General features: G+C 36.6%; 4 protein-coding genes, 1 long non-coding RNA gene and 1 other non-coding gene across 16 annotated transcripts; 4 read left to right on the forward strand and 2 right to left on the reverse strand.

Annotated features, from left to right (window-relative positions):
* Positions 1-1164: 1164 nt before the first annotated feature.
* LOC140850754 (autophagy-related protein 18c-like) lies at positions 1165-9681 on the forward strand. Of its 3 annotated transcripts, none has more exons than XM_019850702.3 (5): positions 1165-1580; positions 3056-3847; positions 7485-7743; positions 8377-8500; positions 9371-9681. In XM_019850702.3, the coding sequence occupies exons 2-5, from the start codon at positions 3089-3091 to the stop codon at positions 9456-9458; spliced, it is 1230 nt and encodes a 409-aa protein (XP_019706261.1). In that variant the 5' UTR covers positions 1165-1580; positions 3056-3088; the 3' UTR covers positions 9459-9681. The 3 variants fall into 3 exon arrangements, with proteins under 3 accessions (XP_019706261.1, XP_019706260.1, XP_019706262.1); XM_019850701.3 differs by having other exon boundaries at positions 1165-1539; XM_019850703.3 differs by having other exon boundaries at positions 1165-1407.
* Positions 9682-11095: 1414 nt separating this feature from the next.
* Positions 11096-11167, forward strand: TRNAP-UGG (transfer RNA proline (anticodon UGG)). Its single transcript has one exon. It is a non-coding gene; the product is annotated as a tRNA-Pro (tRNA).
* Positions 11168-13407: 2240 nt separating this feature from the next.
* On the forward strand, positions 13408-32068 carry LOC114914190 (uncharacterized). Its single transcript, XR_003800859.2, has 2 exons — positions 13408-13594; positions 31797-32068. It is a non-coding gene; the product is annotated as an uncharacterized lncRNA (long non-coding RNA).
* On the reverse strand, positions 14460-20396 carry LOC105044864 (uncharacterized). Of its 7 annotated transcripts, none has more exons than XM_073257512.1 (5): positions 19149-20396; positions 18970-19039; positions 18077-18800; positions 17482-17600; positions 14460-15899 (listed from the first exon to the last, which is right to left on the reverse strand). In XM_073257512.1, exons 3-5 carry the CDS (start codon positions 18234-18236, stop codon positions 14988-14990), a joined length of 1191 nt encoding a protein of 396 aa, XP_073113613.1. In that variant the 5' UTR covers positions 18237-18800; positions 18970-19039; positions 19149-20396; the 3' UTR covers positions 14460-14987. The 7 variants fall into 7 exon arrangements, with proteins under 7 accessions (XP_073113613.1, XP_073113616.1, XP_073113617.1 ...); XM_073257515.1 differs by having other exon boundaries at positions 18077-18670; positions 18758-18800; positions 18970-20396; XM_073257516.1 differs by having other exon boundaries at positions 18077-18251; positions 18380-18444; positions 18578-20396.
* Positions 32069-34614: 2546 nt separating the features above from the next.
* LOC105044865 (uncharacterized) lies at positions 34615-42984 on the forward strand. Its single transcript, XM_010922909.3, has 4 exons — positions 34615-34913; positions 35109-35199; positions 40512-40829; positions 40904-42984. Exons 3-4 carry the CDS (start codon positions 40513-40515, stop codon positions 42720-42722), a joined length of 2136 nt encoding a protein of 711 aa, XP_010921211.1. The 5' UTR covers positions 34615-34913; positions 35109-35199; position 40512; the 3' UTR covers positions 42723-42984.
* Positions 42985-44432: 1448 nt separating this feature from the next.
* Positions 44433-60706, reverse strand: LOC105044866 (ABC transporter B family member 25, mitochondrial). Of its 3 annotated transcripts, XM_073257520.1 has the most exons (19): positions 60502-60578; positions 60298-60359; positions 58864-58956; positions 58143-58186; positions 56978-57080; positions 56635-56742; positions 54487-54570; positions 54322-54382; positions 52910-53055; positions 52190-52306; positions 51208-51293; positions 50220-50308; positions 49983-50038; positions 49251-49331; positions 48002-48067; positions 47812-47904; positions 47169-47233; positions 45799-45934; positions 44433-44866 (listed from the first exon to the last, which is right to left on the reverse strand). In XM_073257520.1, exons 3-19 carry the CDS (start codon positions 58924-58926, stop codon positions 44729-44731), a joined length of 1536 nt encoding a protein of 511 aa, XP_073113621.1. In that variant the 5' UTR covers positions 58927-58956; positions 60298-60359; positions 60502-60578; the 3' UTR covers positions 44433-44728. The 3 variants fall into 3 exon arrangements, with proteins under 3 accessions (XP_073113621.1, XP_073113619.1, XP_073113620.1); XM_073257518.1 differs by lacking the exon at positions 58864-58956 and having other exon boundaries at positions 60502-60705; XM_073257519.1 differs by lacking the exons at positions 44433-44866; positions 58864-58956 and adding an exon at positions 44880-45662 and having other exon boundaries at positions 60502-60706.
* Between the last annotated feature and the right edge of the window lie 954 nt (positions 60707-61660).

Genomic DNA, 61660 nt, shown 5'->3' on the forward strand with positions numbered 1-61660 from the left:
TTCATATCAAAGATTAATTTACTCCAAGGCCTAAGTACTCACATAAACTGTAGACATAAGCCAAGACCGATCTGCCGACATGGATATCACCACGACCTGTCAAGAACCAATAGAGTGAGGGTGTTGGATCTTGCGTCCGGGTCCATACCTTCTTGATCTCATTATCTGGTGTAACATTGGCATAGCTCAGTGCAAAAATTTGATTAGCTAATAATATATATTGTTTAGATAATACACCTCCTTGTTTATTATCCTGCAACACGGATCATATGAACAAGCACAAAGAACCATGGTTGGCATCAAAAGGCTTATGTATACTGAGGGAGCCCTTATTTAAAAACAAGATCCCAAGAACAACATAATGGATGCAAATAATAATTATTGTTTGTTGCTGATCGTATCAATATAATTTTTTATTTTTATTTTTTCTTTTGAAAGAGTTTAGTCCCAGTCACTCTATAGACCAATGACATAAGATTGATACTAGGTATCTAACAACCAATTGTTTCCTACATCTCGTTGAAAGAAAGTATATTATTCATATGTATATCATGCGACGAACAGAATTATAGGTTGAATATTCTTCTCCATCACCGAGCATTGTACGGTGCTAAGCGCTGACTTACATCATTGGAAATTTTTGATTTTTATTTTTTCTAAATCTATTTAGGACGGTATGAATCACTCATTCCCCACCAAAAAAAAAAAAAAAAAAATTGAAAAGAAGGACTTTAACGCCCTATTACACTGGGCCCAGCGGTCATCTGATCTCCTTGGTTGTATCTCCTTTTATTTATTTATTCCATTTTTGTTCTTTTCCTCTGTTTTGATGTCAGCATGGACCTTGGCACGTGGCGTGGCCCATATCATACCGGATGTTTCTTACCTCACCACCTACGACCCGCTGCCACCTGTCCCTCCAACCTCCGTATCCAATTTGCACTGCCAGTACGATTACCTCTCCACAGTCCACCTCGTCGCGTCGCGACACATAGCTCCCGCTTTCCACTCTGCCCCGCTTGGATCCGTCCCGTCAGATCACCGACTTATCTCACTGGCGGTGATCGCAACCAAGTCCAAATCGGACGGTCCAGTTTGGACGACCAATCCAATTAATCGGATCCGGCCGATCGCCAATCGAAGTTTTTAATACGGTGTTGCTAACTGGGTTCACGCAGCTTTCGTGAACCCGCGCGGCCCGGGCGCACGTTAGGACCGTGTCGCTTCCGGCGAGGCTACGATTTCCTCGCAAGAGAACAACGTAGCGGAAGGAGAGGAGAGCGCGAGAGATTTTTTATTCTTTTCCCCGCTTTTGAACACGATCATCTCAGCCCTCTTTTCGGATTCCTTCTCGGCGTGTCTTTCGCCTCGCCGAAAGAGAGAAAGAGAGATCGCCGAAGCTTCGAGGTATTGGAATCAAATCTTTGTCTCTTTCTCCGCTTCCCAGCTTTGGTGGCTTAGGGCTACGGAGATCGTGCATTCGTCTAAATCCTCAGATTTGTTCTTTTGGATCTCGTTCTCTAGTCTTCGAATTGAGAGGTTTCGATTGCTATTCTCTGGTTTATCTTTCTGTATTTCGGGTAAATAGTTTGACGAAATTTAGAGGATTGTTTCTTCTTTTCAACACTTCTCCTGCTATTTTAGAATCTATGTTTTTCTTATCTTCCCTATTGCTAGTTTTTTTTTTTTTTTAATATTTTAAATTTATGGGATTATTTTTGATACTCTGTTCTAAGCTGTGATTCAAGTGTTCTGGATATGTGTTTGTCTCTGTGCGATCAGAACATTTCCTTTTCCTCTCTTCTTTTAAAGCTGGACGGCGACAGTGTAAACGATTCAAGTGTCGTCGCATGTTTGCGAATTCCATTAGTTTCTACTAAATTGTTGCTTGATTTATCCGATATGCTAGTTGATGTGTTGCGTTTAGAATATATCTTTCCTGAATTCATGAACTTAAAACCCAATATTAACATTTAAGTGCATGATCTCTGACTTTGCTCTAGATATCACTATATTCCTTCTGGAAAGTCTGAGGCTTTATATTGCACCCTTTAGAACATGCTCTTTGGTTCCTTGGCTATAACACCCTTTCAGCACTCAACAAAATGTTGAAGTGTGAAAACTAGCTTCAGTATTTATAACACGTTTTGAAAGATAACACAAAAAATTTTTCTTCATTTTTTGTAAAAAGAAGTAAAAAGTAGCTTTATTCACAATTTTATGGAGAGATTTCAAAATACATATTGGCCAACTTTTTATGTGGGTTTAGTTTGATCAGCCAGGCTGATATCCAGATGCTGAAATTAAATCTAAGTCGAGGATTGGCTGATTGAATTGTATGCAGCTGACAAAAAGCAGATTGAAGTCGTCTTTGGAGTACTATCTTGCATTTTGAGTGTCAACCATTAGTGCAAAAGTGAAAATCATAGTTATTAGTGATGGGTTATCAGATAAAATTAAAGTATATTACACTTCAAGCTACAAATTTCATATTAGTACATCACAATAAAAAGTGACGGATCTTATCTGAGAAAGCCACCTTAGGGTCATTGTCATAAGATCTCTTTCAAAATCATGCTCCCTTTATTTTCTTACATCATGCTTAAAGTATCTTCTAGACAGTGGATGGAGCATATGATATGATTTTATCAGCAGTTAGTGGAGACTTGGTGTGTACTTGTAATTGTTCTTTTATATCGGCACTCATTAATGTGGTATAAGTGGGTTGACAGGTTTGTGCTAATATTTGATCCAGTAGCTTGTCTCATGCTTAGTGGCTTCATTCTAAGCAAATGTCTGTATGTTTTGATGATGTGTGGGTCCATGCATGTTTGTTGCTTTTCTTGCAAGTCTATGACACACACACACACACACACCCATTAATATATATATATATATATATATATATATATATATATATATATATATATATATATATATATTTGTAGCATTTGCAATAATTTTTATTGGGCTTCATTAATTTTTTGTATCTTGTCTATGAGAACTTGCAAGGAGTTATAGATTTAATTGCTTACTTCTTAGTGACCTTTTATAGGTTCCTTCACTGGTGACTGTCTTTCAATTTCTCATGAGCTCGACAGTTTCAACATCCCAGGGAATGCATCCACCAACAAGGCTTGGCTCACTGGAATCACCAGATTCATGGCCATTGTCAGTTCCTTTTGGTCAACCAGAGCAAGACTTTAATGATGATGAAACTGAACTATTGTCAGTCTCCTGGAATCAGGATTATGGATGCTTTGCTGCTGGAACGAGTAATGGTTTTCGGATCTTTAACTGTGATCCATTCAAAGAAACCTTTAGGAGAGACTTGAAAGGTGGTGGCTTTGGAATAGTTGAAATGCTTTTTCGATGCAATATCCTAGCTCTTGTTGGTGGTGGTGCCAATCCACAGTACCCGCCAAATAAAGTGATGATATGGGATGATCATCAAAGTCGGTGCATTGGCGAATTTGCATTCAGATCTGATGTCCGTGCAGTGAAATTAAGACGAGATCACATTGTGGTAGTTCTTGAACACAAGATATATGTGTACAACTTCCTAGATCTGAAGCTTCTTCATCAGATAGAGACTCTGGGTAATCCCAAGGGACTATGCTGCCTTTCCCATCATTCTAACACATCTGTGTTGGCTTGCCCTGGCCTGCATCGGGGACAGGTCCGGGTCGAACACTTTGGTTTGAAGGTGACAAAGTTCATTAGTGCACATGATTCTCACATTGCTTGTATCACTCTGACGATGGATGGGCTTCTTCTGGCAACTGCAAGCACAAAGGGGACGTTGATTAGAATATTCAACACAATGGATGGTACTCGCCTACAAGAGGTAAAATTTGCTGAACTTGTGTTAAGATACTGGTCGCACAAGTTCATTCTCCTTATTGTTTATTCAAACTAATCTAGTCTTAACTCATATAAGTGAATATTAATTCATTGAAAAGAAAGCCTTCTGTTATTCTGTATGAAGAATTTATGTGTGTTCTTGTCAATGCTAATATGAAGTGTCGAATATCATGTTGGACTACTAGAATCAAGTTTCTTGTTAATAATTATTGTCGATTTAAATATTTTTGCTAGGACTGGGAGGTAGTGCCCTTTGAGGAAAACACAGTTCTTCTACCAGTTACAAAATAATTAGTTGTACATTTACATTATCAATGAAGACTTCATTGTATAAGTTTTCATCATGGTTATGGTTGCTGGGTCTCATCAGATGTTGCATCATTAGAACACTCAGAATTGGGATACCATTTTGCAGGTAGGAGAACTTTTCATTTATTATAGTGTGTCTGTGTCCACTAAATTTCATAATATTGAGCACATGTTCTTTGTTAGTGTTTTTGTTGATAATTTGTTTTCATTGTGCATAAATTGATTTTTAGTTAATTTTTCTGTCAGGTACTTGAAGCTTTTCACCTCTCTTGATATGTTTTGTCTTAAATTCCTCCCTTCTTCTCCTCTCTTCTCTGTAATGATGATGCTTTCTTCTATATTACAAGCTCAGGTTGCAGATCTATTCCCTTCTATTTTTCCCAACATACCTCTCAGTTATTTGAGTGTTCTTGTCATCCGTCCATCATAGAATATCTCTATTGTTTTCCTTCTTCATGAGTTGTTTAGATTGCATTTCCAAATACTGCTGCCACATTTTTCTCTTTCTTGATGTCTGTTGATTTTGATTAAAAAATTATCTGTTGCTTCCCTCCACCCACGCCGCGTTACATTAAGCTTGGACACTTTCTCCTTTGAGTTTTTTTAACCATAACCTAGTTATGATCTTGGCAACTCAGGGTCCTGATGGGGCAAACTGGGACAAACCTAACCTTTGGAATTTTCTTTTCACACCAAGTGGCTGTCCTAGGACCCAAACCTATGCCATAGCACTTGTCAGCCCAAGCCTTTTGCCATTGCACCAAGCAATGGCCCCCGACACTTGCTTCTTCAGGCAAGAACTTGTAGAGAACTCCATAATGTAATTTTCTTTTAATTTGACTAGAAAATTGGAAGAATTATGGCATGATGCATCTGATTAGGAATAATAAAGTTCTTCATCTAAGTTGCTTTCTTGCAACTTAGGAAAAATTAGGCAGACAATTGTTTTCTGCTTCAACTTAGTAAACACTATTTTAAAGAAGTGTTTTGCATGGCACTTGGTTTTTGATTTTATTGTCCCTCACCCGATCCACAATGAAATCTCCTAGGCATTATTTTATTTCTTCAATATGAAATTCGTCCAAGATAGCCTCACAAAGCAGGTGATATTGGTGGAGATTGAGAGAAGAAATAGAAGTCTACCGATCAACAGAGATGTGTAAGAATGATGATTGCAGCTAAAGGTGGTGCAACTGATGAAAGACAACATCCAAGAAAATTGCTAAATGTAGACCAAGGGGAATTGCTTAGGAAGAGATCTGACAGGCTATTTGCATAAATCAGTGGATGAAGACAGTTCTCAGAAGTGGAGATAGCTTTGATGAGGATGCATATGGGTAAGGTATAGAACCATGTATATTCTATATCAGGATGTAAATGGACCATGTCAGGTTCTGTTCAACATGACCTAAGCCTAATCCGAGTTTGTGTGGAGGCAAGCTTTCAAACCCATTCTTACCCATTTAGGGGTTTGAGGGTAAATAATATGTTTCTGTGAGCTTCAGTTAAATCTAAATTAATGAATGTTCTAGAACATGGGTGGCATTCTCCTATCCGATATTCTTGTGCAAAGATCTCGAATGATCTCAAGCACTGGCCCTTTAACCTTTTAATATTCAATCCACAGTTATGCTGAAAGTACCTTCTAACCAGATTTAGGTATTTCCAAACATGGTATTTGACTACAAATATATATTTCTTTCTTTTTTTTTGTGTGTGGTGGAGAATGGAAACTAGGTTTCCTGCTTTATCCATTGAGATCCATAGTTGACTCATGTTTTCTATCTTACAAAAATCTGTGTATTTTTTTTAATTTCTAGAGGATATAAAAAGAATTGAATACTCCTTGATTTAATCCTATGCTTGTGATTCACAATGTGACCTTGATCTTAATAAATTTAATTGAGTGATGTAAAAGCTACAAGCCTACAACAATCATCATGGATGTATTCTAGGTTACACTTGTAGTTAACTAGTTATGTTGGAAGGCAATGGCACAAAAATCTTGACAAGTGATCACTAGTAGGAGAGCCAAAAATCAAAATCATTCATGTTGTTAGTTATTTAAGGATCTAGGAGAGATGAAGAAAAAGATTTCATGCTTATCATGATGATGGGTCTATGTTGGACAATGGAGGTACCATATGGTTGATTCGAGCTGTTAGATGTGATTTACTACCTCTAAATTGCTTATAAACCCAAAATTATGTGATCTAGAGACCCCTAGACAATGCATCAAGTAGTCAAAAAATTGGACAGTCTAAACAGCATGAAAATATATATATGTTTTCTTGATTACTTAATGAATATACCAGGGGCCTCCAAATCTTATGGTTTTTGGTGTGCAAGCATCTGAGATAGCATAGTACATCCAATGGCACGGATCATCAATGTCAAACCCCATCATCTGAGGATGTTGCCAAGTCTAGTTCTCTCTCTCCCCTCCCCCTCTGTATGTATGTATATGTAATGAAACTTTAGTTTGAATAAACTATTCTATAATTCTACACAAAATTGGTGGCTTGGATATATTCTTGTGCATATGACTATATTATCTTTGTAATATCATTTCCTTTGAGCCTCACTCATACATGCATACATACTTACATATACATATATATATATATATATGTGTGTGTGTGTGTGTGTGTGTGTGTGTGTACGTATGTATATGTAATGAAACTTTAGTTTGAATAAACTATTCTATAATTCTACACAAAATTGGTGGCTTGTATATATTCTTGCATATATGACTATATTATCTTTGTAATATCATTTCCTATGAGCCTCAATATCCTTCTATAAGTCATGGTGATGAGAAAGGATGTATTATTGGCTCCCCATATTCAGGTAACTTGGTCCAGCTAACTGTATATTTCAGAGGAGTTGGAAATATAAGATGAGTACATCAAAGATGGGGATTCTGAGCAGGAAATGTGGTACAATGGATGGTTTGATATCTGTTTTTAAAAGAAGTAAAACCAAATCACCTAGTGCTGGGCCATTGATAAGCTGAGGTTATCTTAACACATCTCCAGCCAGAGCCAGGCTTATCTGACTTGGTGTTAATCAAATGAAGTTAGTGTCTTGTCAATTTTGAACCACATATGTCTATGTGACTTCAAAACACCTCATAGTGGATTATATTTTCTCTACATCTTCAGCTTCTTATCAAAATCAAGCAAAAATCTATGCTACGATGTCATAAAATTTGTTTGCTTTCTGATATCTTCCTACTTCACCATATTCAAAATTTTCATACCTTTACAGCTGAAATATGGATTGGTATTATCTGTGGACTTGTGATGCAGGTACGCAGAGGACTAGACAGAGCTGATATATACAGCATTGCTCTCTCTCCAAATGTACAATGGTTGGCAGTATCCAGTGATAAAGGAACTGTCCATATGTTTAGTCTTAGAGTCAGAGTGGCGGGAGAGGATGCATCTAACCATCATGCTGCTGCTCAGGGTCCTGGAATGGTTCATCAAAACTCTTCTACTTCTCTTGATGCCCTTATATCTCCAAATACTGGTACCAACACCAGCTCATCGTTGTTCTTTATGAAAGGTGAGGGGACATAATGATTGATGGTATCTTTTTCTTTCTTTGGTCTACATTTTCAATGAGAAGTGAAAAATTTGGAATTTAGAATAATTGTATCGTTTTACTGCTATTACGTTGTTCATTATTGCTTGGCTTTGCTGGAAAAAATGTTTTAGACAGTGAATCTGGTGTTCCTCAATGCTAGTGTCTAAAATCTTCAAGTCCCAAGTATGTATGCAACCAAATAAATTGGTTGCCTGATCCCTGAGGTCTAGAAGATTTTTGCTTTCTTTCATTTTAAATCATCTGAAAAAATGATCTTGGGCCAGTCTAGTTGCTTTTTCATGGTGGCATTTCCTTTACAGATGGTGATGTGCGCTTATTTTCTCCTTAGTACTTCTTTCTTTGGAAGTCTGAACTAACCTTTACCTTGTTGGTTCTGTCATGGGTTTGAGCTGTTAAATCCTGACTGGCTTATCTTGTAACGTGATTTAAAAATATTAGTATTTGTTGTCAAGCTCCGAAAAAGTAATGTGCTGAGATTTGAGCTTTCAATTACACTTCTCTACCTTCTTTTCTTCGTGGGCATTGTCTATGAGAATGCAGAGATTTGGTGAAAGAAAGGAGATTAATCTTACATGTGCTGATATGTTGCAGGAGTGCTGCCAAAGTACTTTAGTTCTGAATGGTCATTTGCTCAGTTCCACTTACCAGAAGTCACTCGCTATATTGTCGCTTTTGGAGCTCAAAACACTGTCATAATTCTTGGCATGGATGGCAGGTATTAATCCTTAACCATGGCCTTCTATTTAGTTTGGTTTCTGAAGCAACAACTAAAGGTTTTAAATTCTCTATATTTGCAAGTATATGTTTTCTGCCAGTCACCAACTTTATAGATACTAGAGCAATTGCATTTATATTTATGAGCAATTGCAAATATGTTTATCTCACTTGAGATTTGAGCATGGAAAATTTAGTAACTAGGCAATCATATTTTCTATTGAGCCCTTCTTCGAGCAACATCTTGTTCTGGCATGCCTTGGAACCTAGATTTGCTATAGTAAGTCAGACAATTAGATAGCTAAATGGTTGGTTAAATGGATAACCATGTCTCCTAACTCACATGACCCTTATTGCTCACTTGAACATTATTAATGTGGCATTGGCTTGTCATAATTCCAATTTTAGTGCAAGACTGTTCTACTCCTTTGAGATGCACTATGATGATTTAGAAGAATGTAGATGACTTTTGGTACTAATTTCTTGCTTGCTTTCCTTAATCTGACTTGTTCCATTGGGTTCTACAAGAAAATTACATGTTTGGTTTATCAGGGATTGCATAATATGGCATGTTTTCCATGGATTTAGTTGCCCTACTTAGGCCTCAGTCTATTTGCATTTGATATTTTGGCAGATTAAGCAACAGGAGAAGGTTTCACATGAGACGCTTAAAAAAAATGCAGGAATGAATGGAACATTTTGTGCCTTCCATGATCATTAGTAACATGGATTTAGTTAGTACATATGTGGGTTCCAAAATCTAGTCATTGGAACTTGGGTCATCCTTTTGGAATCTAAGCATTGCACTCAGGTTTTATTGATGCAATTCTTAGTTTGATTGCGCTATTTATGCCCTGTTCTTTTTTTCCAGTTTCTACAGGTGCAGCTTTGACCCAGTCAGCGGTGGGGGGATGTTGCAGAAGGAGTATGTCCGGTTTTTGAAGGCCAACAAGCACTGACCAAGACCGGCCTCATCCTGAGATTGTGGAACAGTCACATATCCAATTGCACTGCTTGTAAATAGGAGATTTGATCTTAATATTTGTACATATACGCCCACTTCACTTGTGAATTCTATATCAGAAGCTATGGTAGGAGATGTCTAGGTAACAATCACAATCCTAGTTCTCCTCATTATAGAAAAACTTTTGACTATTTAATAGTACTTTATTTGTATCTAAAGTGATAAAAATTTACTAATTTTGTTGCATTTAAACTATACCTGCATAGGCTGCATTAGCCAAAATATAATGCAATAGGCTTACCCAAACTCCAACTGGAAATATTTTCTACGTTCTATGGAGTTAGCGGGAGCTCGCTGTTATGATGCTTGTGGAAGTGTGGCCCCAGATGAAGTCATGCATGACTGATGGGATTTAGCATCCTCCTGATGTAGGTCCTTTATTAAAATTAATAAAATAAGGAAGGCAATGTAACTATGCTCCTTTAAAAACTTTTAAAGGACATACTAGGAGACTCCCTTTTTTTTTTTCTGCTTTTATCTCATAATATTAATTTTTCAAATGATCTGAATGGTTCACCTAATGAAGCGACTCTGAACTAGGCAAATATAAGTTTCTATATGCAGGGGACAACGGCGCATATTTAACTTATCAGCCCAGGCTTTAGCTCCCTTGATTTCATTTTGTTCACTGCAACTTGCCATCGGTCTGGTTTCTCCACTTAGGGAAAGCCAGTTAGCAGTTCAGTGGTAACCCCATGTAATGAAGCTGACTTCAAAGATTTATATATCCTTCTAATTATTGGTGGAGGAAGAACAAATATATAAAATGCTTTTTTCTAAGAAAAATATGAAAAACATGAAAATACCCATTTATAAACATTTAGATTCACCTCATTTCAAGCGATTGAGGAGGTTCATGGAAGTGCCAAAGTGAAACAATAAAAACTCCAGCTCAGTGAGCTCGGCTAGCCGGCATCCCTCTGATGAAGAAGCAGATAACGTTTAAACTTTAAAGCATGGAAGCTTGAAGGCTGGATGGAACAAGGGTGGCGATAATAGACCTAATCTACCAACCAGATATGAGGTCAATGGCTTTGGATTGGCATAATTGAGTCTGGATTATAAAACCAATTCGTTTACTAAATTGATTGATTTTGAATTTAGAGACTTAACCCATTCAATCCAGATTAACTTCTTTAATAATTGAGTTATACTACCAAGATTACAACTTCAACCTGAAAGCGAACAATTTGTCTCCATGTGAATATAGTTATGTGTGAAAGTCATATATAAAAATTTATTTATGGCATTATGTTGACTAAATATGAAATTTTGACGTTTTTTAATGGTTTAATCAGGCTAGTGATGGTTTAATCATGTTAAATTGATTTAAGTGCGTCCAGTTAGTTTAGTAGATTACTTGTGCCATTTATAACATGGCCCTCTTGACCCTTTATAAATGGATCGTAGAGGTTGAGACTGAATTGTCGATGTATTTATCGATATGATGACGTTGGGGTTAATAATTACTTAGAGCGACCCTTCTCAAGCCCCAACCGGATGTGATTCCGGGTAGGTGCCAATTGTCTGTGAAAACATATTTAAAAGGATACGGAAAACCTAACCACACAAGGGCGTTTGGTCTAGTGGTATGATTCTCGCTTTGGGTGCGAGAGGTCGCGAGTTCGATTCTCGCAACGCCCCTACGAACTATCTTTTTGGTGCTTTGCTGCTTCTAGACTTTTTTTTTTTTTAAAGTTTCTTATTTATCGGTATCAAATTCTTTCAGACAAGTCGTGCTACAAATTTTCTGATCACTTATTTTTTTTCTTGATATATAAATCTAATCTCTAAATATTAACTTATTCTAATGTATTATTGTTAGTCAATATTTTTATATCTCAGTCATTTCAAAGTTTTTCGATCATTTCTTTGCTGATATTTTCTGATCACTTTTTTTTTCTTGATATATAAAACTAATCTCTTAATATTAACTTATTCTAATATATTACTGTTAGTCCACATTTTTATACCTCAGTCATTTCAAAGTTTTTGCATCATTCTTTGCTGATGAAACAACAATGGCCAAATCCATAAAATTTTTACGGTAAAATCACAAGTATAAAATGAGTTGAAATTTGAAAGACCTTGTCAAAGCTCCATCATCAGGCAGAGTAGGATGGTGTGCACCGTGAAAACTTTCCTGAGCATCAATCCATTTAATAGCTGCTGTTGAATCCCGTTCCAGCGGCACATCAGTGGCTTAAATTTTGATTCTCTTAACAATGGGATAAGATTCCTTAACAAAAAAAAGAAGAAAAAAAGAAAAAACAATGGGATAAAATTATATCATATTGGCATACTACTAAAGCTTAAAAGATGGAAGTGTGAACTGTTGCCAGTGCTCTGCCCTTTTAAGTATTTCATACATTAAAGATTATTTCCTGGAGGTCTCAATCACTTTTGTATAAATTGTCGATATTTTGAGGGCCTGAGACAAAAAAGCATAGCAAGGCTAGACGCATATGCAACAATAGAAGTACTAGGAATGGTCCATAGCACTAGTCAAGCAAACATGAACAAAGCGGAAGCCGACTTCCCATCAAAGATAGAAATGCCTCGTATTCATATTTTATATATATATGAACAAAGCGGAAGCCGAATTCCCATCAAAGATAGAAATGCCTCATATTCATATTATATATATATATATATATATATATATATATATATATATATATATATATATTTTTTTTTTTTTTTTTTTTTTTTTTGACCGGGGACAAGTAGGAAAGCCAAACCAAACTCTTATTTGGATGAGTGCTAGCATTTAATATACATAGATGTCTTTTTCTTACTGGCGGCTTTTTCTTAAGACACCATCTTGAGCATCATTTGCATTTATTTATTATCACTTGAACAAGTATAATAAGGCATGGTTGCATGCAAGAAAATTTCACGATTATTGCACTTGGTTCATGAAATGAATATCCAAAATTTGATCATCTTGCAGAATTCTTAATGACAACTATCACTTTACCAATGGCCTTCCTTTTTTTTTTTTTTTTTTTTTTTGATAGCATTGAATGCAAAATTAGCATGTCAAAAGCAGGGGCAAGATAAATGAGGTGAGTTGTTGCAATGATTATAAGAAAGATTTACCAGAAGTAAGAAGCATGTAAATAAGCATGCATACAAACACTATATTATGTTCCCTAACCAAGAGGAAAGGAAAAGGTATCCACAAGGCATTTTGTCCCAATTTGAAATCATTTATCGTAAATTGGTCATGACTTCTGGAGGGAAGTAGCGAAAAAAAAAACAAAAATAAATACCTTTTAACTTCCAAGCATATTCCTATAATCAGATAGTGAGCAAAAAATAAACATCCTTTACAATTGATGTAAGAGTTTGAAATCAATCTGTGTGTCAGAAACTCTTAGATAGTTCGCAGCAACCAAATCATTTATATGTTGAGTCTCTGCTTGTTTAAGAACAACATTCATTAGATACAAGAGCATAAGGAAAAGTGCAAAACCCATAAGCCTGAGTTTGGTTTTCTGGGAACAATTTGGCCTAGTGCACAGAATTGCAGTTTGAAATAAGATACGGAGAACTTGCTAAAGTTCGGAACGAGTTGCTGATATTTAAGAAACAAAATAAAAGGAACACCAAAATCTAACATAAAGTTATCATTAGATTCACATGCTCTATACGTGAGAAAGATCCAGACCATGGTTTCAAACGCCAGTCCTTACTCGTCAGGCAAGTCGGCGCAGCTGTACTATCACTTGGTAATATAAAAATTTGACAGGGGTTTATAGGTAAAAAGGGTGTTACGTGACGTTCTAAGTAATATCGGCACTGGAGATGCCGACGTGACCTTAACCCTCAATAAACGATCACGTGTCTCTGACGCATCTATATCTGGTGATAAAAAGTAAAAGGAGGGGGGTTAAGTTTAAATATAAAAGACCCTATCTCACAAAATCCCAAAAGAAGGATCTTCATGATTTATGGCCAAGAAATTTTTCCCTCCTTCGGTCGGTTTCTTGTTTCTTTCTTGTGAAAGAATTTTTGGCCGGGTGATTCTTGAGGGCACTTCAAAGGAGGCGAAGAAGGTACGATGAGGTACGTGGGATCTTTCTCCAATCCGGTAGTTTAGATATCCTTGAGCCCCTGCAGTTTGTATTTTATTTTCCTAAGAATATCTCTTGAATTGATGTGAAATCCTTTGATCTAATTCTTTGGTGAATGCTGTGATCTGTGATGCCTCTGGTTTGGTAGACTTGAAGCATGGTTGATGCTTTCATGTGTTCGGGGCCGCAAATAACTTGGCTCGATAGTCTCTCTCTTTCATTTCATGATTTTCTTAACTTTTTGTACACATGTTTGTTAGATTAGCCAATGAAACTCCTCATACCTATCCTATGATGGGGAACTTGTTTTGGTAGGTGTCATGATTTATATGTTGGATCTGCCAGTTCATTGTAAATGTTGCTCAAGATTGGCGGAAGTTCATTGTTCTTTTGGTATTTCTACGTCCATATTTTAATGCAATCAACTGCAATCATGTTTCTAGAATTTAGATGTTCTAAGTTACATATTGGATTCTATTGGAGGATCATCCGATAATAAATCGGGGCGCGCTGCTGATCGGTGCAATTATAGAAATTAGAAACTTTTATTTTATTGGGAACTTGAGAAATGCATTTTTTTTTATGTGGACTCTAGGACTAGAATTTTATGAGGACTCTAGTATTCTATTTTGTACATACTCTTATTAGAATTTTGAGTCGATATACACCCATTGCTATGTAAATGAGAACACAAGTGTGCATTATTGAGATTTGAGAATATTGGATTGCCCTCTCCGGCTCTCCCTCTATCTTCTTCTCCTCCTCCTCCTCTTTTCTTCCCTCCTCTTCTTCTCTCTCCTTGTCTTCTTCTGTCCTGTGTCAGCTTGGTATCAGAGCTTGTTGTCTTGCATCAGATCCTTTGCAGTCCTTTTTTTCCTCCCTCTTTGTTAGTTTGAAATGTAAATGATGTAGAATCTATTTGTTGATTTCATCCCCCCTTGTAGACATGTTCCAGCTTTGGCTTCTTCGGCCATGGTACATTATTGAGGTTAACTCTTGTGATTAAGGATGCTTTAGACTCTAGAAAGTTTGATAACATAGTAATGATTATTAGACCAAGCATTCCTATAAGATAGTATATAAAAGTAATTCTTCAAGAAAATTGTTGCTGGAAGTGTATGCATGAGACTAAGTTCTCTGGTATCCTGGAAATAAATGCCAACATATTAGATCTCAAATGTCATTTGTATCCTTACATGGTTAACAGAAGTAGCAAGATAACTAAATGATCATTATTATTCAGCCTACAAACATGAGAACAAAGGACAAAAAACTGTTCTTGGGATACAATGAACTATTACAGTAAAAGAAAGGAGCAAAAGAAAGCTTATTTTTTATGCAAACTGGTCTGAAATCAAACACAAAGTTGTGCACAAACAGAAACTCTACTTGAACAAGTTCAGGGTTCTTGGATTAAATGTGCTACTGGTGCTAACATAAGGACCAAAGCCATGATTGCCAGAAGATGATCCTGTTGGAGCCAAGTGTCCCCTGGGTTCAGAAACTGCCAATCCCTTTTGTTTTGATGATTTTGGGTCAGACCTAGTGTACTCTCTGAAGCTAAAATATCCAGAAGATGATGCATGTGGAACCAAATGTGGATTGGGTTTTGGACCTGCCAAACCATTCTGTTCCAGTTTTTCAGAGTCACCATCACCACGTTGTGACTGCAAGAATAGTATGTCATAGATAGACATCCTTCTAGCTGGTTCCCACCTTACATATTGTCCTAAGTGAGACATTGGGCTGGCAATGGTATAGCTTGGTGTGGCTGTAGTCATAGCACAATCCTTTTCACCATTAAGAAATGGACTGAAGCTTTGGTTTGGTTCCATAATTTGGCTTGCAGTTGATGTCAGTATGTTCTCATTTCTCTTTGAGAATTCTGCCATGCCAATCTGAGAGAATGTTCTGAGTAGCTCATCAGTCTCCAACTTGCAGCTAGGTCCTTCGTTGAGGTCTAACCCCAATTTCTCATTGGTACCAGCAGAAGGAAAAGGCTGGCCACTGGTTATTGTGGAAATTGTGGCAGCAGTTGGAGAGAAGTGCGTATCTCTTGCAGCAATGTCAGCAGCAGCACTTCTGCTAAAGCTAGGGTTGCTCGAACAGCTGGCAAACTGGGGGAAGAAGCTAGTAGTGTCACTTGATGTGTATGGTGTCCAGTGAAAGGGCATAGATTGGGCCTCTTTGCATTGAGCATATTCCTGAGAGGTATGCTCTGCTGCCTGCTCTGCTTGATGGCCAGCATCCTTTACATAATTTGTCAAGCTTTCTTCATAGCTTGGACCATTTTTGTTCTGTGAAAATAGAGGAAAGTGACAAGATATCAGAGTTACAATAGATAGATAGATAGGTAGGTAGGTAGGTCATAGGTGGACTGTTGTTGTTCTGACAAAAACAGTGGTCAAGTTAGATAGATATGACAAACACAGAGGTCCCCTTTTCGTCTATAAGAGTAGTCTTGTGAGAGAAACAATAAAAGTCTGCATTTGGTAGAACATTGACAAGCAACCTTTAAAGGGCACCTGAATCTATAACCGTAAGAGAGGAAGTTTACACCCAGACAAAACACAATAAGAATCTGTGATAATAAAATTTTGTGCACTTATGATATTTTCCCCCCTCTTTTCCTTTTGGATTTGTATAGCTTGGAACAACAGGCCTATTGGCAATTAAAATCTTACATTTTTGTCCTAGGTAACTGATGCTTCTTAATGTAAATTCAGCTATAGTCAAAGCCAACTAATGGTGTCTCTTTCTTTTTTCTTTTTTTTTTGCTTCATCATGTAGAAAAAAAAATCTAATGAATATGAAAGTCTGCTTTCCCATGGATTAATGATCTTGAGAACTAAACTATATTTTTCAACAGCTGAACACCATCAAAATTGCAAAAATGTTCTGAAGAACATCTTTTTCTTTCTTTCCTTTTTTTTCAAAAAAGAAAGAAATGGCAGATAGAGAGACCATCCTTTCATTGAAGGGATGGAATGGTATGTTGTTGAAAATGACATGCATTTGAAAATTGTTCCAGAAGCTCCTGTTTGCATGGGTTTTCTGAGGAATCTGAATTGCTCCTGTATAGATGCATAAGACTACATGTTAACAGGCTTAGCTTTAATCAAACCCTACTATCAGTATTTGATTTTTATGTCTAAAACAATTTTATTGAAAATCATTCAAATTTTTATGATTGTCATTTTATTACTTCATTTTTCATAAGAGGCCTATAAATGAAAAAGCTCATACACCACAACTATCAGACTCTAATTTGCGTATGTGGCTATATCTGAAAGTTACATTCGCTTCCATGGACCACCTCATTTGTGTAACCTTTTTAGTTAAAAATGAGAAAGAATAAACTATTTGTTTCTCAAGATCTCTTGCTTATTTTTGAATTGTTTAAACAGAGTATTGGGACATATAATCTCCATATCAAATGCATAACGTGCTGTCCAAAGTACTATTTAGACACATGGACTCTTCAAACCTAAACTGCAGAATAAATAATGGCAACAATGACAAGCTAAGTCTATTCCACTGGTATAATGTAGGCCGTGGAGCATAGTCAAAATCATGTTTCACCAAGGATCAGGAAGTCTTGGCTCACAGTCTGGAAACATTACATACCATTAATGGGAAAATGGAAGCAGGTTCTTATTCATGCAGATTTGCAGAAATGTAAAGGCATGATCTTCATAGTTTCTTTTCTTTGGGAATGATTGGTGTTCAGAGTTTGTTAGTTGAAACTTATGATAGCAATAAATAACAAATAGTGGCTTGCAAGCATGCATTTTGTTAACTATTCCACAGGAAAAAATATTCTAGCAATAATATCATGAGGATAGAAAAAGTATAAGAATATAAGGATATCAGACTTACATAAACAAGCTGCACCGCTTGTTTGTAAACCATTGAAACTATTGGCTCACTAGAATCGTTCCCAGGCTGGTATGTATACCTTCGTTCCTCTGTACAAGGATTAGAACATTCTACAGAATCTACAGAGGATAACCAAAAAGTTAATTGAGTGAGACTTAATATAACATCTTTACGATTTTAATGACTAAACTCTGAGTTTGTATAGGCATATGATTAGGAAAAGAGACAGCAAAAAACTTATGCTCTTTTGGTATTTCTATATTGGCTTATTATACATGCATGCATCCATTCATCCACCAGTAGGCATGCATATATAAATATAAAAACATATGCATGTTCTACTCGGGACTTGTGCATAGAGAAATCTGACAAAATTATGTGTTTAATTTACTTTAAGTTGCTTCTTATTAGATGCCTGCTTTATGCATGAAACCCCCATTACTTTTCCTATAGCAAGGCCTTGAGATAGCCCTAGTTTGAGAAGTTCTCATAATGGTTGGGTTTTGATTCAAAGATAGGATTCTTCCATTTGCTGCAACATTTATTTCCATAGCACCCTGATTCATGTCACTATGAATTGTCAGAGGTGAACTACCTTGTGGATGCTGTGGCTTGGCAGCCTTAATCAAAGTACTGAGATTGCCATCTTTTCTTACTTCCTCGGCAGTATTGAAATATCTTTGGCTCCATTCTGAGAGTTTCTCACAACTTGTCTTATTGTTTTTTAGACATTCAAGAGCAAGCTTTACTTCCATTTTCAATTCTTCTGCCTGCAATGTTGGATCTTCTTTTTCAGTTAATGAGGCCAACACTATTGTAGTGATACATGCGAATGGTTTGTTGTATATGAAATTGTAATACTTTTAAAGCTATGTAGTGACACACGTGGCAGACTTACCTTCTGGAAAGTCGTAGCATCTGGGGCATTAGATTTGCCTTGTGAAATACTGAATAAATATCAGCCTACAAAATGTGAATGCAAGAATGAGAGGGTGATTGTGCATTAATAGCCAAATGAAGGTAAAAGAATGAATAAAAGCACGAGAATGGAGTCAATAAGCCTGAGATATAGAAAACTAGAAGACAGAAAGCAAACCTCAAAGTTCTTAAGTGAGCGGTAGATTCCTTCCTGGAATTTAGCCCTTATTGTTGCAAAGTTATCAGGTTTTCTCACTGTTTTCTTTTTAATCTAAACAGAGATAAATCATTCTTCATTAAATTGGTCGATAATATTACTGAATATTGAATGGCATCATCAAAGTGTATGAAGATAAACCTGGAAGTCTTTTGGCAAATAGAAAAGGTTTTTTCCATCTTTTCTGTAACATAACAAAAGATAAAATGAATCTCAGTTGCTGTAACATTACTCTGGACTTTGTAGTTTGGAAACTATCTTTAGTTTTTTCTTTCATGTCTAATTAGTTTTAAAAGAAACTATGAGCAGCAGGTATGGCAGATTGACTAGATAAATATAGCATAATAACTTACGCTTGGATCAGGTTAAGAATACATTCGATAATTTCACTTTCACATTTTCGTAATGTAGAATTATTGATTGCTGCCCAATGAAAATAAAATTAGTTGAGAGTGTATAACCATCATCGAATTCTCACATTGGCAAGCCACTTATCTAAAGTTTTTTTAGCTTTTAAAGCAGAAAATTTTACCATGATGGGTTGGAAGAACTTGTTGTGGATATTGTGCTTCCTGCAAACAAGAACACCCTTATTGTAAACTGTAGCTTCAAATATGAGACTATTAAAGAGAATTTCTCAACTAACTGTCATGATTGAAAATGCAATGTTAGTCTAGCTAGATCAGTTTACTTGGTTGTGACCTCATTAGGAACGGTTAATATTAGAGCCAAATATTGTGATACTCAGTGAAATGAATGCATGGGTCAAAATGAGTAAATCTTCATTTTTCCTCAGAGAAGTGCTCCATACTGCTGGAGAGATCTTGAAAAATTTATGAAACAAATTACCTCATAAATTTTAGCTGTCTCTAACTTTCTACCTCTTTTTTGCATTCTTTCTTGGCCATCACTTGTTGCCTGCACAAGATCCATTGATACATGTGCTTCTTTTTTGTTTTTCTTTTCTTCAAGGGCTAATAATCTAGCACTTCTCCTTCGACCTCCCTCAGCCATTATGGTAGTTACTTTCCCTTCAAAAAAATAAAAAATAAAAATAACCTGATATAAAAAGAAAGAAGTTCCTATTGTTGGTTCATACATTACTTTCTATTTAAGATAAATCATTGTCAATGAGTTTTTCAGTTACAAATTTCCTTTCTTTTCATGAATCTCTCTAGCTTCTTTATTTTGCATAGTGTCCGCATATAGGAAAAAAGAGAGTACTAATAGATGAGATAGCACAAACATGATTCTATGTAGGAAGGAGAATATACATCAAGAAAAATAATTTATTCTTTTTTGAAAATATTTGATTGTTAACTAGAAACTGGTGGGTTGAGATATCCATCATCACAGTCTAATTCATTTCATAAGAAAAGTATTGGGACTATAACTCTTTGCTTCTCATCTCAAGAAATATCTATAATTATTGAAGACCTGACCCTATTGTACCAGGCATGATGTACAAGATTGGGAGGGAACTGAGTCACAGAACAGGTGTTGGTACTCAGTTCTAGCGGGTTTTGCTTGAGTCAAAAGCAGCCCAGAAACCTTTTTTTAGCTATTCTGCATTCAATTGGGGGAAGGAAGTGAGAAAGGGAGAAAGAGAGTGAGCGGAAGGTTCAGAAAATTCAGATCTGGCCAGTTAGAGACACATTCAGTTAATTCTACGCCTACAAGAGGTTGGGATAAAGATAAATTGCTCACTCCTATAATTTTTTTGCCCTGAAAATCAGGAAATTTAGGAGAAATCTTGCCAAGTTTTCCCATTGGATTTTGAATTTCCGATATTTGTAGACTGGGCATCAGCCTACAATGCCCTAGATCTTTTTTATGTTGTTTCTGTAAAACAACAGAAAGAGAGAAAAAGAAAAATTATAAAACAAAAAGAAAAAGGTGTTGGTACCTATACTCGCACCATAAACTCGATCTGTTGCATTTGTGGACCCAAAAATTAACCCTAACCACAATAGCAACCGTAAAACAATGTACACACATACACAAAAGGAGATATCAGAAGCAATACTACAAACTATGTTGGAAGCATACTGTTATCATATTGGCCTCAAATTCTGTACTGTACTGTGCAGACTAAATTCTCTATCTTAGAGAAAGAGGGAAAGGCTCTCTCTCTCTCTCTCTCTCTGGCATACTTCATGACATCATAGACTGATACATAGGAGAGATGTTGGAGAAAAATGATGAAAGGAAGAAGGCTGAATAATATAATAAGCATATTCAAACTTCAAAATTACACAACTGACTGAAAGTAAGAAGATCCTACCTTAGAGAATTTTTGAGATCCTTGGTTAGAAGTCTTTGCACAATTTCCCAGATGCAAATCAACCTCCATTGGTGATACATTTGGGCATTTTGGTGCTACATATAGTACATTCTTAAATACAACACGACAAATGACAGCACTTTGAGGATATCTGAGATATCAGACGTTTGAGATGTGGATGGCATTGATGAAAACGATTAAACTGATAAGGGGGCAGTAAATGAACTGCTTAAATGCTTTTGGAAGTGTAAGAACCAGCACACACCTTAAATGAGACCCATGATTCATGTGAGGGTCCCAAAATTAGTCTTGCTCTAAGTTGGTTGGACCATGTAGAATTGGACTCGGTATGATTAAATTTCATAGACTAGAAAAAGATTAGTTCTTTCCTTGAAAGCAAAAATGAAAAGAATTAGTTCAAACATCCAAATTTAGCCTCTTAGATCTGGACTTGACCCAAAAGTGACTCGACCTAGACCACAAAAAAAATCAATTGTTTGGTCATGTTTGGTTTCATTTCTTAGATCCACTTCCATTTCTGATTAAATATGTTTAAGATGGATCATTCCTAACCCAGCCCACTCATAGCCTAAAATGCGTGGGACACTAAGGATAAAAATATTTATTAGTAGTCATTTTATGGTATTGCTGGTCAAAAAAAAGAAACTTTTAACAATTGGTAATTTAGTATACTAGTATTTCTAACAAGGAATGTTGAACCAATCCAAACCGGACAGTTTAGTTCGTACCAAACCGAACAATGCCGATGCAAAATGGTTCAGCCGTGCTTGTTGGTTCAGGTTATAAATTCCCTTGCCTTGCCCCCTGGTTCAAACTAGAGCTTTGAGAGCCTTCAAGGGCTCTCTCGATTCTCTATGCTTGTTGAGGGCTCTCTTCACTGGATGCTTAGAGCCTCCACTCTCTCTCTCTCTCTCTCTGCCAAATAGTAACTCAAAGCCCCCCCTCCTCTCTCTTGGTCCTCATCACCGGATTTGAATGGCTTGAAGGTAGTTTTAGCCCTCGTGAAGCCCTCCCTATTGTTGGACACCTTGGCCTCAGTCTCTCTTGCTCTCAAATGAGTCCAGAGGCCTCTGCCTCCCTCTCTCTCTCTCTCCCCCTCCTTCCTCTTCCCCCTCTCTCTTCCCTCCTCTCTCTCACCTTCCTCTCCCTATTTTGATATGCTTTGGTGCAGTATACTATAGACTCGTACCGTACCAAATTGGTCACCAGCTGGTATGATCCTCCATATCAGTCCGACAGACCTTGATTTCTAATTTAGTTGTATCAAGAAAATCCATATTTAGTAACAATTAAAATTTGAAAGGACTTGTCATCTATTGGAATTACTATTCTTAAACTGAATAATGCATGATTAAGACTGTAAGGTGAAGAATCATATTTTTATGTTGTATGTAACTTCAAGCTATTAAATAATGAGTCAAGGTTTCCATCCTTACTATCAAAGTTATCCACCAAAGCTTACAAAAATCACAAATTGTCAAATAGATCCTCTCTTGACAAGAGCACCAGCAGTCGAACTACACCTTGTCTCACTTGTATTTATAGTTCACACTGACATAAATTGAAGCAGCATTAGAGAAAGTAGGGGTTAATATAGTTTCTTGACATAGAAGAACAAGATTGCTCTTCATGTTCTTGATTCAGTTCACTTTTCATGACATTTATAGTACAACATTGTTTTAAGTTTTAACTATGGTGGAAACCAAGGTTTCAAACAGTGTAGGCCTATGTTGGTTGCTGTTTGGTAAGGTATGTTTTATAACAGACATGGGCATTGGATGACATGGTTGTATTTGGCTGGGAAGCCCTGTGGCATTACCATTTTTGGTCCCAAATTTCTTTTCCTCCCTTTTCTAATTTGTATTTTTCTAATGGTTATTCTAGCTAGGACCATATTTGATGTATTAAAACACCTCCCAATATGAAGCAGGAAAAAAGAGTATAGCAACACCTTCAAGCTAGTAATGAGCAGTCTGGGGCTGATAAAATCTGACTCCCCCAACCAGTATTTAGGGATGCTAGATACCAGTTCCTAGTAGGTACAATACATACTGATTGGTCTGGGACAATATGCTTGTCTCCTTGGTCCATCATAGAGATATTAAGTCGCATGACTTCCACATGTCTCCTTAGCCTATAGCTTAATTGGTGGTGATGGTGGTCGTAGTACTAATAAATATATGATACATTTTTCATGATGCTTCTTTTATTTGTTTTATTTGTCCTATTATATGATTTTTTGACATGGTGATCTGTGGAGGTATGTTTGCATTACAATAAAGAAGAGGAAGTATATTCTAAGTTTATGGTAAGTAGAAGAGATGTGCCATAGTCTCATGAACCTCATCTAACTGATTTTGCACAAAAATCATAGTGGATACGACATTCAATATAGTCTATTGGGTTAGATAGATATAAGGGAACAATGCTTTTAGGCATTCTTGAGAGAACCCAGAAAAGAGACATCACATGTCATAAAATAACCAATTGAGATGGGTGTGACGTCACCCAAGCTTTAGGGGTCTTAGGTCATTTCCAATAGAAGATATGATAATTGTTTTCTTTTGCAAGCTCATCTAGTGTGTATGGCCTTCTTTGTGGCTTAGTGGTGATTGGCCATTGCAGTTGCACCCTTATGGGTGTTGTGAGATGGGAACTATGTCTTGAGCCTCTACCTTGCTGCACTATTAGCCCTCCCATGGTGGCCAATCCCTCCTTGTCTATAGAGAAGGCCATGTCATGCAGCCACAAGAGATCTAAACTTTCTCAAGAGCATATTTGCTGTTTGACACCCTGTTCTCTAATCAAGAATGTACTAAGCTTTCCATGGACTTTGCTTTAGAGATTTCCTAATTCTTGCTTTTTAGTTACTTATTTGATATTTCTGTGTTGAGTAAATTACAAAAATTCCCTTGAGATTTGCGTTTATTACAATCACACCCATTAGTTTCCAAAACCTATACTTACATCCCCGAAATGTAACGGCGTTATCGAAACCGTTTTAGAAATATGAAATGACCAAATTACCATCTCTAATAAATCAATAATCCTTTTTCATCATCTTCTTCTCCCTTTCCTCACTTATCTTCCTCTTTGATTCTCCAAGGGTTTATCCTTACCAAATCCAAGAATAGGGTTTGTCTGTAAGTGGAGGTCTTTGCTAATGCGCGCCCCATCCTCTACGATCGGGACTTTGGTGACATCCTCCTCCTCAACAGTGGGCCCCGTAACTCTCTCTATTGGCTCATCCGCCATTCTGCCCCTCAACCTTTACCAGTTGGACAGCAAAGCCCCAGGAGATGGACACGTCCAGAGGTGGCCGGCTTCGTACTAGATGGAGTGTTGAAAGATGCTCATGGAGTTGAGGTGAATGGGGCCATCGAAGATGTGGCGAAGGGCAGCGGTGCGGGAGGGGGCGTTGGGGAAGACGAGCTTAATGATATCGAGGTGGTAGAGGGAGATGAGTAGGGCCATGTGGTGTGCGGCAAGCAGGCTGAAAAAAAACTATCATCCTCTCCGCCGCCGGCCTCCATTTATGTCCCTCTGCCCTTTGTCACCTTCTATTTGCCTTCCTCCTCTTCCACGACTATCCAACTGTGGAGGAGGAGATGAAAAAGGAAAAGGCAGAGAGGAAGGAGGCCCGCTGCAGCGGGAGGGGCCACGACGGCACCGACCGACAGGGTAGGTCGGGAGGATGATGTATGTGGGAGGCTTATGGCAGAGGTCTCCGATCTAGGAGGTGGAGACACCGTAGCATGGATGCGGAAAAGACAAAATCTTGGGAAAAAACAGAGGAAAAGCTGGGGGAAAGCATTGGAAAAATCAACGAAAACAGAGAAAATACCAAACAATTAAAAGGTAAGACCTTGTCCCACATAGATTCATTTTTTTCCTTTTCGCTTCTTCTTTCCATTGAAGGAGAGCACCTGAGAGAGATCGGAGGGGTTTCTTAGGTTTCGGTCGGATTTTTTCCTCAAGCAGATTTTGTGTGAGTTGTGGCGGTATGAGCGACAAAGGGCGGCGACAAGGATGTTGAAGATAGTGGCACCGAGCGGGGCCTCACGATGGCCAGTGAAGGCGGCGAGGGGGCAGTGAAGGGGGTTCTGGTCCCTGTTCTTGGCGATCGGGGTGTTCAATGCTATGGAGAAGGCGGCGGAGCCGAGATGGTCCTCACCAACACAGATGCTAATGGTGAGGAGCTTTTCGCCAACGCCCACTTCCTTCCCACCTCTTGATTCGGCGAAAAAGCCGGCGATGCCATCACAGCATATCTGTAGTCCAAGATGAGTTCGATGGCAAGCATCATGTTCAGGGGGACGAAGGTGGGGGTGCGGCCATCGCTGGTGGTGGCAGCGTTTTCATCGCAGGGGCCAAATGCGGTGATGTCGGAGATCCTGTAGCTGCATGGACCGGTGCAATGGGGCCTATGGGGCTATCGGTGGAGTCACGGTGGATGAATTTCAGCATCGTCTCCAGGACATCCATGTCGTGTCCCATGTTGGCGGCCTTGTCGCCCTCCACAAAAGGGGCCCACCTGGACTGGATCCCCACTGCCATCTGCTCTACCCTCACGACCATTGCCTGCTTTGCCTATCCCAACAGTGATGGCTTCCTCAACGTTGCCACCGGCAAGACAGCTGCTGCCCCCTTCAACTACGGCATCGGCCACGTCAACCTCCCGCGCACCATGGAGCCCTCCACTGCCAAGCTTCTCCAGGACCTTTTCTTTGGTGGTCTGGATGAAGAGACCCCACCTCCCCCGATAGGCAACTTGTCGTCCATCGATATCTCTTTTCTAATAGGTTATTTTTAATCTTTTGTTCGAGGCTATTTTTATCATTTCAAAAAATTATAATGACTTGGTAAATGGATTTAAATTAATATTAACAGATTGTCTAACGGTATGGGTTAGATTGTAAGGTTGACTAAAACTTAAGAATGTAACTGTAGGTTTTGGAAACTACTGGATGTTCCTATAATTTCAACCTTTTCTTAGAGAAATTTTTGTAATTACTCACTGTTTGACACCCTGTTTGCCACAGGAGATCTAAACTTTCTCAAAAGCACACTTACTGTTTGACACCCTGTTCTCTAATCAAGAATGTACTTAGCTTTCCATGGACTTTGCTTTAGAGATCTCCCAGTTCTTGCTTTTTAGTTACCTTTGATATTTTTGTGTTTTGTTCTTTTTGGTGGAGTGGAAGTGTTGTCAGCTTTATTCACCCTCACAGATGATCCTATTGAGGCAAATGTGTCACGGTACAATATTTTCTCCAATATTAGCAGGTTATATAATTGAAATCATACCGCTTATGCTCTATTCATCTGAAACTCATTTTTTGTATTAATGTTGCTTAGAGCCTACGTAGGTAATCTTGCTGGATCCATGATATCGAGAACAAGATTTCTAGCATTAAAGCGTAATAGCCTAGCCCAGCCACATTAAATGTGTCTCTCCCTACCCATTTTTACTGGGAGAAGAAAAATTTTCACAAAAGTCTTCTTTTTCTCCTTCCCTCAAGATTCGGAGGGGGGTGTTGGTTGATATGGACTATGCCAAAATGGCCCACCCAATCTATGAATCTAATAGGAAATCCAACCCAATCTTGCTGGATTATCCAAAGAGATCCTTGTGGTGGGTTATATTGTAGATACAGAATTCCTTCTTAATCTTACTCGAAACTATGTGAGCAAAGTTTTAATTTATTCTTGTTAAAGTTGTTGCTGAAGTAAATATCATATATAAGCACCTAAAATCACATTCTTGGATTTAAGATTCCCATATTGGATTTACTCCAAATTGCATTTTTGATATTTCCTGGATAATTTTCTTCAAAAATATCATGCTTAATGGTTATTAGATCAGATACTCCAACAAAATACCTTAAGGGTCCATTTGGTTGGGATATATCAGATTACGGGGTAATCTGACAATTCTTGGGAATTATTTATCTGGAAAGATGATTGCGGAGGAAAATAACTTTTACTACGTTTGGTTGGAGGAAAAATTACTTTGAAAAATGATACTGGAAAAAAGTTATTATGTTTGGTTGGAGGTAAATCTTTATGGAAATATAACCAAATTTACAAATATACCATTCAATATAAAATAATTTTTTAATACTAGGATAGCATTGTCATCTTCAATTAGTTTTTATATAATGACTATAATCACATAGCCTTTTTCATAATGTCATCTCCATCTTAATTTTTTTGTGAAAGTCCTTTATTGAATGAATTTGGAAAGACATCAAAACAAATTCAATGATTACATATATAGCTTTATTAGGGGTATTTTTGTCAAATATAGATTACTGTCACTTGAAAATTTATCAAATACCAACCCTCCCACAGTATTTATTTTACATTCTCTCTTCCAAAAATAAACATGGGGCCAACCAATTATTTTACCATCTCTCTCTTTCATTTTTCATACCAAACATGGTAATTTGACATGAGATTCATTTTTTCATGTCAGATTATCCCCAACCAAACGGACCCTAAGAGTTCAATAAAAAAAGGGCGCCCCATTAGATGCGGTTCATGCCACTGAGAACTCTAGAGAGGGTTAGATATATACACTTTTACTCTCACATGCAGAGAAATTGTTTCCATGGTTCAAACTCGTGACATCCAAGTCATAATAGAGTGACCTTACAATTGCACCAAGGCCATGGTCTAGCTAAAGGATTTAGTTGTTAGAGGAATTTATAATTGCAAGAGCTAAAAGGAGTCGTGAATCTGCTTTAATTCCTGAAGCATCCAGCAAGCATCCTTAAGCGTTTGCAGTTAGTCCATCCATGTGGTCTTTTGTTTTTCGAGTCCCTAGTGTCCATGTGTTAATCTCAAGTCTCATCTTTGAATCTGACTTGTCTATGAAAAGAAATAATTTATTTAGATAATTGTCATTATTTGGTGTACAAAGTTCAGATGATGATACGTAATAGAAAGAGAGGAGGCAAAGGGAAGCTTGCTTTTATCTGCGATCCGTTTCAAAGTTCAAGCCCGCAAGAGTAATTGACAAATAGGTCAAATTCTACTTCGGACTGCGACATAGATTCACAGTGCTTGGCCTGCATGGGCGGCGAGACTTAGAATGCTCACAGAAGCCCAAAGTGATCGAAGATGATGTCTTTGAAGCCAAGCATGGATAGGGTTCAGGGTGTGCCGACCTCTTCTGTCCCATTGGTTTCAACTCACTGAGTTGTGACTGCAAGGATGGCAGATAGGAGATAGATGTTTGTCCAGGTTGCTCCAACCTTGACCACTGCCCTATCTGAGTCATGGAGCTGAGAACAATCTGTTTTTTTCTCTTCAGCAGTGATTGTATGAATGTCCCCACCAGTAAGACATGAATTCTGGTGTACCAACCAAAGAGATCAATCTAAGCAGCTCATTGGTCTCAAGCATGCAGTTAGGACCTACAACAAGGCCTGAACCCAGGATGTCATCAGCATCAAGGAAAGAACAATCCACGCCACTGAAAATTGTGGGTTCTTTCTCATTAGAATGGGAATCTCTAAAATATCTGGCAAACGCTGGAGGAAAGCATATGGCTCTTGCCGCACTGTTGACAGATGAATTTGTGCCAGAGTTAAGATTTTTAGAGCAGCTGCAAAACATGGAAAAAGAGCTGTTCTTATCACTCCGTGTTTATGATCTCTGTTGCAGTAGAATTGACTGGGACTTCTCTGGTTGGGTGTATATCTGACACTTGCTCTCTGCTGCCCTCCTTGCTAGCAGATCTGCATCCTTTACATAATGCATCGAGCTCACTTTGTAACTTGGAGCGCTGTTGTCCTGAAGGGAAAAGAATGTAATGACCAAAGACCAGCTACTTACTATGTTGTAGGCTGGAAAGATGTGGTAATATTACTTCATTCATGGATGATAGACAAATTTAAACAATAGCACATGATGCAACACTTGAACCCTCCTTGATGGTTGAAGATATTTAGAGACAACAAAACTCGTCATGTGATAGAATGTTATCATTCTAAAAAACGTCTGGGGCTGTAATTGTATGGGAACTTCAATGCCAGAATGAGAATGCAGTAAGAATCTAATTATGAGAGAACTGAATGTATTACAACCGTTCTTTTTTCCTTGGCTGCAGTACAGTTTGAAACAACAAACTTTTTGAAATTTGCTGGTAACATACCCTCATCGGATCTAGTTCATACCCGAAGTTATATTTTCTGATCTCAACTCTCTGTTTTAGGGTTTAAATCAGCATGTTGACCAAGACTTTGTTTGTAAAGCCAGCGGAATGCTGCCGAACCAAACAAAGTTAGGAGTAGGAGGGTCAACAGTTGCCATACGTGAAATTGCAAATAAGGAAAGGAATAGTTTGTACCAGTTAGTTGGCAAATAAAGGTGGACATTTGGACAAACAAGTATAAGGTGTCAGCTTTACCCTGTTAAAATCGGGTGACTGCTTCTTATTGCTGTAAATTACAGTTGTAATCAAAGCAATTAATGTTGTTGTTAGGTTGTAAAGAAAAATTTAATATTTATGCAAGTATCAAGTATGTTTGTTAATGGAGTATGTTCATATTGATCATGGTTATCTGTTGCAAAATTTGTGAGAGTTGCATGTTTTTGAACTGCAGCCAAGGTTTTTCCCCTGAGAAAGAAGACGGGCATAACCCATCACATTTCTGAGGCTGAATTGTCAGAGACATTGGCCAAACATATTTAACCATCATATAAATAACAGCCTACCAAGGGAATCATCTGAGATTGTCTTTGCTGACAGAAGTGGGCATTCGATTCCAAGAATGATGTATCTTTGCTCTCAATTACCAAAAAACAGCTGATTTTGAATAGCTTTTGCTTTGGAAACTAAAACCTCTCATGTTTAGATGAATTAAAATGAATTAAATTATCGTGTTTTAAATACCACTCCAAGTGATATTTGATGGTATTTTAGGTTGTGTTGTTCAAATTGTATAGATACTTATCCAATTGTCAATGCATTCCTTTCCATTTTCTTCTGTAGAAAGCCAGTCACTGATATAGCTCACCGGCCACAGCTGTGCTGAAAAGTGATTTTTTTTGTATATATGTTGTCTAAAAATGAAAAGGAATAATTTTTTCCTTTCTCGTGATGTCTCTTATTTCTTTAAATCGATTGAACGGTCTATCTTGGCATTCCCTCTATATTAAACCCATAAAGGTTTTATACAGACACCAATTAACCGCATGGTCTATTTCAACTTAGGTATTGAAACAATAAAGGTAGCAACAAACTAAGTGTATCTCACTGATATTGAGTCAGCTTTAGTGCACAACTAAACACAAGTTTTAAGAGAACAAGCAATACTGGTTTTCCATACAATGACAACCCTCCAGCAATTTCCAACACTCTTCTTGGCTTAAACCAGTAGGCAGGTTATTGTGGGGTGGGTGTGTAACAAACCACAATCATCATCCCCATGCCAAGTTTATTCTCCTAAGAATGCATGGATGTACTTGACGTAGGCATAAGCCAAAATAGTTCTGAACTGAGATGGCTGAATACAAATTTGTTTTTAGCTAAAAAATACCTGCATCAAATGGAAAAGGAATACACTTATTCTATGCCATCACAATAGATGAAGGGAATAAGTATGTTCACACTCATGCAGATGTGCAACTTAGTTGAAAAACTGCTCTATGCACGTGTTACTTGTAATTTGTAATTCTTTAAAGCTGAAGTTAGATTTCTGTTGGAAGTTTATGGAAACCATGAATATCATGATTTTTTTCCCTGAACCTACTAAAACCATTTCCAACAGCCTTGTTTCTGAGTTTTTGGGGTTGTTTTCCCTTAATTGATTAAAGATACATAATTTGATTTTCATCATCTCGTCATTTATTTTTCAAGAATGGAAATTTGAGGCGTACTTGATGTCCCATTTACTGCAGCAACTAAATAATTATGAAAAAGAAAAATTCTGTTGTGTATGATCATAATCAGAAAATGATATGCAACTGGTTTTTATTCTCTCTTTTTTTTCCCCTCTCCGAGAGAAAAACAAGTAGGCATTTTTAATCTGCCCAAACACAGATTCTACCAACAAAATTACATACCAGGATTTGGTAGGAGAGTGAAGGATATGAGGACTTACATAGATAAGCTGTGCAGCTCGCTTGTAAACCATCGGTAAGTATTGATTCACTTGAATCACTCCCAAGCCTGTAAGTGCATCTCCGTTGCTCAGTGCATGATGCAGAGCATTCTATAGAATCTCCTACAGGTAAATGAGCTAACAAATTAGATTTCATATGAAGGCTCTTAACATTATGATGGGAACTCTATGCATGTGTACTGACTAACAACAGAAGTAGCACATCTGTATAATGATTCATGGATGGCTACAACCACATTTGGTGCCGAACCATATGAATATGCATGTCAATTATTTGAAACTTAACTATATAACATTTTTCAGGTATGGGATACATATGCACATGTAAAGAATTGCTCAAATGCATTTATGAATTGGGGCCATATCATTTGAAATAAGGGAATTATGTGATTTGTTTCTAATTTTGTTATTTATTATTAGATACAAGATCTATACCAGTTAAATTTCTGTTAGCTTTTCTACTACTGAGGCTTTGTACTAGCATTAAATTGGGGGTTTCTCATGGGACTTGGTTTGCTACTTGAAGATTGTATTCTTCCTTTTGATGCAGCGTTGGTTCTTTGATTCTGATACCACTTTGTTTCATGTTACTGCGAATCCCAGGGTGTGTGCCACCTTGTAAGTGGGCAGCATGACCTGAAGTTCAGATTCCCATCATTTCTAACTGCCCCTTTATTATTATTGAAATATTTTTTATGCCAAGCTGAGAGTTCTAACTCAGAGTATGTTTGGTTGCTTTCAGTGATTGGAAAACCTGTTTTGCTTGGTCTTGCAGACATATCGCCTACAACTGCGAGAGTTGCATCTAAGTTGTCCCAGAGAAATACCAAGTAAATAATTTCATATATCTAACTAAAGTGCAACACTGGAGTATTGATCCATAGAGAAGCCCCACCTCTTTACAACTGATAGGATCTGAACTATTGATGCCATGTATACATCACCCTGCAATATGCAAATTCAGAATTGATGGTAATCATGTGATGCTAATGAAAAGATTTGCAGGTATGACAATAGAGGGCAAACCTTGAACTGCTCCAGTGTCATGTACATTCCATCATTGTGTTTTCGCCTTAATGTTGCAAAGTCACCAGGTTTTCACCCTCTCAGAGTAATCATTTATATAGAAGAAGAATAACTGAGCTTATGAACCGTCAGGTTAAGAATATAAGAAATGTGATCGGGATCAAGGCCTATCATAAATGACCAAGACGTTATCCGACGTTGTGAATAGTTCATTTGTATCTTTTCTGTAATGAAATAAGTGGTAAAACTAGATTAGATGCTTTAACAGCAGCGCACACTGTATCATCTATGGAGCTTTAAAGAAGAAAGAAAAGAAAAGAAAGGTAAAGGAAAAACAAATTATTTAGAATGGATCACTTATGTTTCATGTCTAGTTATTTATAAAGAGAAACGAAATCTACAGGTGAGGTAGATTGACTTGAATGAAATACTGTAGAACTTACTATTCCAGCACATCAAGAATAAACTCAATGATCTGGTCTATATGCTGTTGTAATGCAGAAGAATTGCTCGACATATTACCTAATCCAATAAAATTAGTTTAGGTTTCATAAACACTACTCGATTTTTATGGCAGCAAGCTATATTTTTATTGGCTTTGGAATAGAGAGTCATTGTTATTGCTTGGACCAACTTCTTCTGGATATTGTGCTTCCTGCAAATTACATCATTTTAGCAGACAACCAGGAGTTCAATATGCAAGCGACCATCCTGTGAAGAATGGAACTAGAATATAACTCACTAAATTTGAAAGGAAACCTAGACTATGGCCCTGGTTAGGAACAACAGAATTAGGAAATTACAGTGATTTTAAGTGTTAGAAACAACCTGCGACTCGTCAACTTTGACCTTATGTCGTTCTCTTTTAAAAAACACCTTTAACAAATTACTTCACGAACTTTTGTAACCTTTGTTTTACAGCCTTGCGTCCGCATACTTGTTTGTCCATCATCTGAAGATTGCCAAGCATCAATTGTCTGTCCATTGTTAAAGGTTGAAAACTCAGTGCAAGACACCTTTGTATGATATATTATATACAAGTTGACTTCTACTTTAATATGTTCGAAGGTCCTATTGAGAAATTCATGCATTCTTATGGAACAGGGCAAGAAGAAAAGCAATCTAAAATAAGAGAGAAATGTGCCAAGCGTGTGGGACACATGGACAAAATTATATGCATCGGAATTTGACCAATAGTATTGTTAGTAAAAATAATTTCTAAGAATTGATGGTACTTAATTCTAGCCATAAAATATGATGATCTGTATGCTCATTTTCATTTAAATGTAAAAGAAGAAGAAGAAGAAGAACTTAAATAATCTTTAGTACCAATTAAAATTCAAAAGGCACCGCATTTACTCAAATTGCCATTTAAACTTGAGTGCATTTCTATGACATTGATGGTAATATACCTTATTAAAATTCTAGTAATAAACAAAGGTTTTTATACTTGCACATTGATAAAACTACTATTTGAGATGCAAGCATTATTTTTTCCCATTATATCATGTGGCTATTATAGTAGAAAAGGTAATGGTGATAACGAATTATTAGAATGTAAGAGTTTTCGAATACTTTATTTGCAAAAAGTTCATAATTACAAACAATTGATAATTCAATATATTATAAAATAAATAAAAAGTACTCAGAATTGTCACATAATGTTATTGAACATTTGAATCTAATCATATTAGAATTACAAAAATTGCAAACTACATGCTTCGATTGAATTATGTATGGAGTATCGAAATCATAAAGTTTAAAATCTCTTCTCATTAGTAGACCATGCTAAAGATTAACAATGTCTCTATTCTTTTCAAATATTTGCTAAATGATAATGAAAAATTAGTTTCTTGTAGAACAAAACTACTATTTTAGAAACAAACATTAGAACTTAGTTAGAAAGAATCAATTAATAACATAACAACTCCTAACTAAATCAAACTCTGCGATGAATATAAATGTTTCATGTTTCATCCAATTTAAACCATTTACTTATAGCATGGCCTACTATAATAAAATGGCTTGAAGAATGAAGATTCCCACTATTTTTTAGAAATCTTCAAAAATAATACATATATATAATATTAGATGGCTGTCCAAATATAATTATTAAAATTTTTTGGCAGCAGTCCTAATCATCATCGTAAGTCCGATATTTAGCAACAATATGGTCAAATGTAAAAGTTTCGAGCTTGAAAAAAAAATTTATTTTTTAAAAATAAAAAAAATCTAGATAAAATAATATTAAAAAAATTATAATAAAAATATAATATTATATATATATTTAAATTAAATATAGAAGAAGTATGAATGATAAAAAATGGCAAAAAGAACTAAACTACTAGCAAAAAATATATATGTATCATTAGTTTGTAACAAATGAAGATTTCTCAAATTAGTCATGTATGACTCACAAATAAATTGTAAAATATATTATATAATCGTGAATAATTGAATAATTCTTGCTCGATTGATTTATTGTCAACTGTCTATAGAAGCAAAGAATAAAAGCAGTGCGAGAATAATTTCCGTCGCTTGGAGAACATGGTTTGGTTCTCATAAGAGTGGACCACCCACAGATCGGGACTGGGCGACCCGCCGATGAACTCGGTCCGGGAACTCGGTCCGAGCTGCATATGGAGCGCCCGGACCGGCCCGGCTTTATCCAGTATACTAAAACCCTAAATCCTCCCTAAATCCTCCGATATCCTCTGCGAATCCGGAGGTGATTTGCCCCCGGATTCCAAAACCTAGATCTCGTCAGCGAGCCTTCGTTCCTTGTTGCTCTCAAATTCTCTGGCAGATCACAGAATTCCGCGGAAAAATCTAGGTACGAATTCCCAAAGTTTATGTTTTTTTTATCCATTTTATGGAAAGAATTATGCTTCAATACCATATCTTAGCCTCCTATAGTTCCAAAGCGTTCTAATTCCTTTTTTCAATCCATGTGGATATGGTTTTAGTTTCGATTCTAAGCTTTGTCCACGACTTGATTTGAAATCGTTGTCTATTTCGATCAATGCAGACGTAGCTATTGAGACTTGAGAGGGATCGCCCTGTTCACTTGGAGGCGGGATACGAAGAAGCAGACGCTGTTTTGGGGGAAAAGATACCAGGTTTATTCCATTCCGTCTCTTCTTTTTGTGCTGATTTGGTCTTGAGAGAGTTCGGGAGATCTTCTTTGCAAAACCTCTTCCTTATAGAAATTTCCCTTCAAGTCTTCCTATCTATCATCTCAATCAATGATATCTTTTCCATGTCACGCTAACACTCAGCACTATATTAATATCTTTTTCATGCTAAGAAGGTCGACCAAAATTTTTTTTGTTTGGATTAAATCATGCCAAAAATCCTGAAGTTGGTGCAGATTTTCCATTTTTATCTTGAATTTCAATTTAGTGCAATCAGGTCTTTGAACATTAAAAATTTTACAATTGATACTTTGATTGGAGATGCTCACATGCTATCACGTGTAGCGCAAATAGCTGTGGATAAGATTTTTCCCCATTTTCGCTTCTCTTGGGCTAGAGTTTCCACTTCCAATTCCATCCCTCCTTCCCGACCAATCCCTAGAGACCAGGACTGCAAGAGGGAGCGGTAGTTTTTCCTTCAGCATGTAATATCATGTGACCAGCTCCATATCACGACCATCTAACATAAGTTATGGCCAGGGATAAATCGTAAAATTTTGAAAGTTCAATGACCCAATTGCACTAAATTGAAGTTTAGAATAAAAATGGAAAACCCACATAAGTTCAAGGTTTTTAGCATGATTAATCCTTTTTTTTCTTTGCTTAGAAATTCAAGCAAAGCTAAGAGAGATAAGTTAGGGGCCCTATACATGAGTATGACTTCGGTTAAGCATATTATAGAATATGGAAAGCTTAGGTCTATCCCTATTCTGCCCCTCCAAAATCTTTGGATTGCTCAGAAGATGCTAAGGGTTCGTTTGGTTGGGGTATGTCAGATTACGGGATAATCTGACAATGCATGGGAATCATTTATCTGAAAAAATAATTACGGAGAAAAATAATTTTTATTATGTTTGGTTGGTGAAAAATTACTCCGAAAAATAACACTGAAAAAAATTACTACGTTTGGTTGGAGGTAAATCTGTATAGGAGTATGACCAAATTTACAAATATACCTTCCAACATAAAATATTTTTTTAATACTAAGATAGCATTGTTATCTTCAATTAATTTTTATATAATAACTATAATCACATAGCCCTTTATATAATGCCATCTCCATCTTAATTTTTTTTGCAAAAGCTTTCTATTGAATGAATTTGGAAAGACATCAAATAAATTTAATAATTACATAGCAGCTTTATTGGAGATATTTTTGTTAAGTATGGATTACCACTCGAAAATTTATCAAATACCAAGCACCCCATGGTATTTGTTTTACCTTCTCTCTTCAGAAGATATGCATGGGGCCCACCATTTTTTACCATCTCTCTCTTCTTTTTTTTCATACCAAACATGTAATCTGACATGGGATTCATTTTCCCATGTCAGATTACCCCCAACCAAAAGGACCCTAAAAGGAAGGTGTACTAAGGCATCTTGAAATTGTCAAGAGCATGCATGGAGGAGCAAACACAAGTGCTAGAAATAGCTGTAGCGAGGCGAGGGACATCCAATACCTAAACCTAGTTTCCTCTTGAAATCCTCTCCTCCCATGCTTTCTTAAATTTATTGTTGATATTTGCAAGGAAGTTCTATGATGCATGCTATCTGCGGAGGATGTGATCTAAAGTTTTGATGTGAGAAATTGGTTGAAGATTTGGATCATAATAAAAACAGGAAAATGTATATAAGTGGCAGGGCAATTAAGTAGGTCAGAATGTGACACTCCACATTAAACTAAAAGCTCAAGTAGAGCTGGGAATTGAAGTGAGAGTTGTTTTGATAAGGTGTCATGCACACAGCTCAGGCCTTATAGAGAAATTGCACGAGTCTGTATGCAAGTTGTATGGCTCGGGCTGTTACTCAGAAGAGAAGGTTTAAGCATGCAAGATGCAGGCAAAAATAGTGTGCTGTAGTTGATCATTGCTAAGACCGATGAAGAAAGCATTAGGGTAAGTATTAAAAATTTAGAGGAAGTACAGGAGTAATATTAACCTAAGACAAAGGAGATAGTCAGTCAGCAAAAAAAGAGAATACCTAAGACTAGATGATGAAAGTTTTAAGAAAGGCCTCGTGGAAGGTGGTGCTTCCAGCAACTAAACTCCTTAAACGGAATGCATAAGAAAGAAGAAATTGCAAAGCTGACATCAGTGAACAACATCAAAAGACATTTTAGCAACACTAGTTTATTAGTTTATATGTTATGTTGAATTCAACACTTTAACATGGTATATTTTGACTGCTATTATGATGCACTAAGTTATTTGTGATTTTTTAAATATATTGACTTTTTTTTTGAAAAAAAAAAAAGAAGACAGTTTCATATTTCATTTCAATGTCAGATCAATGGGAAAAACTGAGCCAAGATCTCATGATTTTATGTCTTTGGTATATAAACACCCCTCTTTTCTGGATATCTGTCAGCTGATAACTTTATAGGATTTTATTATATCGAATATAAACAATCATGATTTTATTGTTGGCTTTTTATGATGGCCAATTATGACTTGCTATTCAAGTGGTAGCTTAGATCACTTGAATCAAATTACATTGAGAGATACTTTTAGAAACATATTCTCATTTCATAATTTGTATGTGTCTGCATATTATAACTAGCTGAAAATTTAAGCAATCATGAGTCCTAATTTCTTCTACGTAATTAATGAACTGTATGTGAACAGATAAGACAACTTTTTTTACAAATATCCGTACAATAGGCACTGAAATGCTAGACAAGCAAGCACAAGATGCCATTGCTGATTCTCAGTTGGTAAAACCTTTAAAATAAATACAAAAGGGAACTATCTTGAATCACCTGGGGGAAAGGGATAATAAAGATATTATATAGCATCATCTGGCAAGTGGAGCAAAATTTGTAGTCAGCGAAGAGTCAGTTATGAAGAGTATAAATTAATTCAACATTCTATATGTAGATATTCATTCAATATGTTATTTGTCAACTAGTAGATCCTTTTCTTGGTATTCTTGGAACTTTCTTGTTGGTTCTGCAAAATGAAATTTATTCTTGAGATTGCAAGTTATCTGAGGGCTACCCAGAAGATATCCAGTACTAAAGATCTAAAATGCAAATATATTTCTGTCCAAAAATCGCTGTAGTCTGACTTCATGGATCCTACTTAAAATTAATTAAATCATGATGTTCAGTGCCTTGGTATTGTCAGGGGAAAAGCTATTAAAGCTTCACATTGCGCTAGATAACCCACTGTGTATTAGCATACGCAAAACTCAATTGCTATGAGCTAAATGAAAGAATTCATGTATCAAGATTTTGATTTCAGTTACTTTTGAATGTAAATAAATAAAATGATTACTGTGTATATATAGCAGTTTCAAATCTATAATTTAAACTGCTGAACAGAATCCATTCTTAAGAGATAAAGAACTGGTATAAAAATCTCTAGGTGGTCTACATCATTAAATTCATACAGTTTATAGGATGCTCAAAGTGGCATTTTGTAGTGGCGCTGGAAAGATAAGGCAGCCTCACCCTAGGGCTGCCAATAAGTTTGATGTGAATTGAAATGAATTTCAGATGTGGATTATCTGAATACTTTTCTCTCTTTTATGACACTCAAAACAACAAGAAAGAGTGTAGGAGGGGAAGCCACCAAACCTAATTTTGATCTAAGTACATCCAAAGAAAAATATTCTTCAATGTTTTGTACTCTTTATGGAAGAAGAATACTCTTGCATAGGTCACCAAACATAATTTTGATCTAAACTGCATCAAAAGAAAAATATTCTTGAATGTTTTGTTTGAAGTGTTGGTATTGTATATTCTTTCATGCTCTTTATAATTCTTAAGATCTCCGGTTTTTATTTGCAACAAAAATCTTTGTCCACAGCAAGGTCCGTGGAATCGAAACTGAGATCCGTGCTGACTAGCCAGTGGTGCGAGTCGATACGGATGCGTACCGGACAAGACTGGTGCAAACCGATACAAAAGAGAAGAAGGGAACCAGGGAGGAGGAAAAGAGAGAAAGAGGAGAGGGAGAAGTGGGGAGGGAGAGAGAGGGTGGCTGGAGGAGATGCTGGTGATGGCCACAGGCAGGCCACGGGTGCGCTTAGAGGGTCCCAATGCCTCCGCTTCCTCCACGAAATCTCGATCGAGAGAGAGATAGATAAAAGAGGGAGGGAAAGAAAATGAGGGAGGGAAGGCTGCCGAAGAGGCCATTGGAGGGCCTCCGGCTAGCCGTCATGGCCGTCGGATGGTGCAATTATAGCCTACAGTGCCACAAGCATGAAACAGGGGCGATTGCCCCGGTTTCACTGAATTTTTTTAAAAAAACTCCGATGATGGCTTCACTGTTTCTCTGATTTTTTTAAAAAAATCTATAAAACCGTGAAGCCGGTAAATCCATTACCGACTTCACTATTCATTGTTATTTTTAAAAAAATGCGATGAACTGAATAGAGGCGGTTGCCCTTGTTCTGTGGCCATGGCTCTGCCTGTGTATTTTATGCCGTCCAGTGGCCATTGCGCTCCCCCCTCTCTCTATCTCTCTTGATTAAACTCCCTATTGGGAACACCAAGCCGTGGAGGCCTTCGCAGGCCTCCGGCTTCGTCATCCCCTCTTTCTCTCCCCCCTCATTCGGTCTTCCGATTTGTTGCCAATACGGCTCGGAATGCCTTGAATCACCCGGTTCGGGACGGTTCGGCAAACGCTGGTCTATAGTGTTCATATTCAATTGTTGATCTTGTAACTTGTGGGAGTAGTGCAATTTAATGGATTAATTAATGCATATTTAGTTAACCTTCTTGTACAGATGTAGCTTCTCTATGAGGGCTTTTTCACCCTTTCCAGTTTAAGAGTTCTTTTGTACTCTCTCTAGCTTTTATTGATAATGAAGAACCTTTGTCCATAGTTATATTGTAGGTGCATGTGTGCTCTTCTTCTTTAGTTAGCTCTTGTTATACAAATATCACATGTGGCTTATCTATGAGGATGTTTGCTCACTCTTTCCAAGTTAAGAGTTCTTTGGCAAAATATTCATGTCTATTTGGGTCCTTTATACCTAATTTGTCCTCTTCGATACTTGCGTGTGCTATTCTGCTTCCACAAATAATTTGGTAGCACCAAAATTTATTAGAATTGAATATACCAGCAATTATACTATTCTTTATTTGGTAACTGATAAATATTTATATCCTCCACATTTGATTATTTCATTTAATAATACAAGGTCGATAATGAGGTTTTCTTTCATTACTGTGTTGTATGTTTGTCATTAATTTTTTATTCCTTACTCATCTATGGGGCATTGTACCTTAGGATGGCAAGGAGGAAAATTTTGGCCATTTGCCAGTCAGGTGGAGAGTTTGTCACACATAGTGATGGATCCATGTCTTATTCTGGTGGAGAAGCTCATGCAATTGATATTGATCACGAAATGACACTGCATGATCTGAAGTCTGAGATTTCGGTGATGTTCAACTGTGATGCTGATTCCTTTTCAATCAAATACTTCCTTCCAAACAACAAGCGAACTCTCATCACAGTATCTAATGACAAAGACCTAAAGCGCATGGTTGATTTCCATGCAGATTCAGACACAACAGATGTTTATGTCTTGAAGAAGGTTGAGAACAGGTATTTGTCCAGAACATCTGGTTTATATTGCCAAATGATGCTCCAAGGTTACAATAAGCACATTTTTTTTGTAGGATAATTAGGAGCGTTGTAGCTGACTCAGGTACCCCTATTGATGCTACAACTGCCATAGAAGCTACTCATGAGGATGCCAAGCGGCAAAGATTGTGCGCAAATTGGGATGGTGTGATCACTGGTGTGGGGCAAAAATTTGATAGTCCAAGGGCCTTCCGTGATGCACTGCATAAATATGCTATTGCAAACAGTTTTATGTATAGATTTATAAAAAATGATGGATGTCGCGTAACTGCTGAATGTGCTGCTGAGAATTGCCCGTGGCGGGTACATGCATCTAGGTCGTCAGGTAAGCAAGAGCTTACAATTAAGAAAATGAATGACACTCATACATGTGGAAAGGAAATGAGTAAAGAAAGTCATCGTCTAGCATCTCAACGATGGGTTGCTAGTGTCATAAAGGACAAGTTGCGAGATACTCCAAACTACAAGCCACGGGACATTGCCGATGATCTGCAACGTGAATATGGACTAAGTTTGAACTATGCACAAGCATGGCGTGGGAAATTTGTTGCCAAGAAAGAGCTTCACAATTCACATGAAGAGGCTTGTAATCAGTTGCCCTGGTTCTGTGAAAGGATTATAGAAACCAACCCAGGCAGTGTGGCTACATTACTAACATCTGATGATTCAAACTTCCGTCTTTTTATTGCTTTTCATGCCTGTCTTAGTGGTTTTGAGCATGGTTGCCGGCCCTTGATTTTCCTGGATGGAATATCTATGAAAGCAAATAAGCAATGGAAGTTATTGGCTGCAACTGCAGTTGATGGAGTGAACGATATTTTTCCAGTTGCCTTTTCTGTAGTGGAGAAGGAGACTAGTGAAAACTGGCGTTGGTTTTTGGAGCAGTTGAAGTCCGCTTTGACAGTGTCGCGCAACTTAACATTCGTATCAAATGGACAGAATGGTTTGGAGGAGGAAATCCCTCTAGTGTTTGAGGATAGTTATCATGGTTATTCTGTGCATCACCTCATTGAGGACTTTAAGAAAGAATTGGACGACTCATGGACACAGGAAATAAAAGATGCGACGGTTAATCATCTCAAACAAGCTGTATATGCTTGCAAAGCTGATGTGTTTGATGAATGCATTGAAAGCATCAAAATTGAATCTAAAGAACTTGCTGAATGGGTTTTAGATACAAAACCTGAAAGGTGGTCTGATGCCTTCTTCAAGGGCTTGAGATATGGCTGCTGCTACTCCAGTGCTGTGGAAACATTTAATGGCTGGGTATCAGCAAGACATGAGCTATCAGTGGTCCAGATGGTTGATATGATCAGGTGTAAGATGATGGAGATGATGTATACTCGTAGAGAGTCTTCTAGCACTTGGACCGAGACACTCACACCATCCATGAATCAGAGAGTACAAGATGAGATGATTAAAGCACGGAATTTTAATGTAGTATGCTTGACAGGGAATGTGTTTGAGGTACGTGATGACTTGATCAATGTTGTTAATATCGAAAATTGGGAATGCACGTGCCGAAGATGGCAAGTCACTGGTTTGCCGTGCATGCATGCTCTTGCTGTAGTTGTACACAATGATCTACGCATGTATGATTACTGCTGCAAATATTTCACAACTGAATACTACCGTCTAACTTATTCATTATCCATCAATCCAATACCTGATGTTGGTAGGCCTACATGCACTGATCCTTCTCACAGTACAATTACATGTCCTCGCACCCGTCGGCTAGCTGGCCGACCAAAAGAAAAGCCAGCTGACCCAAGGATTGCAATTAAAAGAGCAGTACGCTGCAGTCGGTGCAAAGGATTTGGGCATAATAAACAAACTTGCAAGGCACTGGTTTAGATAGATCATCCATTTCTTTGATCTATATCAGTTAGTTTGTGGGAATGTACATTGTGTATTTGGAAAAGTAATATTCTGGGTTCATATGGGTGGAAATTTTTTTTAGAATTTTGTTGTTAGCAGATTGGTGCGGACTCAGTGCCAGGGGTTTATGATCTTCTGATTTTTGTAGCCAATTATAATTTGGAGCCAAGATACATCAACATCCTTCCAGCTTGTTGCTTAGTTTCTCTTTTAGTCTTAACCATCTTCATTTCTTTGACATAAGCAGCAAGCAATCAAGACTTGTTGCCTTTTTTTGCACAGGTTGTTTATTATCATCTTTTGAGTTGCTTTGGTGCATTTGCTTATATTTAACTAGCTGCTTGACCATGCCAATGTATTTATGCTCTGATTCTTCAGATGTTTGAATGAAAGAAACTGTAGAAAGATGGAAGTAACTGAAATCTCGCACCAAAAAGTTACACAGATGATGTATCTTTCCTAGTAGCCTTTGCAGCCTGTACCTGATCTTCTGATGGTTTGTCAGAAATCTCTATCAACTTCATAACCTCATTGTGTGAGATCCATGTTGCACTAGTATTGCTTAAGGCATCTCTATGACCTACTGGATTCTATGCAAAAAATATAGGGTTATAACTAGCAGTGATGAGAAGAAATTAGCTGCACCTGGTATATCTGTTTGTTCATTGTCCTGTCATCAATGCACCATCAGTGTTCAGGCATAATGATGTTGGAGATGAAATTCATAGCCTAAGTGGGCATATAAGCGCTTGAAGACTTTTCACGGTTCTGGAAGTTGAAAAATGCCAGAGTTACTGAAACGTTGCTTGCATATTTGTGAGGTTTAGGATCAGTGCTGGAGATGAGTGATCTAAATGGTTACCATGATACATGTAATTCCTTAACTATTTCTCCTAATATCTGTATATATCTATTTAAGAGCTCAAATTTCTGCCATATATTGGTTGGATATTCCATGGTTTATCCTCATATTGGGAAAACGTTATTTCTTTAAGATTACCTCTTTTTTAGGAAAACTTATTGCTTGCACCTCAGGCACAGCCATACTGGTGCACAATGCTGATATCCGAAAAGTGCTACCATGGATGAGGAATTCTTTGTGCACCGTGGGCTGTGCAAAGCTCATGTGTGGAACTGTAAGAAATTTTTTTTTTTTTCACACGCCGTGTTTTGATCCACGTACGAGCCAATCACCGCGGGCGGCAGTGCACAAAAAATTTCTTTACCATGGATTCCAATCATCCTATGCTTGTCTTAGTGATTGGCCCACAACAATACACCACAGTGATTGGTTGCGTCCACCAACATGGCCTTGCATACAGTGTATCCAATAATTCCTCTCTTTTTTAGAGTTGCAATAGTATATATTATCTTGAAAATCTGTATTTTTAAAAACAAATTAAAAAAATGATCACAGCTAAACACGACCGCAGCGTTTCGTCAAAAGCTTTATTGAGCCAGCAAAACTTTCTCAGCAACATATCATACGAGGAGATGGCATGCAAATTGTTCCTGAATATTCAAGCAAGCATCGTGCACATCAATGGGCCTTTTGCTGAATTAATGAAACCCTAGAAAAAGGGGATGGCTGCTACAGAGGTTTGGTTTAAGAGGAGTTGATAGTTGCTGAAAACATTGCTGATAGCCCCAAGCAAATGGTGAAGAAATTCATCGAACACAGGAATATCAGTTGCAACTGGTAAAACTTGAGCTGATTGTACTTTGATAACAATATACGAATGACTAAGAAAAAGTAATCATACACCATCCATGATTCATCGCTCTACACAAGCAAATAATTATAGCTGCATTCAAACAGCACCAATTACAATGATCTGTGAAGAATGCCGCAACGCACGTTGGCTTAAATTACATGAATAAAACTCGCTCCTGTAACTTTGTATGCATATAAATTTAAAAAAATGATTGTCTAATCCTATGGAGTAGAATTTCTTTTGTATATTTGGCAAGTGTAACGAGCTTCAAACTTCTATGACGGCAGCATCCACAACATCATTATTGTTCTGCTGGGCCCATAACTGTGCATATCTTCCTGCCCTTGACAAGAGTTCTTCGTGTGGACCCTGTTCCACCACCTTTCCATTCTCTAAAACAATAATCTGAAAATTCCAAACAAAAGTGGAACACCAGAAATTAAATTAAACAAGGTGCAAAAATATTTGACCCTCTCATCTGCTAGATCTACGACATATTCTTCATATAACTAACTCCATGTACAGAATATCACTTGATCTTGTAGGACAGATCATGATGAGATGAACAAGAATGGTCCAAGTTTAAGTCAAGAATCTTGAGATTCAAAGTTGAAAGATCTAAATAAATATGGCTAAACATGAAAAATGGACACACTTTTTAATTCCAGATTCTCTATAGAACGTGAAGTGAATTCAGTTAGGCAAAAAAATTAAATTAAATACCTGAAAACAAGCATGAGCATGTCTATCACACATATGATATAAAAGAGCCCAAAAAATGGTAAAAGAAGCTTCTCTTTGTCATAAAATTTTCTCATGAAGTCTCAAATGCACTACCCTTTAAATAGCTGTTCCTTGTGTAGTGTTATTACGCAAGACACAGCCAATATCTTACACGGGAAAAGGGAAAAGGAGGGGGAGGGGGCTCTGGCAAAGCGAGCGAGATACATCCAAACGGAGTGCACCTACGAAAAAGAGCATGATTTTGACACTGCTTTCTGCCAATCCCATTCCATTTATGCCTCTGCTTAAAAATATGTCCACTTAAAAGTGCTTAACGATGAACTTTCGGTTGCTGATACCAGAAAAGCCTTCCTCCTTTTAATAAACAACTTTTTTATCCAGTCCAGAAGTTTTGACTTGACATGTCAAATGAACAATCCAGCTACTGAATGTCAAGCAAGTCTCTGTAGAAATGGAGCTATCAAATGGAAATAATTTTCTCTTAGTAATGGTTGGATACTAGCTTAGATTCCACATAATAAGTCCTCTTAGCTAAAGATAATTTGATAGTAAACAGAAACACACGTGCCTAATCCACTGAAAGTATTGCTCACCTCATCACACTGCATTGCAGTAGTAAGCCGATGAGCTATGAAGATCGAAGTCCGATTGTTTGCTAAAGTCTTCAATGCATTCAAGATTTCTGCTTCAGTTGTGCTGTCAAGTGCACTAGTAGCTTCATCACACAGCCTGGAACCTCAAATAACTCAGTTTGGAAGCTTGTCATGCAACATATTTGGTGTTTATGAAAAAATCCACATCAGAATTTTGAACTCAACAGAAAGGTTCCATAGACCTCATAAACATTGGACTTCAGAGCATCCAGCTCAATATAAAAGAAACCAATCTTCTAAATATTCTTAAGTACACAAAATTCTATTGCATATGGGGAATCTGAACTTGGATAATTTATATTACTCACCTCAAATAGAATATCAGAGCATGTTTTAACATTTCATCAAAAATCAAAACTGAAACGGAAAAAGGGATTCCCAGGTAATTCAAAACTTCATGAAATCTGAGCTTGCATGACTTCATGCAATTTTCAAGTATATCATTGCAGAAATGCTAAAACTTGGGTATATCATGAAATCTACAAGAAACTAGATAAGAAAACCAATTTAAGCTATCAAAAAACTTCAAAACAGAAACAATGTTCCTGTGGAAATTAACCAATCGGAACACAGATTAGATAAGTCAGAAGGTATGAAAAGGAACAGCCACAGAAAATCCTGAAATGGAAACATAACCATGATTCTATTCAACATGTTTTACCTAACCTACATGTGTCTGCCTTATGATCAAGATATCACTGAGAATTAACTCTTAACAAAATGTCATATGTTGAAATTGGCTGAATCTTTTGGCAAGAAAGGGGCCTACCACAAAACCTAGAAGGCCAGTCTAAATGCATAGAAACATGTCTTACAGATTATATGGTTAAGCTCATTCATCTATAAAGCAATCATCCATAGTCTCCGTATACTTGAGCAAAATAGTAGATGAAAAATGTTAAAGCAAGATTCATAAAAGGAACATTTACACTCTTGAAGCCATAATGAAAGAGGATATAGAAGTCTTGATCAGGTTACAAAATTTTGTTCCTTCAAAGGGACTCAATTGTTTTGGAGCATATAAAAACAACAATGGAGTTATATATTTATTTATTTAATTTTAAATTTTAACAGTTCTACATTTTTTACCATAACGAGGCATAACGAGGGGATCCAAACTCTAACTCATATTAAGGAACAACAACAAATAACTAGATTTTTTGCAAAAAAATTGGCAAAATACATAAGCTTACATAATCTTAGCATTGGATGTCAGCTTGGATTTGAAGATTAACATAAAAATTTACTGATATGAGAAAGAAGCATAAAGCTATAGCTGAAATAAGTAGATGTAAAAATCAAACACTCACAGAATAGAAGGTGCCTTCAAAAATGCACGAGCAAGTGACACACGCTGTTTTTCTCCACCACTTAACTGGTAATATACAAGCTTTTCATCAGATAAACTACTTCAGAAATGAAATATGGAAAAAGATCTCGCTATCATCTATGGCTGTTGAAAACTAGATTAGATAAGTTCTATCACACTTTAATTCTGACAGACAAAATGTGTCCAAAAAGTTCAATGCTAAGTTAAAACATCTTAAAACATCAGTAACACAAATTCTATATTCATAAAAATTTTGAAACACAAGATTCCAGAAAACATCATGACACTAAATACTAAGCATAAGTAAGAGCAGTTCATGCGAGTGCAATGATTGGTTAATCAGATGATATTGGAGAACTGTTTTAAAATCATTAAAGTTTCTTGGAAGAATATGATTTAGTCAATAATAGAGTAAACTTGTTAGCTCTTACCAAGCAAGATGTCTGGAATTTGATGTCCAGATGACAACTAGCCAACTTGATTTAATGAGTTTCCAATTTGTCCACAATTTAAGACAATTCTTTCAAAACAAAAATATTGAGTGTTGATCACCTATGCATCAATCTTCTTTAGCCCAATAGATCTCATATGCAATAGTTTCTTATGAAACAGTGATTTCTCACCTTTAGTCCTCGCTCTCCAACAATGGTTGCATACTTCTCTGGAAAGTTCATGATTGTATCATGAATAGCTGCACGTTGAGCAGCTTCGAAGACCTAAAAAATACAAAGACATGTAAAGAAAAAATCACCAATTATCACCATAATTTGATAAAATAGTTGCTTGTAATAATGCTAATTCACCCTCACCGACCTCTTCCTCTGTCGCTGATAAGCGGCCATAATGTATATTGTGGAATATCGTATCATTGAAAAGTACCTGCAGAATATTATTGGGCATCCCAGACAAATTATTAAATTGAGTTGTCCATGTTTTGTGAGTACACAAGATAGCCTAGAATTATTACAATCAGTACTGGCCATCTGCGGTTCATTCAGGAGAAGCATTTTATTAAATTCAGTATAACATTGTTTAATATGTAGCTTATCTATTCCTTTCTGTTTTCATTTATTTACTGGAGAGTGGAGAGTGGGTATGGAAAAGTGCATTTACTAAAAGAGGAGCAAGGGACATGACATATATGGTCTCGCCCACAACAGTCTCAGGCAAATATCCAGCCATGCTGGTTATTGCAGCATATTTAGTATGTATCATTTAATAAGACACTGATTTGTAAAAAGCAACAGCATTAAAGCTCAAAGAAGAGGTGAAATTTATTTAGAGGTTCCATTTATTTTAGATCATTCTTTTTTACCGCCGCTCTCTCTAGTTCTAGTATCAGGAGCATTATTTATTGAAAAATGAGGGTTCAAATGCCATGTGATAGGAAACTTCATCTTTTCTAAGAAGGGAACTCTCAGACTCTATATTGCAAGAAGTATTTCTGTTATCATAATTAAGGAATTCAACTTTACAGATCAGATATAATTATTGTTGGACAGTGGCAAACAAGATTTATATCCTGAAAGCTAACAAAAGGTAACTCAGGAGTGAAGAAGACTGAGTCATATAATCATTTCTTCCACTATAAATCGTACAGAGGTATTAAGATGACCATCGTGTCTCTGACAATTATTGCAAGATTGGTCCCCATACTGTCGATAAGCCCAACAGGAGTTATGACTGATTTCAGAAGATCAATAGTTCCATTAATTAGCATGTACTTCCAAAGTTTTCTGCCACACAATCAAGGATAATTAAACATTGCATCGAAACTCTCCTTCATGCTTGCCTTTTAGTGTTCATAGTTACTAATTGTGAAGGAAGAAACTAGAAAGCAAAAGGTAATTATGAAGTTAGGAGGCAAGAGGTTGTAGGCACAACATGGTTCACGATATTACTTCATAACCCTTGCAATTTGTAATATGAAAAATCAGCCAACTTAGATTTGTAATGAGGTAAAACATATATAAAATAATTTAAATTCAAAGTTTCAAACCACTGCAACATGCATCAAAGAAAAGATAAACCAAAACAGATAAATTGCCTTCTGGAGACTTACAGTGTCCTGTGGCACAACACCGATACACTTGCGAAGACTTTCCAACATTACCTCTCGTATATCTTGGCCATCTATTCGAATCTGATGCAACAGTAATTTATGTGAGGTATTTTGTGCAACTACAAAAATTTTCATTGCATTTGGGACTCAAAAGGGTGTAAGCTATAAATTTTAGAAAATAGAAAGACTCATTTGATAACACAATAAACAGCGAAAATGCAGAAATAGCAATTGTATCCCAGTAACAACTTTGAAGAATACTTTGAATTGGAAATGCATCCTAAAATCATCCTTTGACTTTGTGATATTGTTGAGGGCAAAAACAAGATATTAAGGAAAGCCATGATAACTTTGCAAATATCAATTTCTTTGTCAAGCACCTGCTCTGAAATGTAATCCCTAATGCTTCACAGTGGAGTACCCAAAAGCAAACCAGTATGGCTGGCAACTTAGGAGCATCAAGATTCAAGCAAAGCTAAATTCATCACTAAGTTATCCGATGATTAATTATAATAAAAGTTTTTTTTTATGCTATACAATAATTTATCAATAGAAGTCTAAGATAGTAAAAAGCAGAAAATTGTTGCAAGATTAATTAATTTTGTGATGCAGAAAGTAATGTCCCCAAGTCATAAAAGACGAGATGCAATACTATTTTATGCATGGGTGTGACAAGCATGAGTGGAAAAATAATATTCATATACCAGGGGAACGGAAGGTTATGATTCTTACTGATCCAGAATCTGCATCAAAAAATCTGTAGAGCAATCTAAGTATAGTTGACTTCCCTGCACAAAAGTGTAGGATCAATATACCAAAAATATCCACATGGAGGAGAGAGAGTTATGGTGAGGAAGTTTCAACGACACTATGTATTTCACACAAAAAAAAATGAAAGTTAACGTTTCACATTTAGAACAAATTAATATGCTACTATTATCATGTGACAAACAAATCAGTACAGCCCACCACTGCCACTGGTCCCAACAACAGCCACACTTTTTCCTGCCGGTACAGCAAAAGATATTCCATCAAGAATCTTACGGTCGGTCAGGTACCTGAAACAAGAACAGACCAATAAAGTACATGTTTCAGAAGTAAACAAAATTATCTGTCACTAGGAAAAGAATCATGGAAAAATCACGGCACAACAAAGCCACCAACAAACAGGCAGTTACTTAACATTATCCATAAAAATCAACCAAAGTCACTTGCAATCCATCAAAATGAAATGATAATAGTAATTTAAAAACAAAGCTTATCTGCATATCATAACCATGATTTAGCATGACTCAGAAATGTTAGAAGACAGCCACCAAGGACCAATATTTTCGTATGACTCAGTGTCCAGCATGAACTAGATGAGCAGCTCAAGCCCTAAGTTTTGGGAGCATTACCCTGGCTGCCCTGAGCTGTATTATGTGCCTTGTATGCTTATTCAAGAGTGCAGTACCAAGAGCATTTCCTTTCATTTAAAGAATGCATTAAAGCAAGAAGGTTGATAGAATTGTCTCTTGCCTTTCTCTTTTATCTCTCTTCATTATTCATGTAGTGCAGCACTAATGAAAACTGATGGTGACTACTGGCAGAGGGTTGACAGAGCTAAAGCCCATGTAGATGGCATAAATCTTGTTGGCAAAAGGTTGCCTTGCATTCCATGTTATATTAACTAATGCTCAATAAAAGGAACAGATTTGGAATCTAAAAAAGCTTGCTTTCCACAAAGGATATTACTCTTAATAGGACCACAGCAAATTTAGTAAAGAAGGCCAAAAATGATCAGGATGATGCTAGTTACCTATGGTAATGATTGTTGTTGTATATCATGTTCCACACATGAACGGGAGCTAATTAACAAAGTTTTTGATCCATATACCCAACGGTGGAAAACAGGAGGCAAGGGAATTAAAAGAATACAACATATTGAAGTGGATGCGAAATAGATGGACATCATTACCCAAAATGTACATCATGAAATTCAATGGTTCCTCCTCTTAAATTTAATGGTTGTGCTTCATGCGCATCTCTGATTTCAGGAGTCTCCTGCAAAAGAAATTATATATAAGAAAGAAACAACAACAAATATTTGGATCAGAAATCATCAACTAAGGAGAAAATATGCACTACAACATTTGCATTTTTCAACAATTTATAGTAAAGTAATCAACTTGCAAGATGCAAAAAAGAACATTGCACAACAGAAGATCCAGAGAGGACACCGAGACTTTCTGTTTTAAAGGGCAGGAATAAGGAAAGAAAGATAACAGTTCTTGAAGTCAAATGGCAGATGTTTCGAGCAAATATAAAGATTAGATATAGTGAAAAAAAGTTGGCATTAGTAAGATGCATCTATCAGGGCTAACATTCTCAGATGTACCAGAATTAATACTTAACAACAACGATAATGATTATACATGGCAATGCATCTAATGGAATAAATATCAGGATCCTGTTCACTACTCTAATAAGGAGGTACATCTGTTTCACAGTTTCAGTGTATGGTGTTCACTCCCTCCACAGAGACTACATTATATGATTCTAATTCAAGCAAACATAGAGAGTAAAATATGTAACAGCAATACAACCACAAAAATAACAGTTATTAACTCAAAAATTTAACAACAGTACAACCATAACTATAATGTATATTATTATATTAACTCATTGACCAGACATCAATAACATAAAAGGTCCATTCATATAGAGAAAAGTACCAAATTTCCAAAACCATGTAGGAACCATGCCTTAAGGCTACAAATTCCTGAATTTTTCCTGTGAAAGTGAGTGGATCAAATATGCAACATTCCTATGTGGCTGACACCCATAACAACATGATGTAGTTTCCAATATTATGAATTTGGAAACGTTAATCAAAGCAATTCAATTGTTAAACCAAAAAAAAAAAAAAAAACACCTACAATGACATTCACCAAATATACCTCAAGCAACTGAAACATGGACTCCATATCAATAAGGCTCTGCCTTGTTTCACGATACACACTTCCAAGGAAATTAAGAGGAAGAGATAGCTGGAAGAGAAGCCCATTAACCATAACCTAAGAAGTTCAAGAAGAATTTTTAAAATCAGAATAGATTTATGAAGGACCTGTACAAATTAGTGAAACATGGCACAACTGAATATATATTAATGATAAGTTTATGCTAACTATCACAGACAATAACATTACTTTCAGATAAAAAAATGAAGACATCATATGACGTTGTTTGCCCATTCAAGCATCGAATGGTGATATAATATAATGACGATTTATCAGATATGAGTATATGATCATCAAGTAGAATGTCTGTAGATCTCTTTTGTGCATTGTATTTGATGACTAATATGAATTTTCATGCCTTAAAGCCCTCATAAGTCTTCCAAAATTAAAATTATATGATGTAATATAACATATAGCAATAGAAAAAAATCTTGAACAAATTTAGGACACTCAGTAGGCTCAGGAAATGTGAGGTTGTAAGGAGTCTCCATACAATATTGTGCTCACAAAACAAGTCTCTCCATGAAAATAAGTAAAGCAAAATCTATATCATCTGCAATGCAGGAATTTAATTCTTGGACGAAGATGACTTTTAATAATTAGAATGCAGGTGATCCAATAACGAGCTTAATCAAAGTTGAGACCAGTGAGAAGAGTTACCAAATCACCGACTGTCATTGCACCATTCATGATTCCATATGAACTTAAGATCATTGCTGTTGATAAAACCATGCTAAATAAAACATTTTGGCCAAAGTTCAAAAAAGCAAGGCTACTTTGAGTTTTCAATGCAGCATTCTCGTATCCTGAGAAATAACATTCCCCATGACAGATTAGCTAGTATAACAAATGACAATAAAAAATGAAATGATAATCAAGATAATAAAGTACCAAACTTTTAGCAGAACAAAAGTTGTGGTAGATAAAAATTTAAGACAGGCAAGGGAAACTCTGTTGTGGCAACAAAAAGGAACTAAAAAACAACTTTTATTACATGGACTGTGCAGGTTAGCCTATTGAAGAAAACACTGAGCCTAGCAAACCTAGCTCTCTGATTATGAGGATGCCACATGAAATTGCTGACAAATTCTTATTTAAGGTCACCTTCCAAATGAAGCAATAAATCCTTTTTGACTCAAAACTTAGTAGCCCCCAGCAAGGATTTGGTGAAATCCATGCAAGGGATCCATTTAAGCTGGTGTCCAGATCATCCAGCCCATAGCACCTTTTCGACTCCCCATCTTTCTAATCTTTCAGTGAGCATATCCCTGAGAATAAGGAGAAGTTTTAATTTTAGAAGAGAGCAACAATAGGGCTCTCTGTTTAGGCTCCACATTCTTCTAAAACTAGTTTTAGAAACTGTCAAGTCAATATAACATTTGAGTGCACAACATAAAGCCACAAGCAGGTACTGATTTCCACGTGCATAGCTGAAGCTAGTACCCTTAATTCTATCATGGAAGGAATAAATAAAGCCTTCATACTAGCAGGTTAATAAAGGGAGCAACTGTCTAATTATTTACTAAGTCTGAGCCAGTTAAAGCTTTGGAGCTACATATAAATTAGAAGACTTTAAAAATAAAATAGCCCCTCTCACCTTAAACTACTAGCAAGCATTGCACCAATGAGGAATAAGAGAGAAAAAATGAGGCCCCAAAGTCATAAGACTCAATTTGCTACTGTTCACATTCAATAGGCATGTCCTCTTTTGTTTTCATCATCATATCTTAGAACTTTAGGCTATGTTTTATGCAATAAAATAATAACCATGTAGGGGTCCTTAGATTTCTCTCTCAAAAATGATTTTTCATCAATTTAACCCACCGAAAACAATCTTAACAGTGGACTTCTCATGGATTTCATTCTAGGAAATCCTTTTTTGCTTTAATTGCATTCCATCACCTTTCAAAATAGCGATGAATTAAAATATATGCCAAGGAATTCTAGGCTAGGTTATTCACTATCTTTCAACACAGACAAATTACATAGCATATTGAAGCAGAAAGTAATGTCTATGCCATATCCTCATTCAAGCACCCTTGTTTTGAAAGAAAGATAAGATCTTAACTCACTCTTTAGATATGTGTCATATTTTTCCACTTCAAATGATTCATTGTTGAAATACTTGACGGTCTGTATATTGCAAAGAAAAATGGCATTAAGAAATTATCAGAATAAAAGAAATTGGCATAAGAAATAACCAGAACCCATATGCAAATAGACATCAACAAGCTGACCTCATAATTTAACAATGAGTCGATTGCTTTAGTACTTGCATCATTGTCAGCTTTATTCATGGCTTGCCGGAACTTAGTTCGCCACTGTCACGAAGAAGAAAAGCTGCTTATAGAAAAGAGTGTCAAAAAATTACATTTCCAGATGCACCTGTTAAGTGTGATCTAATATATATATATATATATATATATATATATATATATATATATATATATATATATATATATTAAAATGGAGGCCTCTGCATTGGCAGGCCTCTGTTTGACACATGGTGTCTTTGGAAAAGCGGAAGGAGCCACGTGCCAGTGGAAGTAGAAGGTGGGTGGAGCCGGCCGGCGACGTTGGAGACCAGAAGCCACGGCCAGCGGCAGATGACGCAGCGGAGGTTGCGGCCCTGGATGCCGACCTTGTGGAGGAGGAAGGTGAGGACGGGAGTAAGGGCTTTGGGGCCAGCGGTGAGAACCTTCGGGCATATGCCGCAGATATAATGGAGCTCGCAGCTCGGTGAGGCCAATGGAGTGGAGGAGGTCGACGGTGGTGTGGAAGTCAGCAAGGGGGACGGCGGCAAAGGGGGGATGCACGGAGGCAACAGCGAAAAGGTTGATGCCGAGGGAGTTGAGGAAGAGGAGCTTCTCGTGGAAGGGAGAGAAGGGTTGGTGGGTAGAACGGGGAGAGTTAGGGGCTTTTGGGGAAGGGGGATGGGACTTTAGAGGAGAGGCAAAGGGTGCAGGCAGGGAAGGGGAGGCGGGGGCGGGGACGGGAATTGTAGGAAGTGGTGGGGATTTTGGAAATTTGGGAGGAGAAGAACTTGGGATTAGAAGGAGGGCGGCGGCTACCATCAAAACCAAGGAGAAGATCAATAATGGTGTTGCCATCTGTCACCTCGACATCTCAGATTGGAGTCCTACACAGGCATTTGTAGTATTGGGCCCCAGGCCAGGGAAGATTGAGGTATGCCATTGGATCTTCTAGGAGGGCATGACATGGACGGTGGCTGATTGATCCCATGGTGTCTGGGTGGGTCCTTGATTTGGAAGTGAAAGACAGCATGTAAGGAATAAGGGGGACTTTTGATTCTTTGGATTTTGAGTTGGCTGAAGTGAGCTGGGAATTGTTTGTGGCTGTTGGTTTTAAATGTAAATCCCGCCTAAAATAGCTACTTTTTAACTGCTGGTTAATGGCTTTCTTTGTTATCCTTGACAATCTCTAATCTCTTCCCAGACAGGAGTCTTCTAAGACCTTTATTTACGATATATGTGGTGTTTGGATTCAGTCTATCGTCAAGTAATATTTCAATGCTTAGGTGACGCATAAACAACATTTAGTCACATCTTACTAAATATGTGTCCAGGTCTTGAAGCCCGTGGTTTGTCCAGTGAAGTAACACTGTTCCTAGAACTATTCCAGGCATTGCTAATCATATCTAAGCTGAGAGCTTCTTCTTTTGGTAAATAGTAAGGCTTATTTTTATCACTTTTGCAGCCAATAATCCTAGAGAGGAGGGATAGGGTGGCCATGAGGAAGGAGGGGGATGAGGGGTTTGAGGGAGAAAGAAGAGGCGGTTTTGGAAGGAGCGGAGGAGATCAGGAAATTGGGGGTCAAAAAGGAAGGGGAGTGGATGGTGGTTGGAGTTTTTTGCTACTTCTGCCAGGGGTTTTGGGGTTTGGGGTTTGAACCAGTTTTTCTTCCTTTTTTTTTTCAGAAGATGGGATGTGTAAGAGATTGGTGGGATTACTAGAGTATTTACATAGTATATCCAACAAAATTAAAACATAAAATATATATTATAAAAATAATAAATCTTTAAAAAAAATTGAAATATTAGAATAAGATGAGAGTGCCCAACTATATAGGCCACCACCAAATAAGATTATAAACAAAGTCATATATTCGAATGGATAATTATAACAAATATAGATACAGATACATATAAAATAGATATAATAAAATAGATAAACAAAATTAAATATTATTTTAAAAAATTGGATCCCGTACATTGCATGGGGTTATAAGCTAGTAAAAGAATATTTTTAAAAAATCATCATCAGATATTTACAAGGAGCAAAACATGCTAAATGGATAATGGAATGCAAAGTAGAAGAAATTTGAAACAAAAGCATGAAAAAAATCAGCAGGTTGAAGAATTGTACCTGTGTCACAGTCAGAGTGAGAGCAACATATGCAGCAACAGAAAATGAAGTAATCCAAGCAAAAGTAGCTCCAAAATTGTACGCAAGAATACTAGACACCATAGCAATCTGGAAAAGAATAGAGAAGTAACAAAAGAATGTGGAATGGTACACTAAGTTTAAAAATAAACAGGAGTACAGAATAGAAGGTGCAATAGTCCAGGCAATCAGCAGTTCTACTATTAAAGCAAATCAAGTACAAGCTCAGGAAAGAATGAAGTACACAATTTTTACACTTCAAGCAACTAGAATCAAAGTATTTGTGCAATATAAATGCTAATCTTAAACCATAACTAGTTCATACCTCAAGTAGAGTGGGTACAACATTGAATACCATTGACGAAAGGATAAAGTTTATTGCACGGCTACCTCGATCAATTATGCGATTCAATGCACCTGTTTGTCGGCTGGATATAAAAACAGGTCAGAATAGCCAAAAAAATGTTGTCAAGGATTATATTCTCTAAGTCCTATAAATGTATTTCTGATAAAATTTTTATTAACTTTATTTGTAATTCAGTCATTGCTACAATTCAATAATATTTTGCTTAAGACCATGAATCTGTTTTGCCTAAACTTGATGGAGTCATTCATTGTTCCTTCCTCCCTAAAGGTGAACTCTGTTGTCCTTCTCAATGCTTCAGTACCTCTAATGGGATGACAGCAACATATTCAAAATATTAAAAAGGATTCCTGAAACTTTGTTCTATGTGAGATCAAATTCGTAAGAACTTCACACTTGGAATAAGAATTTTTTTTTCTTTCCTTTGTTAATTTTATGAAGATTTATTATATCTCATATCCCTACCTATATCATAAACAGACTACTTTGACTCTCAATTAAAGACTTTAAGCACTCGTCTAACATGTTATATAATTATATGATCTTTCCTTCTAAGAGAGCTAAAAGTTCTAAATTTATAAAATAATATCTTATGGCTAAATTAATTTAAACAGCACACAATAAGTATTGGAATGAAAACTAGATTAGCTCCAGGAGACTGCAAAGCTCAATGAACCTTAAAGATGCAATAAAGATCCCAAAATGCCAATTATCGACATTTAAAGGATATCTATAAGATTGTCAGCAATTTGTTTCCCATTTTTGTATAATTACCTCTGTTTCTTCTCAAATAAAATATTAAAATACGACAATATTCATTAAAATGATTTATGTTAATCAATTTAGCTGAGGTAACACTGCTGACATTGTTTGCATTTGCTTGTTTACCTGCTACCCAGATAACATTGGCGACATCTCATGGACATCGAAAATTTATGTAGAAATCTTATTCTATTTTGACTGTTAGTTCTGAATAGGTCGTAAGACATGATATCGTAACAGATGGATAGATGGAGTCATGGTGATATCTCTATAAGTATAAAGCATGTGGACATTAGAATTGTGAAGTGATGTCACCAGTATAAGTTCTTCCAGGAATAAACTAGCACAGAATTCTTAACAATACCTTAAATGATATCGAAGATCAAGATCATGCAAGTGCGAGAACACCTGCAAAAGAAGTTATTTTTTTTCAAAATATAAATAGAATTGAATTCTTAAACTAAAACCAAGATAATGGGAACTTTGGATTATATAAATAAAGGATACATGGTGACATGGAAACCAACATGATATATAAATGCCATACTAAAATAAAATTAATTATTATTCCAAAAACTATGCTTGCACAAAAGTAGCAAATAGCCTCACAAGCAACTGGATAATAAGTTAAGAATTTATAAATACCTTTAGTACCAAAAATTTAACTTATCATTTTATAACTAAGTCATACTACTGAGGATGTAAATCTATGAGGAAAGCATAAAAATGTGCAGCATTATGGGACAAAGTTATACCTCGGATATTATCATCTTGAAAGAAGCAAACATAAAATAAAAACAGGGAACAGGGGTTATGTTAAGTCACACAAAATGATTCGGAAACAATTATATCAACTATCAAGCCAAGATTGAAAAAAATGGAGAGGATTCAAGCTGTCATAAAGCAATATAGCCCTGCATATTTCTCCATATCTTCAAGGTAATTTTCCATATCCCTGGATGACAAAGTTATATGCATTCCTGGTGAACAAAATGATCAATATCTTGCCAGGGATCAAGCAATTTTTATGCAATAGAAACAAGAATGTGAATGTGCGTTTGTAGTTAATTATGTGAGACACATACTAGGCAAAACACTTCTTGACACCATAGATGATGTATCCTTGAGTTAGCTAGATGTGCTGACATATGTCACAGCTTTTTGGACTTTGGAGTGTCCTGCAAAGAAACATTTTAATGTAAAGTCACGGAACCCTGAGCCCTAACTTATTCAAGTATTAGAAAATGTCTAAAATATGTAGACACCTGAAGTGAAGTGCTATAGCTTTTCTTCTTTTCAATTTTAGGCATAAAATGCAAGTTTTCTTTTCAACGAGTAATATTGAATGGCCAACTTAGTCTGTATGCATGCATATATATCTTACTAAAATCATCTTTATGGAAGTATAATTATATTAAGTTTAGTAATATATTATAATTATATTGAGTTTAGTAATACATGTGTGTGTGTGCATGTGTCACTAAAATCTTTATGGAACTGTCATTATATTGAATCTTTTGGAGGTCGAAATGCCTGGCAGTTGGCAAAGCTAAAACCCTGCATTCATGCCAAGTTTCCAGGGAAGGTTGCTTCTAATCCCCTCTCTTGAACCCTTAACACAGAGCCAGGAGCATCTCCTTATGATATCTCCTTGAATTAAATGTTTGTTGCTCATCCATTATTATATCAATCAGCTTCCTGCCAATTTTCTCAGTAGAGGCAACTCCTACACTATCCACTATGCATTGTCCCTCCTTGATGTTTATAAACATTTAGCTTACCACTTTAATCCTCAAGACTCATCTGAAAAAAAACAAGATACCCTTCATTGCGAAACTTATGATACAAATTACCAATTTTACTCAAAAGACATGTAATAATTACTATGTCCTTAAAGAACTCAACTTCATCCAACTCACATAGTTATTTAATTATGGATTTCTTCATGAATATATCATGACTGTAACAAGAAAGTATGGGGTGAAGATAGCAACAGGATGCCAACAAATGAAAGTATAAACTGATTGTCCAAGTACCTCCTAATTAAACTGATTGTCCAAGTACCTCCTAATCACCCTAATGCATTGAAATGAATTTTATAGAGAAGACTATCAAAGAATCTGGAAAGGCAATCTCCTCAAAGTTTCAAATCATCGAAGAAATGGAAAGGGCACCACTGAGGTAGTTACACAAGCTCAAGGAGCCAGCATATTTTTATTCATTCAGAACAAATTGTAAGACATCTTGACATTACTGAACTGTGAAAATAACTATGACACATGAGGATGTTGTTCTCTGCAACATCAAACTTTCATTTCTCTTGCAAGCAAACCTAATCTTACAAGAGAAGGAAAATCATGAAATTGTTGAAAAAACCTGTAGCAATAAATGCTTAGGTAAAATCAAGCAAAAAAAATCTTGAAAAAACATCACTAATTCAAATGACACCAGTTGAGGGGAAAAGAAATGTGGCACATGTCACTAGAATACAAGGATCATAAAAACGAAAAAAAAAATACCTGTCTAGAAAGAGTCCGAATCGCTCTCAGGGCTACCTTGGAAAATACAGCGTTTCGCAATTCTGTCAAAAGAGAATTGACCACATATAGGTTGCTTTATACATTCTAAATTGGAAAAAAAAAGGATATCGATATCATGAATACAGTATGAAGAATGGAAATAGATGGGTTAACAAATATTAATGATCATATTGCATAAATCACCATTGCAAGCTGATGCCCCAGTTCGTGCTACTCCATATCCAATTAGAGCAGCTGCTGGGCTCACGAACAGAGCCACAAGAGTAGAATTAGTATCAGTAAAGGACGCCATTGCATTTTCAGAGCCAGTTATTGCTGAAAGATAATCCACAGCAAGCTTGAATAAGAATGGCACTTGAACATTTATAACCTAATTCGATTTCAGGTCAAAAGATCAGATAAATTACAAGAAAATAAATTCAATTTGAGGAACATGGCTCGTGCACAAATAACCAGTCCATGATTAATATTTAGAAGTTAACTTTTAATAGAAGATGTTCCCATGATTATATGATGCTATAAGACAACATATACTCATTAAGATTAAAACAGAGAGTTGGGAATCTTGCTGCTAGGATCTAAGACCAAATCCTTTTGAAGTAAAATACATCATGTGCAATTTACATTGAAATTCCATATGATAAATACATTTATAACATGTATTAGAATTAGAAATTTATAAGATTTGTATTGATGCATTATGTAGCATAAAGTGGACATCTCAAAGGGTAAGAGGTAATTCTTCAATTGAGATTATGGATGGGCAGAATATAATATCTCTAGATTTTGGTCCTAGATGGCAGAGAGGGGAAAAAAGAGAAGGTAAGCAATTCAGAAGAATGTAGTTCAACATTTTAGAAGAAAATAAACCAAGCCTTCAGCCATACAGGGACAAGGAAACACCAGCCAAGGAGGTTTTTAAAAATGTGAGAGAGAGAGAGAGAGAGAGAGAGAGAGAGAGAGAGAGAGAGAAGGTCAAGAAAACTTGAATCATCAACATCAGTAGATAAACATGACAAACAAATGAACCTCATGGTTTCTGACTTCAATGGATTAGCTAACTCCAGGTAGTCACAGTTCAGCAAAATTAAATATCGGTGATGTTAAAGGTGAACAAAAGAGGAAGTTGGAATGCTCTACCACTTTTGAAGTTGGTGATGAAGGCATGTATGGTGATTACTACTAAATCATGAAATCACAATGCAAATAATGAATGTATGACATGCTTAAGAGTGACAAAATGCATAAAGCTTAAGAAGAATATTGACATATAAATTACATAATGCAACTCATGTATAGAGTAATGGATAATTTTTTTTTACAAAAAAAGAAAAAGGAGAAT

This window comes from Elaeis guineensis, chromosome 5 (assembly GCF_000442705.2).
Source record: "Elaeis guineensis isolate ETL-2024a chromosome 5, EG11, whole genome shotgun sequence".
Lineage (NCBI taxonomy): Eukaryota > Viridiplantae > Streptophyta > Magnoliopsida > Arecales > Arecaceae > Elaeis > Elaeis guineensis.

Coding starts and splice junctions, on each gene's coding strand:
- LOC140850754 (XM_019850702.3), top strand. CDS start 3,089: ATGAGCTCGACAGTTTCAACATCCCAGGGAATGCATCCACCAACAAGG. Junction 3,848..7,484: donor ATGGTACTCGCCTACAAGAG/GTAAAATTTGCT, acceptor CTTGTGATGCAG/GTACGCAGAGGACTAGACAG. Junction 7,744..8,376: donor ATCGTTGTTCTTTATGAAAG/GTGAGGGGACAT, acceptor GATATGTTGCAG/GAGTGCTGCCAAAGTACTTT.
- LOC105044864 (XM_073257512.1), bottom strand. CDS start 18,236: ATGGAAGTAAAGCTTGCTCTTGAATGTCTAAAAAACAATAAGACAAGT. Junction 17,601..18,076: donor CAAGCCACAGCATCCACAAG/GTAGTTCACCTC, acceptor TATCCTCTGTAG/ATTCTGTAGAATGTTCTAAT. Junction 15,900..17,481: donor AAGCGGTGCAGCTTGTTTAT/GTAAGTCTGATA, acceptor CTATTTTCACAG/AACAAAAATGGTCCAAGCTA.
- LOC105044865 (XM_010922909.3), top strand. CDS start 40,513: ATGGCAAGGAGGAAAATTTTGGCCATTTGCCAGTCAGGTGGAGAGTTT. Junction 40,830..40,903: donor TTGAAGAAGGTTGAGAACAG/GTATTTGTCCAG, acceptor TTTTTTTTGTAG/GATAATTAGGAGCGTTGTAG.
- LOC105044866 (XM_073257518.1), bottom strand. CDS start 60,610: ATGGCGTCCTTTACTGATACTAATTCTACTCTTGTGGCTCTGTTCGTG. Junction 54,383..54,486: donor ACTCATTGTTAAATTATGAG/GTCAGCTTGTTG, acceptor TGCAATATACAG/ACCGTCAAGTATTTCAACAA. Junction 48,068..49,250: donor GTGTTGTGCCACAGGACACT/GTAAGTCTCCAG, acceptor AATATTCTGCAG/GTACTTTTCAATGATACGAT.